Source organism: Notothenia rossii (assembly GCF_949606895.1).
Source record: "Notothenia rossii genome assembly, chromosome: 9".
In the NCBI taxonomy this organism is placed as follows: domain Eukaryota; kingdom Metazoa; phylum Chordata; class Actinopteri; order Perciformes; family Nototheniidae; genus Notothenia; species Notothenia rossii.
In genome coordinates this window covers 12,216,511-12,278,961 of record NC_136907.1, presented here as the reverse complement: position 1 = coordinate 12,278,961, position 62,451 = coordinate 12,216,511, and the positions used below count along the sequence as shown (strand labels likewise).

Sequence of the window (62,451 nt, the reverse complement as noted above, 5' to 3'; positions counted from 1 at the left end):
TGGCGAGCTAGCCGTCGGCGGAGGCTCTTCACGGTGAAACGGGCACAATGCCCGCATGAGCCGGGGTTGTCGATAGCCTCCTGGGCATGTTGCAGCCCGAGGCAGGACGAGCAAACCTGGTGTGCGTCTGTGTCCGAAATCTTCAACCCGCAGCCGCAGAGCCGAGCCTCCGATTCCTTGGCTCCTCTGGTGTGAGGGAGAGACGTGTCCATCTTGTTCGCCATTATGGCAACGTGGGAAGGACGCGCTCGTAGCAGGTGCGTTGTCGAGAAAAAAATCCTCTCCAACCTCTCGTTAATCCGGAGAAAAGATGACGGTGTAGGATTTATTCCCGAAGAATATTAACTGGTGTGTTAATATTCTTTCTTAGTCCTATTCTTCTCTGGTGTGAGAAGAAAGAAAAAAGCGTCCTCGCTATCATGGTGTCGGTAGCGAGGAAGGTAAGCTAGCAACAGGTGTGCTGCTAGCTTGAATCAAAACCTTACCTTTTCGATTTCCGGAGAAAAAAGAAAAAAGGTGAGGTCGAATGTGGTACTAACTGGTATGTTAGCACCGACAGTCTTCTTGCAGAAGTATATATAAAAGTAGCCGGCGAGCGCCCGTCGACCGAAGTTAGCTTGGTTAGCTTGGTTCCGTCTGTGGACTGTGTGAGCTAGCCCGGCTACCAATATAGAGATGTGCTCTTAAGCGAGGAGAGGTGTTTGAATGACGCATGCGTCGTAGCGCAAGCTACTTATTGGGGGTGGATTCCCTGACGCTAACGTCAAGATCACCTGCCAATCAGGATTGGCGTAATGAGATTGATGCTTCTGTTTGCTCCGCGTATGAGGCGCATCCCATAGTGAGACATCGAACGGAGTGTTACGAATGAGAACCATTGTTTCTAAAGAGTCACACTTCAAGATGAACCATAATATGAGTTCTGTTTTTTATTTGTATTATTTTGACATTTTCGTTTTTATGTTTACCTTTGGCTTGTATATACGTGTACAGCATCTCAGAAACTGCCTCTGCAAATGTTATTGTGTGTCTGTGCTTGTCCCCCTAAAATAAACGAATACATTGAAAACAATATATAATTGTTTTCACTAATGAAACTGAATCGTCAAGAATCAGATCAATGCACCATATAAGGCACAACCTGTTTTTGTTAAGCGGTTGTTGTTTTTTTTATTAATAAATGTTAACATCTTGAACCATTATGAACCAGGCTGTAAAATAATGAGCCCCCGTGAGTGGGCCCAACATGTTTGTAACAGGCAAGCTTTTTTATTCTTCAGGTTATATGAACTACAGAACCTTCTATAGATACAGTATGCATTGTAAAACATTCACCACATAAGCAGTTTACTATGATAAAGTATGGACTACAAAATGATGATGTTGTTGCAACAATGTATTCACTGATAGGAATGCTACGATGTATTAACATTGAGTTGAGTGTTCGGTAGGAAGTGGAACTAATGACAAATGGACATCGATGGAACTATTTTACGGTTACACGTTCGTCCGCTGCTAAAATGTGTCCTCCGAGAGACACTTGCAGTTGACTGTGGTTTGTTATGAGAAGTCTAGAGTAAAGTTTTGCAGGCTATGGAAAAATAATTCTATTGTCTCAACGAAAAGATCGCTCAAAGAGAATCTAGGGGGGTCCGGGGGCATGCTGCCCCGGGAAGATTTTTTTTAAATATTGAAGTTAAAAGCATCAATCTGGTGCACTTTGAGAGCAACATTAAGAGATCTATGGATACATCTCTCAACAACAAGATGAAACACAACTGTAATCAGATGGTTTTTTTCTTTATGGATATTTTAAAAATCACTCCCCTTTCAAACTGTATTCTTGTTTTACTGCCATATAGTATTTCATAACTGTTTTTCCTTTATTCTCTTATTTTTTTTATAACTATAATGATCATATGAAGGTGTGCCGCGGAAATAATCTTTTGAATATTTTTTGACCAAACCGTTTGAGACCCACTGAGATAACTTAGACTAAAGTTAACTATCTAAACACTCAGAGTCCTTTAGCTCACCAGAGCCTCTCAGTCTGAGAGGAGAGCTCTCCTCCAGCTTGTTGTGGAACAAACAGCTCCGTATGTCCGTTAGTGCAGCTAGCTAACCAGATGCTAACAACACGGTCCCTGCTGCTGGCACCGGTCCCTGTCTCTCTCCCCCTCTCTCACACACAGTAAATGCGCTATTTCCGCACACACAGAGCCGCGAGTTTGAATGACACAAGCACACTTGTATTTCCATGCAACTCTCTGATTGGTCTGGTGTCTTGCCTCTGTTGCTTTCACTGAATACGGGAAATTACAGTCCTGCCGTCCTTTCTAGTGTCTTGATGAGGTTCACGTAAAGCACGGTTAATGTATTATATTATTGAGGTAGAATTGTCCGGGGCTACAGAAAAAACATTCGGGGCAGGCCAAAATATTATTTTACCAACAATGTGGAATTTATTGTCTACATATTACACAGATTATGCACAGCGGGAGCAGCAATAACCGTCAAATAATAATTCAGACAGGGGAGCTCCGCACCCCCTGCCTGCCGCTAGGGGGTGCTGCAGCGCCCTCAGCACCCCCCTAACCGCGCCCATGCCTCCACGGGGTAAGCGCGTCAAGGTGTGCCCGGCCGGCCGCAGCCTCTTTCTCTCTCCTTGGCTACGGCCGAGGGAGAGGTGAGGGAGGCGCAGCGGCTGCTACACAGAAAGCCGGTCCGAAACAGGGGGATGGAGCGGTGTTCTCGCGGGACAGCAGAGCGGGTATGCATCGGGCTCCGCCACCTGTACCTATAGAGACCAGTAGAGGGCGGAGCCTGTGAGAGATATAACTATGGGTTACGTATGGTAACCCGTGTTATATAAGCACAGCGGAGCCCTCTACTCATGGAGCACTGCTGCCCTATGCTACTCAGCTGAAGAGAAAGTAAAGGGATAGCAGTGAGGGGGCGATGCCGCCTCTTATGGAATGGATGTGCGCGCATTCAGGTATAGGCCCGCCCAGGTGCCGGCTAGGTCTAGGGAAGTCTCAGTGAAGGAATGCTTGCATTAATAGGATACAGGGGAGTACCCATAGAGTCCAGTAGAGGACTCCGCTGTGCTTATATAACACGGGTTAACTTACCATACGTAACCCATAGTTTCAAGTAAAACATTTTATGAAATAAAGTCTGTTATTGAATTGATTTGAATTCAACCGTAGCATTGAAGTTCTAGTCACACATGCCAAAGGAGCATGACAAGGCCAACAACAAGACCAAAGATGACACATTATATCTGGAGTTTTAGTGTTAATAGGAGTAAGCAACATAAGACTTTTAGGCAATGTAGAAAGACCAAGACAACCGACCCGGCTGCTGGCCTGGAAAAGGGTACTTCAAATGAAAGGACCGCTTTCTAAAAACACCATAGAATAATGGGACCTTTAACCTCCATGTTGAATTGTGTTTATTCAGATCAGTAACAAATAACAACTCAGATTAATTAGTTTGAAGTTTGCACAGTAAAAGGTTTTCTTGTTAAAGACAAGTCATTAACAGAAACTCTCTGGTGACGGCATTACAAATTAGGCTCATTAAAACCATGGCCTGTTTAAGAAAGTCAGCATAATGCATGTTGTTTCCAAACTTTCTGAAAGTTGTTTTGTCTCAATAATGTATTAAAAAAGTACATTTACAGAAATCTAAATAAGCAAATGATAACACAATAATGCTTATTACATGTATGTGACCAAATAAATCAGTGACTCAACTCAAGTGTGGTTGGTCCTGAATTCTCCATCTACTCACAAGAGGTACTTCTCATCAGTGAGGGCAATAAAGTGCTTGTGAACTGAGCTCATTAAGTTCAATGAAAATAAAAAGTAATGCCCTGATCTCTGTGGAACAAAGTAATATCATTAAAAGACTTCTTCTTCTCAGTATCACTAGAAAGCTTTATCTCTGGAGATCAATAAGGAAAGTATATATTCCACTGTATGAGGGGTCGGACAGTTAGAGTCAGAGTTACTATTGATCCAGGGCCTCAGGTAAGCTTCATGATTAACTATCACATAACTATTTTAAACACTGTTGAATGGTTGAATTGTATTAATGAAAATGGCATGATAATTCTGCATACAGTATGAGGCTTTTCAACATCTACGTGTGTGATGTGATTTATTTCCTCTTTATCAGACCAGAGAGCCATCCTCCATCACAGGCTGCGGAGATCTACTATGTCTTTCCTCAGGACTGTTTTAAATGACTCTAACATCATCATTCATCCTCCAGGCTTCTATATCATTGGGTTTGAGACTTTTCCCTTCATCAGTGTCTACTTTATCTTTCTATCGTTTGTTTATGTGGTCACAGTGCTGTCCAATTGTTTGGTGATCTATGTCATTTGCTTTAATCGTTCTTTACACACTCCAAAATGTCTGGCTGTTGTAAACCTTGCAGTAATTGATGTTATCCTGAACACGTGCACTATTCCCAGCATGATAAAGATATTCCTTGTTAAAGACAACTTTATTCCATTTAACCTCTGTTTGTTACAAATGTTCGTTTACTACGCTTTTGGGTCTTTGGAGTCATATGCACTTGCTATACTTGCCTATGACAGGTTGATTGCAATATGTTTTCCTTTGCGTCACAACTCCATCAACACAATGCAGAGCATGTCATGGATTGTCGGCGTGACTTGGGTTTTTGGTCTGGGAGTAACATTATTTACAACAAGTCTAATGTCTCGACTGTCTTTTTGTAATTCTGTCAGAGTGTTTAGCTATTTCTGTGACTATGCGCCTGTGTTCAGACTCGCCTGTAACGATTATTCACTGCAGTGGGCTTCAGCTTCCCTCCTTTCTGTTTTGCTCCTTGCAGTACCCTTTGCTTATATTATCCTGTCTTATATTTGCATTCTGGCGAGTGTATTCATGATGAAATCTTTAGACAGTCGGGTGAAAGCTCTGGCCACTTGTGTGGAGCATATCATCCTTGTTGCTGTGTTTTACATTCCTATTCTTACCATATTTTGCGTTGGGTTTTATCTGGGTCTGATCGACCCAGACCAGCGTGTGCTGAGTCTGTCGTTGGCCTCTTGCATCCCACCTTGTGTCAATCCTCTCATATATTCTTTGAAAACCAAAGAGATTAAAATCAGAGTTGTGGCATTGGTAAGAAAAAGTCAAATTGGCACAGACCAACATAAGAGCAATTTTAATACCTGAGAGCGTTGGCACCAGAGTTTAAACAATTAAATGGACACACATTATTTTCATTTCCAGCTTTAACAATCTGGCCTCTACCTTTCTAACACTTTAGTTATCAAAATATAAGTTCAATATTATTCAATACAAATACTTTGAAATAATTTTTACATTGGGCCCAACCTAAAATATATACTAATTTTACTTTAAATGTTTTTCATTTACTCATTTATATTTCATGCAATAAATGTCTGTACTTTTAATACCTGTGTGGTACGTTAATTTGAAAAAATAAATTCAATCAATAGCTGTAGCAATTCATTTTCACCTGTACTGTTATTAATAAAAATGTGAGCTAAAACTACACATATTTCTTGTTGCCCTTCGTAAAGACACTGCACTTTAATAGAAATGAAAGGGACATTACCTATTTCCTCAAGTTTGAATTGTTCATTCTTTATAGGTGCAACTGAGATTAATTAGGATGAAGTTAAAAAAGCGAACCGTGTTGGTAAAGTGATTAACTACCACTCTGGTAATGTCATCACAAATTAAAAAACATTCACATTTTATTTAAGGCTAACTGCGGCCTGTTGATCGGGTAATCCATCCTCAGGGAATTAACTCTGCAATATGCAAGTTGTCATGCTGCACTGTTCATTCTTCTCTTCCTTACAGCAAAATTAACAAAATGTTAATGCTAGTTTACTGTGGCCTAATAGTCAATATCTGCAATGTCAGTTAACCTAACTAACGTTAAGGCAAGATACATTTTGTCTGCCATGTTGTCATAAGAGGTCAGAGTCATCAGGTTGAGGCGCTATACAGTATACTCTCCGACTGAGCTTTGATTTATGAAGTACTGAAATTAGTAATGTTAATTGTATCATAGGACTTAACCTGGCTATATTTTCTGATTTTAACAGTTTCAGTGTTTCAGGCAAACTCAAAGTCCTTATTAGTTATTACTTAGTTTCAAAGGTTTAGGTTACATTTGGGTTGTTGGTGTGTAGGGTTAGTGTAGGTTGAAAGCTACACTCTTATATAACTACGATTACAAGTGATCTCATTATTAAAGAGGGGTACACATCAAAAGCAACATAAGTGTTAAGTTTTATCTAAGTGTACTTATTTAGTTAAATGCAACAGCATGATCCTGTTCATTATGCATATATTGGCATATATATGCATATGAACTATTATTGTTTAATTCAACGAAGATCAGGTAGATGTTAAAAAAGATAATTTGATCTGCAACAATCCTACCATATATTTTTAAACCAAAGAGATAAAAAAAGACCTCTGGAAGTGGTTGGAGTAATTAAAAGTGTCACAAAACCATGTTCCCACATGATAGATTGGTTATTGGATCAATTTAAGACTTGAAGTTTTGAATATGGTGTAAAAGAACAGATATAAACTAGAATTTAGATTATCTGAGGTAACAAGTATTTTCTACTGTATACATTAACCTAAAGCATTGTAATATTTGAACAGATGTGGTGTTTAAATAAACATTTATATTCTACTACGACATTTTCACAACCTGCTGAAAGGGATAATACATAGAAAATGTACTATATATTAATAATGGTTAATGTTCCATCATATACTATAGTAAATACCTCTTCTGAAATGTGGTTAAAGATACTGTTTTTATGAAATACTCTCTGACAAAGATCAAATTATGATACATTACAACAATAGCTTACACTGTACTTTAGAATCATGAACGAAATAGTGAAGAGTAGTGAAGTAGTAATATGACGAGTGCCTGCCCTCTTGTGGGTTTGTGTGTGCAGTGCAAGCCATACCATGAATCACACTCAGTTATTAATGTCACGTATAGTTGTGTCACAGCCCAATATGGTCTACTATGTTTGTTCCTAAAACTGCATGCTAACATGTGAATTTAAATCTGACTGACGGATCAGATTGTATTCAACTTTAAAGATACACTTCATGAATAGTTCATGAATCTCAGATTTTAGGCGTACAGTAAGTGTTAAATAATAAAACTATCTTGGATCTGTAAACCTTATTTTTGAGATGTCACAATGTATTAGCAGGTACAAGATATGTATCATTTCTGTCAATCATAAGGTCATGAATCGACTACTTACTGTAACTGATTTAAATCAAAATACGAGACACATTTGGGATACTAAAGCTCAACAAATGTGTCTGTATAAAAGCTCCAATCTAATAACAAGATGTTAAAACGTAAGTAAACAAAACATAATGTACTTCATCTTTGTGTGCTCATTAATTGGGACAAATATCCCTGTGTTGGATCCCCTTTGTGAGTCACACATGTACACCACATCATGGTTTCAGCAACCTGGATATACTATCATGATCTTCTCCCAATTATATTCTCAATTTACACATAACCCATATGCCAAAACATAGTTTAAAACACACAAAGCAGCTTGTGGAGATGCATTCAATTTTGGAAGTTTATTAAAAAAACAGTTCAAAACCCAAATATAATTCGTTTATTATGATATATGAAAAGTAAAACATAAAATCCTCACAATTGAGACTATAAATGAATAATATTTAGTAGAGACTACTTAACTCATGTCTATACTAATGTATGTGTAAACTGACCTAAATACTGTATCTCTGTTTGAGAACCCCATCTTACTAAGACCTACTAACTAACTACTAACACATACAAAAAACGTCTCAATTCAATCATGCAAAACCGATGTTGACAAAATGATGTACCATGTTTAATAAGCACATCAACAATTCATGAGATACTTATGTTTCCTTTTTGATACTAGATTATACAATATTGCCACTGTAGTCATATATAATGCAACCTTTTCATGTTAAATAGCAAGCAGTGTTTAAGATTTCAACCTTTTCTTGGCACTGAAGCTAATCTTATTTCTTTTAACAAGCTTCTTGATAGCAATCAGAATTTCCTCTGTCTTTAAAGAGTATACAATAGGATTGAGCAAAGGTGGCATGGTGTTTGTCAAAGATGTGTTTATCATTCTGGCATTAGGGTTTATGTAAGAGACTACTGACGCTATGTTGGTGCCAATAATTGGTAGGAAGAAAATTGCCACAAGAATCAGGTGAGAGGTACAAGTTTTAGAGGCTTTGAGTCGTTCCTCTCCTGATGCAATCCTGCCCAGTGCAATTGAAATGCCAACATACGATAACGTTATCAATATAAGAGGAATACAGAGGATTATAATGAAAGCTACAGATGCCATAGTGTAATTTATAGACGAGTCATTGCAGGACAGACGATATACTGGTGAATGATCACAGAAAAAGCTGTTTACCACCAAAGAGTCACAGAAGGAGAGATTATCAATATTTCCAACAGTAAATCCTACTAAACTAAATAAAGTAACCCACGAAAACAGCAATAATGCAACGATAGACGGGGTCGTCACAATACTGTGGTACCTTAAAGGGAAGCAAATTGCTATAAATCTGTCATATGCCATTGTGGTAAGTGTCCATGACTGTACAGATAAAAAGAATAAAACAAAGAACATATAACTTAGGCAAGCTTCATAGACAATGTATCTCTTTTCAAACAAAAAAGTATCTAAGACCTTTGGGATGAGAGCTGTGCTCCCACAAATATCTGTCAAAGCCAGGTAAAACACAACCATGTATTTGGGAGTATGCAGAGTCTTGACATAGTAAATAACTGAGAGAAGAATGCTATTCCCAAGAACAGTCACAATGTAGACAAAACACAGGAACACATAGTAATACTTAACATGAGGCATGTTGGAAAACCCGCTGAGATAAAACTTAGCAGGGCGAACAAATGTGGCATTCACTGTGGAAGCAGCTCTCGCCTCTGGGATCATCTTATACATCTCTTTCTTTAGAGCAACAAAAAACCAAAACATCAAGAGTGCAGTGCCTTGAATTGAGCAGTTGAGTGAGAGACATGACATTTTTGTCCCACCCCTTTCTTTGTGAGCCATTCGAAATGCAACTGGGTGTACCACATGGCTGTCTGAAGGGAATATGATTGACAAGTTAAAGCATTCGACTCAGTTAACCTTTGTCAACAGGATAATGCATGCCAGCAATTATAGAGCATAATCACTATTCAAAAGAAAACAATCTTAAATGAGGGATTTAAAAGGTTTACTGATAACACTCATCATTATCTTAATGCTAGAAAGACTGCTTTTAAGGAAAATAAAAGCTTTATTTCACTAACTCGATATTTTTAAGCGTCATGTTAGCATCTTTTGAAGTTGAAGAAATAAGACTGGCAGAAATAAAGACTCTTCCATTTATTTAATTTTTTTTGTTTTATCGTTTTAAAGGCCCTCCTAAAATAACCCATATCAGTTTTAGTGTAAAGTATATTTAGAACATACACTCTACCTTTCCCTCATGCAACCCTTTTGTAAAAAGGACCTAAAGTCATTAAAGGCAATTATTGTCTCTGCAACACCGCCATACTCCTTATCCAAAAACAATAATTTTACCTTGGCAGAAAACACAGGAGCTGCTGCCTCTGTAAATTGGCAAAGAAAGAAAGAAATAGCTGCGTAAATTATGTTGTTGTACCTGGTGAAATAAGTTATTGTGCTTTTGGCTATAATATTTGATGGCTATCACAGCTGTGTTCTTCAACACTGAAACAATGTAATCAAAAATAGAAACAAGGCAGACATGTAGAAGGAAAATGATATTGAAAAATCTGAACTAACAAGAACTCTTGCTTGATTGCCAGCAAATTGCTCAGTATTTTGTGAGTTTCGTTAAATAAAAAATGAGCTTTATATTGTGCTGAACACATAAAATGTTGGTTCTAGTGAATCTTAAAGCTTCCATTTAGTTGAATTTTGAAGCAAGAATTTTAGTTGTACTGTTTTTAATCCTCTTAAGCCCCAAGGACCCGGTTCCGGGGCCGAAATCGTGTCATTTTGCAGGAAACGACGTCTAAGGAACCTTAATATTTAATAAACTATGAATATTTTATATCCATATAACGGGAAAAAAACTAATTTAACTGATATTTTTCATTTAAAAAAAAAAAAAAACACAATGCTAAGAGTGAGCCTCTGAATTAGCCCTGAGCGAAAAATGCTAACCTATTACTGCACCAAAAATCACTCCTAGCTCCCTTATTACTTATCCTAGCTGCACATCCAACACATCATTTATGATCTTAAAGACACAGAAACCTTCGACTTTGTCTGGTCTAAACTGGTCTTCAATGGCACTAAAACGATAAAAACGATGATGTAGTTAATCCATAGGTTAATATCCAATGTGGCTGTTTCCCCTTTGAAATGTTCTGATAATCTATAACCAATAAAACTGCAATTCCGTTTTAAAATAGTAGAGAAGGCCATTCCTACGCTCTGTAGCTTCATTGAATGCGCAAAGACTTCACCTTTTCTTTTTAACATGAGTGTGTGCGGGACGATTTCCCTTCGATTCTATTGGCTCTAACGGTCAGAAAGAGATGTCACATGTCAAAATCGAAGAAGGGGGGCGAGAGATAAGGAAAATTCACCCAAATGGCCCCAGAAGAGGTTTGTTTTTGCTAAATCTGTCTAAAAAGGTCATATATCACTTGTTTTGCATCAATCTTGATACAGGGTACTTATTATATGTTGTACTTTGGATTTCTAAAGCTTTTAGTCTACTAACCCATCATCCAAGGTTAGTTTTCACTATAAGTACAAAATATTATTTTGGACGGACACTATAATTTACAGTTTTGTACCATGTTCAATCTGAATTTTCTTTAAAATAAAAAACATCTATATTGATTCTGACTTTTCTACATCCAACTCACAGGTTTATCATTACTTTGAGAAAAAAGATTATTAATTTAACCCTTTTAGAAGGGAAGATATGGTCATTTTTTCTGGGAATGTCATTTTCGAGCCTGAAACCTTAAAAACAGGCTTGGGGCTTATGAGGTTTTAGATCAGTCTCATATGTACAAATAAAACAAGAAAATAATCAAATCCGATGAATTAAGGTACAGTTATTTGAAACCATTTATAAATTGAATTTACAGAACAATTACTGTATGATGATATATACCCTCATCGTGGTAAAAAATAACCTGTTCCTTGAAGTCAGACTGAGGAGAATGTATGATTCCTCTTGGCTATATCTTTTCATTATCCAGTCAAAACCAGAAACCAAAACAAGCTTATCTCAAATAATAACACCCAAGGTCTTCTGACAGGTTTAACCTTCTTTGACATTAAATGCCACTATACTTTCCTTCAGTAATTCATACAATGGTATAATCTAACATTCATTCAACAATTTACAGCGACCCCTTTAGATATGTCCCACAACAATCCTGTTATCCATATAATTCTGCAACATCTTTTATAACATCAAAATACACTTTTATGCATACAACACAACAAGAAATATAAACACAAAAAATGCCCAGACAACCATAATGTAATGCATCAAGGCATGCTGCAATGACAAGACTCAATCGTTAAATTGTTTAATAAGAAATATTTTCAGTATCACAACTTTATATAAACAAGACCCATAATATTATTTACACAAGACCCAAAATATTTAGACAATTTGTAATTTGATGATTACATCCTTACAGTAATTTTAGATTTCTTTCTGATTTTTAATATTTTTTTCACTGATTCTTTGATTTCTTGCGTCTGCAAACATAAATGATTGGCTTCAGCATTGGAGTAAAGACAGAGGTCAGAGACAGGTTTAGAATCCTGGCATTCAGAGATATTTTTGAATTCATAGTAAAAGTGACTAATATTGGAATGAAATAATTTATAGTCACTGATTTTTATGAATTCTAAATCAGTTTATTTGTATGCTTTTCATTATGCTGTAAAAGAGAAAATTGAAGACAAAATTAGTTTTCTAATATACAGTAGAGTCCTTCAAGACAACATGCACAGAGACACACACTTTGATCACAATAATATGTTCCCAGAATATCCTCCTAATACACAAGCACAGATAAAACAAATAGCAGAACACTGTCATTGTAGGTGTGTTATACCTGACACACTGTATTTCTAATGTTTACTGTTTTGTGCTGTCTATTAGTTAGTGTATTTATTTAAAGCTCAATGATTATAATGTCATTTCTATGGAATAACTTGTGTTTAATTAAATGTTAAAATATGTATGGGATGTTAAAATAAAAAAATTAACCTAATGGCATTAAAACAATGTCCAAAATAAATACACAAATAATTATTTCATGACTTCTTTCTTCACGGTAATTTGGGATTTATTTCTAAATTTCAATATTTTTTTCATAGATTCTTTGATTTCTTGCGTCTGCAAAACATAAATGATTGGGTTCAGCATTGGAGGAAAGACAGAGGTCAGAGACAGGTTTAGGATCCTGGCGTTCTGAGATATTTTTGAACTCATCGTAAATGTGACTAATATTGGGACGAAATAGATTACCACCAACGAAAGATGAGCTGTGCAGGTTTTAAAGGCCTTCACTCTTTCATGAACTGTGGCAACTTTAGACAATGCATAGCCAATACATGAATAACTAAACAGAATAAATGTGAGTGGAAGCCAAAGAATTAAAACTATTAAAAACAGACTAATGACATTATTAGGTTTATTGTCATTGCAGGCCATCCGATATATTGGGCCGTGGTCACAGAAATAGCTGTTAATAACCACAGACTTACAGAAGGAAAGTCTTGTTAGAAGGCCCACTGCAATAAGTACAACAGTAATAACAAACACCCAGAAACAGGCAATCAAACACAGCATGAACCTGTGGGTCACCTTCACTTGGTAGTGCAGTGGGTAGATGATAGCTATCAGTCTGTCATAAGAGAGTGCAACTAGATTAAGAACCTGCATTGAAAGGCACGTGTAGCAGAAAAAAAGAAATGCCAAGCAGTCAGCGTAGGGGATGTACTGATGGTTAAACAGAAAGATATCAAGAACTTTTGGCACCAAAGCAGAGCTACCACACAGGTCCACAAATGCTAAATTAAAAACTACAATATATTTGGGAGTTCTCAGCCTATGGTCAAAGGATATTATGGCCATCACAGCTGTGTTTCCCAACACTGAAACAATGTAAACAAAAAAGAGGAATACATAGTAATAATTGATATTAGGTATGCCAATAAATCCACTTATTATGAAATATTCAGGACGCACAAAAGTGATGTTTTTTCCAAGAGCTGAGTTGAAGAAGTCCATTATGAAAAACCTCTCAAACCTACGCTGTGGGAAGCACAGTCTTTAATGCAGAAAACAGTACTGTGCGTCAGCACTGTGTTCTGTTGGACAGAGGTGAGCTCTTCCCACTCGCTCTCTTTCCGACGATGAAGCTCTGATGAGCGTTAGCTATTTTGCAATCCCTAACATTGTTTTTGTCAAATGGAAGGTGTGTTCCCTTGAGTCTCTTGTACGCGAGGACCCGAAAAAAATACATCTTTAGTCCAATGAACTTCTTGCACTTAAGAAGTACTGACAGGAATATCCAATGCAGCTATCTAGTCGAAGCCTGCGGAGCAGGAGTGTTGAACTCAATTTTACTAAGGGACACACTGAGAAAATATAATCACATCAAGAGCCAGACATAAACAGTTCATTTACAAGCCGTTTTTTATTTTATTTTTGTATTTAAAAATGTCAACATATTTATTAATATTGTAAATGTCACATTAGCCAATGACATTCACATTGGTCCAAATAAAGCATGAAAAAGTCAATTCAAAAGTTGGGCATAGCCATCATAGCATTTCCTGAAGTTTAATAATTAGTTCTGACAACATGATACAAGCAGGCTAACAAGCAGCAAACAAAGCCATGGTCCTTCTCTCTTTACTTTCCTATTTACCTACTCTGACTTTGGAATTTAAACAAAGCCCATTTATTCCTACCAAGGACATTCATTAAAAGAAAGAAATTAACATGGATAAGTAATACGTGAATTTTTGGGGAGTTATTCTCTGCCACGTATTCATTTGGTCCCCAATCTAGAACTCATTCTACGGACATGCCATATTCCCAACTGAAATTGAAAGAATTATAGTTTCTTTATATATTCATACATTTTTTTTTAAATCCACACAAACCACTCGTCATATCGGTCTAAACTACATCCATCCTTGATGATAACTTTACTCAGGATAAACATTTGGGTACATTTGGGCTGTTCATCTTACAAAATATTTAAATTCAAGAAATCCCGTTCCAGATTCTACATTTTTTGCAGCTGCTTAACAATGAAGTGCTTCAGTTAAAGTCAGTATGTACCTGAAAAAACATGAAGGGTTTAATGTCATTAGTGTAGAGTTAGAAAACACAGATTGATTCAGAAAAGAGAAGCGGACCAAGAGACAAAATATGTCTTGTTACTTTTTAAATATGAAGTATCCATCTACAAACATGAAGAAGCAGAACAAGGATACATAATTTGATTGCAAAAAGAAAAATGTATAGTCACTGATTTTTATGAATTCTAAATTGGTTTATTTGTATGCTTTTGATTATGCTGTAAAAGAGAAAATTGAAGACAAAATTAGTTTTCTAATATACTGTAGAGTCCTTCAAGAGAACATGCACAGAGACACACACTTTGATCACAATAATGTTTTTCCAGAATATCCTCCTAATACACAAGCACATATAAAACAAATAGCAGAACACTGTCATTGTAGGTGTGTTATACCTGACACACTGTATTTCTAATGTTTACTGTTTTGTGCTATCTATTAGTTAGTTTATTAATTTAAAGCTCAATGATTATAATGTAATTTCTATCGAATAACTTGTGTTTAATTACATTTTAAAATATGTATGGGATGTTAAAAAGATATATAAAATTAACCTAACGGCATTAAAACAAGGTCCAAATTAAATACACAAATAATCATTTCATGATTTCTCTCTTCACCGTCATTTTGGATTGCTTTCTAAATTGTAATATTTTTTTCATAGATTCTTTGATTTCTTGCGTCTGCAAAACATAAATGATTGGGTTCAGCATTGGAGGAAAGACAGAGGTCAGAGACAGGTTTAGGATCCTGGCGTTCGGAGATATTTTTGAAGTCATAGTAAATGTGACTAATATTGGGACAAAATAGATTACCACCAATGAAAGATGAGCTGTGCAGGTTTTAAAGGCCTTCACTCTTTCATGAACTGTGGCAACCTTAGACAATGCATAGCCGATACATGAATAACTAAACAGAATAAATGTGAGTGGAAGCCAAAGAATTAAAACTATTAAAAACAGAGTAAGGACATCGTTAGGTTTATTGTCATTGCAGGCCATCCGATATATTGGGCCGTGGTCACAGAAATAGCTGTTAATAACCACAGACTTGCAGAAGGAAAGTCTTGTTAGAAGGCCCACTGCAATAAGTACAACAGTAATAACAAAAACCCAGAAACAGGCAATCAAAGACAGCATGAACCTGTGGGTCACCTTCACTTGGTAGTGCAGTGGGTAGATGATAGCTATCAGTCTGTCATACGAGAGTGCAACAAGATTAAGAACCTGCATTGAAAGACTCGTGTAGCAGAAAAAAAGAAATGCCAAGCAGTCAGCGTAAGGGATGTACTGATGGTTAAAGAGAAAGATATCAAGAACCTTTGGCACCAAAGCAGAGCTACCACACAGGTCCACAAATGCTAAATTAAAAACTACAATATATTTTGGAGTTCTCAGCCTATGGTCCAAGTATATTATGGCCATCACAGCGGTGTTTCCCAACACTGAAACAATGTAAACAAAAAAGAGGAATACATAGTAATAACTGATATTAGGTATGCCAATAAATCCACTTATTATGAAATATTCAGGACGCACAAAAGTGATGTTTTTTCCAAGAGCTGAGTTGAAGAATTCCATTATGAAAAACCTCTCAAAACTACGCTGTGGGAAGCACAGTCTTTACTGCAGAAAACAGTACTGTGCGTCAGCACTGTGTTCTGTTGGACAGAGGTGAGCTCTTCCCTCTCGCTCTCTTTCCGACGATGAAGCTCTGATGAGCGTTAGCTATTGTGCAATCCCTTACATTGTTTTTGTCAAATGGAAGGTGTGTTCCCTTGAGTCTCTTGTACGCAAGCACCAGAGAAAAATACATCTTTAGTCCAATGAACTTTTTGCACTTAGGAAGTACTGACAGGAATATCCAAATTAGCTATCTACAGTAATCGAAGCCTACGGAGCAGGAGTGTTAAACTCATGTACTAAGGGACACACTGAGAAAATAAAATCACATCAAGAGCCAGACATAAACAGTTCATTTAAAAGCCTTTTTTATTTTATTGTTATTTAAAAGTGTCAACATATTTGATAATATTGTTAATGACACATCAGCGTTTTACATTTGCCTTGGTCCAAATAAAGCACTAAAAAAGTCCATTAAAAAGTTTTGCATAGCCATCATAGCATTTCCTGAAGCTTAATAATTAGTTCTGACAACATGATACAAGCAGGCTAACAAGCAGCAAACAAGGCCATGGTCCTTCTCTCTTTTTTTTATGTCTTTATTAGTATCACTATTAGCACTAGCATGAGCATTGGCTATTCTTTCTGGGGTCCTCACACACACAAAACATACATAAACATACATACATACAACAAAATTAAAACAAAACAAAACTGCTCATAATTTCATGCAATTTACAGTACTGTATGAAGTGAAAACTAAAATGGTCATCCAATTATCGCCATCCTAAGGCCAAACAAAAATAAATACAAATAAGTGTACATAATAATATATGCATACATAGCCACAGACACTGTTCAAATGTTCTTTATAATACTTAAATCATTTTTTAGCAACCTTTTTAAATCTACTTGAGAATTTTCCTGAATGATATGGAGCAGTAAAGAGTTCCAGCTGACCATGGCTCTGCACATGACTGTTTTCTGTCCCATTTGATTTAGATTTGGGTAATACAAACCTTCCTTCTATTTTATGTCGTGTTTGATAGTTATGTTGAGCATATTGCGCTATAAACCTTTGTGATAATATATGTGGTGAGTGAGTCACTGTAATATTTCTGACAAAATGTAACAAAATATAAGTTGACCTCTGTCTGACAGTTAACCATTTCAGTGTCTCCAGCATTTTGAGTGACTCTGGTTCTGTAGGATTATTGCAGTGCACATTGTGCTGCCTTATTTTGTGCTACTTGTAGTTTGTTTAAATATTTTTCTGCAGCACTAGACCATACAACCAAACAATAATCAAGCTGTGACAGAACAAAGAATCCAAAACTTGTCTACTGACATCCATTGGCAAATATTTTACAATTCTTTTTACAAGTGACACACCCCTTCCCATTTTACATACAACATTATCAATTTGTTTCGACCAAGATCATTTATGATCCAGGGTTATACCTAGCAATTTTGTCTCCTTGACCTATTGGATTTGAATATGGTTTAAATGTAGTTGCAATTTTGGTTCACCTTTTAACTGATGATTTGATCCTATTGATAAAGATTTTGTTTTTCCCGCATTACTGTAAGTACCAACTTATTATTTATGACACTCTGATATCAGTATAGATCTTTATTCATAACATTTGTCAACTCTCTTGTAGTTGATGCTGCATAATATATTGTTGAGTCATCTGCATACATTATAATTGTAGCTTTTTCTAACACTAATGGTAGGTCATTTGTAAAAATAGAAAATAAAAGTGGTCCCAAACAACTACCCTGAGGTACTCCACAAGTGACTGTTTTCATCTTTGAGAGACTTCCATTAAAAAAAACAGTTTGACTTCGATTTGTCAGCAGGGTTCCCGCAGGGTCTTAAAAAGTCTTAAATTAGATAATCTGAATTTAAGGCCTTAAAAGGGTGTTAAATATGACAAAAAAAAATAAGAAAGGTCTTAAATATGATTTAGAAGGTCTTAAAAATGATGGGATTTGAAAGGTACTTCTGTGTTGCGATCGCTTCTAAAATGTGTTTTGGGGGAAATGTCCGGGCTGCAAAGTAACCAGTACGGTAATAGCCTTTCAGTTCCCCCCAACAATTTCTATTGAAATAAATCAACATGGAACCAGTAATCACTGACTTTGTTTTCCCCGGCCCCTTATCGGAGAACACCCAGCTAGTAACCTAGCAACCAAGCTTCAGCTAGCGGCAGTCAGAAACTCATGTCTCTTCGAATCTACTTACAAATAAATATGGGGAAGTGTAGGTTCAACCGTATTTGGTTGGAAAACATCTAATTTAGTGCTTGGTTGAAACCAGTGGAGGGGAACGTGTTTGAAGTCTTCCGCACCTTCTGCAAAAGAAATTAGCGTGTGTTTTGCTAATGTAGCGTTAGCTAGTGCAGCGTTAGCTATTGCAGCGATAGCTAGTGCAGCGGCAGCTCCCGCAACAACACCGGGGGACCTCCGGCGACGTTTTGGTCTTCGTCGTCAACCCTAAAAGCGGAGGTGATGCTAAATACAGTAGTTAAACACCAATCATACAACGGCAACAATGAAAGATTGTAGCCAAGGCAGCAGAGCTCTGAATATAGCTATTGTTACTCTCTCTCTGTCTCTCTCTCACACACACACACACACACACACACACACACACACACACACACACACACACACACACACACACACACACACACACACACACACACACACACACACACACACACACACACACACACACACACACACACTAGGGCTGCTCGATTATGGCAAAAATCATAATCACGATTATATTTGGTCAATAATTGATATCACGATTATTAAATAATTTGAACAGTATCTTTTTAACTGTTGATTACACTGAATGTATAATTCAACTGAAAAACCAATACTAAATTAAATAACTTACATATTTAAATAAATAATATCAAAATAATAAATACCAATAAACAAGATCAACAAATGTCTTGGAGCGCACTTCCACAAGCTACTAAACATAAATAAATATGATAAATAAAAATAAATGAGACTAAAATGAATTAGATCAAATGTGTTGTAGTGCACTGTCACATCCTAGCAAAGCTAAATAATAATTATTTTCGATTATGTTGTTTTTCTAATTGTGGCAGGCCAAAATCCTAATTGCGATTTTAAAATATGATTAATTGCACAGCCCTAACACGCACACAGAGACACACACACTTTTTGGCACAGTTCTTTGCTGTTATGCTGTTATGTTCAGTCATTGTTCTTATGTTGAACATTAATTAATTTAGTTTGTAAGTAATCATGGGACGTATTTCTTCTTTCATAGCAATTTTCCTTCATACTTTCTTGCCGTGAAATAGGTCTTAAATTCTATTCAAAGTGGTCTTAAAAAGGTCTTAAAAAGTCTTAAATTTGAGTTGGCGAAACCTGCAGGAACCCTGTGTCAGGTAACTTTATAACCACCTCAGCGTTTCAAAATTAAAACCATATTGTTCCATCTTGTGTAACAACAAAGAATGGTCAATGACATCAAAAGCAGCACTAAAATCAAGTAGTACTGCACCCACTAACTTCCTATTATCTAGTTTGCCCTTCCAGTCATCTGTCATTTTGTGTTAAATCAGTGCATGTCGAATGGCCAGGCCTGTAAGCATGTTGATACACAGTATTAAGTTTGTTACCTTCAAAGTATTTTTGTATTTAATTGAAAATTATTCTTGACTTTCCCTTTTACCTACTTTGACTATGGCATTTAACCAAAGCCCATTCAATCCTACCAAGTTCAAAACACTTAACATGGATAAGTAATACGTGAATTTTTGGGGAGTTATTCTCTGCCATGTATTCATTTGGTCCCCAATCTAGCACTCATTCTACGGACATGCCACGTTCCCAACTGAAATTGAAAGCATTATAGTTTCTTTATATATTCATAAGTTTCCTTTTTTTTTTATCCACACAAAACACTCGTCATATCGGTCTAAACTACACCCATCCTTGATGATAACTTTACTCAGGATATACATTTGAGCACATTTGGGCTGTTCATCTTACAAAATGTTTAAATTCAAGAAATCCCGTTCCAGATTCTACATTTTTTGCAGCTACTTAACAATAAAGTTATTCAGTTAAATTCAGTATGTACCTGAAAAACCTGAAGGGTTTAATGTCATTAGTGTAGAGTTAGAAAACACAGATTGATTCAGAAAAGAGAAGCGGACCAAGAGACAAAATATGTCTTGTTACTTTTTAAATATGAAGTATCCATCTACAAACATGAAGAAGCAGAACAAGGATGCATCATTTGATTGCAAAAAGAAAAATGTATAGTCACTGATTTTTATGAATTCTACATTGGTTTATTTGTATGCTTTTGATTATGCTGTAAAAGAGAACATTGAAGACACAATTAGTTTTCTAATATACTGTAGAGTCCTTCAAGAGATCATGCACAGAGACACACACTTTGATCACAATAATGTGTTCCCAGAATATCCTCCTAATACACAAGCACAGATAAAACAAATAGCAGAACACTGTCATTGTAGGTGTGTTATACCTGACACACTGTATTTCTAATGTTTACTGTTTTGTGCTATGTATTAGTTAGTTTATTTATTTAAAGCTCAATTATTATAGTTATTTTTTTATGGAATAACTTGTGTTGAATTAAATGTTCAAATGTGTGCAGATGTTAACAAAAAAAACAAAAGTTAACCTGGTGGCATTAAAACAATGTCCAAAACAAATACACAAATAATCATTTCATGATTTCTCTCTTCACGTTAATTTGGGATTTCTTTCTAAATTTCAATAGTTTTTTCATAGATTCTTTGATTTCTTGCGTCTGCAAAACATAAATGATTGGGTTCAGCATTGGAGGAAAGACAGAGGTCAGAGACAGGTTTAGGATCCTGGCGTTCTGAGATATTTTTGAAGTCATAGTAAATGTGACTAATATTGGGAAAAAATAGATTACCACCAATGAAAGATGAGCTGTGCAGGTTTTAAAGGCCTTCACTCTTTCATGAACTGTGGCAACTTTAGACAATGCATAGCCGATACATGAATAACTAAACAGAATAAATGTGAGTGGAAGCCAAAGAATTAAAACTATTAAAAACAGAGTAAAGACATCGTTAGGTTTATAGTCATTGCAAGCCAGTCTATATATTTGGCCGTGGTCACAGAAATAGCTGTTAATAACCACAGACTTGCAGAAGGAAAGTCTCGTTAGAAGGCCCACTGCAATAAGTACAACAGTAATAACAAAAACCCAGAAACAGGCAATCAAAGACAGCATGAACCTGTGGGTCACCTTCACTTGGTAGTGCAGTGGGTAGATGATAGCTATCAGTCTGTCATACGAGAGTGCAACAAGATTAAGAACCTGCATTGAAAGACTCGTGTAGCAGAAAAAAAGAAATGCCAAGCAGTCAGCGTAGGGGATGTACTGATGGTTAAACAGAAAGATATCAAGAACCTTTGGCACCAAAGCAGAGCTACCACACAGGTCCACAAATGCTAAATTAAAAACTACAATATATTTTGGAGTTCTCAGCCTATGGTCCAAGTATATTATGGCCATCACAGCGGTGTTTCCCAACACTGAAACAATGTAAACAAAAAAGAGGAATACATAGTAATAACTGATATTAGGTATGCCAATAAATCCACTTATTATGAAATATTCAGGACGCACAAAAGTGATGTTTTTTCCAAGAGCTGAGTTGAAGAATTCCATTATGAAAAACCTCTCAAACCTACGCTGTGGGAAGCACAGTCTTTAATGCAGAGAACAGTACTGTGCGTCAGCACTGTGTTCTGTTGGACAGAGGTGAGCTCTTCCCTCTCGCTCTCTTTCCGACGATGAAGCTCTGATGAGCGTTAGCTATTGTGCAATCCCTTACATTGTTTTTGTCAAATGGAAGGTGTGTTCCCTTGAGTCTCTTGTACGCAAGCACCAGAGAAAAATACATCTTTAGTCCAATGAACTTTTTGCACTGAAGAAGTACTGACAGGAATATCCAAATTAGCTATCTACAGTAATCGAAGCCTACGGAGCAGGAGTGTTAAACTCATGTACTAAGGGACACACTGAGAAAATAAAATCACATCAAGAGCCAGACATAAACAGTTCATTTAAAAGCCGTTTTTATTTTATTGTTATTTAAAAGTGTCAACATATTTGATAATATTGTTAATGACACATCAGCGTTTTACATTTGCCTTGGTCCAAATAAAGCACTAAAAAAGTCCATTAAAAAGTTGTGCATAGCCATCATAGCATTTCCTGAAGCTTAATAATTAGTTCTGACAACATGATACAAGCAGGCTAACAAGCAGCAAACAAGGCCATGGTCCTTCTCTCTTTTTTTTATGTCTTTATTAGTTTCACTATTAGCACTAGCATGAGCATTGGCTATTCTTTCTGGGGTCCTCACACACACAAAACATACATAAACATACATACATACAACAAAATTAAAACAAAACAAAACTGCTCATAATTTCATGCAATTTACAGTACTGTATGAAGTGAAAACTAAAATGGTCATCCAACTATCGCCATCCTAAGGCCAAACAAAAATAAATACAAATAAGTGTACATAATAATATATGCATACATAGCCACAGACACTGTTCAAATGTTCTTTATAATACTTAAATCATTTTTTAGCAACCTTTTTAAATCTACTTGAGAATTTTCCTGAATGATATGGAGCAGTAAAGAGTTCCAGCTGACCATGGCTCTGCACATGACTGTTTTCTGTCCCATATTTGATTTAGATTTGGGTAATACAAACCTTCCTTCTATTTTATGTCGTGTTTGATAGTTATGTTGAGCATATTGCGCTGTAAACCTTTTTGATAATATATGTAGTGAGTGAGTCACTGTAATATTTCTGACAAAATGTAACAAAATATAAGTTGACCTCTGTCTGACAGTTAACCATTTCAGTGTCTCCAGCATTTTGAGTGACTCTGGTTCTGTAGGATTATTGCAGTGCACATTGTGCTGCCTTATTTTGTGCTACCTACTTGTAGTTTGTTTAAATATTTTTCTGCAGCACTAGACCATACAACCAAACAATAATCAAGCTGTGACAGAACAAAGAATCCAAAACGTGTCTACTGACATCCATTGGCAAATATTTTACAATTCTTTTTACAAGTGACACACCCCTTCCCATTTTACATACAACATTATCAATTTGTTTCGACCAAGATCATTTATGATCCAGGGTTATACCTAGCAATTTTGTCTCCTTGACCTATTGGATTTGAATATGGTTTAAATGTAGTTGCAATTTTGGTTCACCTTTTAACTGATGATTTGATCCTATTGATAAAGATTTTGTTTTTCCCGCATTACTATAAGTACCAACTTATTATTTATGACACTCTGATATCAGTATAGATCTTTATTCATAACATTTGTCAACTCTCTTGTAGTTGATGCTGCATAATATATTGTTGAGTCATCTGCATACATTATAATTGTAGCTTTTTCTAACACTAATGGTAGGTCATTTGTAAAAATAGAAAATAAAAGTGGTCCCAAACAACTACCCTGAGGTACTCCACAAGTGACTGTTTTCATCTTTGAGAGACTTCCATTAAAAAAAACAGTTTGACTTCGATTTGTCAGCAGGGTTCCCGCGGGGTCTTAAAAAGTCTTAAATTAGATAATCTGAATTTAAGGCCTTAAAAGGGTGTTAAATATGACAAAAAAAATAAGAAAGGTCTTAAATATGATTTAGAAGGTCTTAAAAATGATGGGATTTGAAAGGTACTTCTGTGTTGCGATCGCTTCTAAAATGTGTTTTGGGGGAAATGTCCGGGCTGCAAAGTAACCAGTACGGTAATAGCCTTTCAGTTCCCCCCAACAATTTCTATTGAAATAAATCAACATGGAACCAGTAATCACTGACTTTGTTTTCCCCGGCCCCTTATCGAAGAACACCCAGCTAGTAACCTAGCAACCAAGCTTCAGCTAGCGGCAGTCAGAAACTCATGTCTCTCCGAATCTACTTACAAATAAATATGGGGAAGTGTAGGTTCAACCGTATTTGGTTGGAAAACATCTAATTTAGTGCTTGGTTGAAACCAGTGGAGGGGAACGTGTTTGAAGTCCGCCGCACCTTCTGCAAAAGAAATTAGCGTGTGTTTTGCTAATGTAGCGTTAGCTAGTGCAGCGTTAGCTAGTGCAGCGATAGCTAGTGCAGCGGCAGCTCCCGCAACAACACCGGGGGACCTCCGGCGACGTTTTGGTCTTCGTCGTCAACCCTAAAAGCGGAGGTGATGCTAAATACAGTAGTTAAAAACCAATCATACAACGGCAACAATGAAAGATTGTAGCCAAGGCAGCAGAGCTCTGAATATAGCTATTGTTACTCTCTCTCTCACACACACACACACACACACACACACACACACACACACACACACACACACACACACACACACACACACACACACACACACACACACACACACACACACACACACTAGGGCTGCTCGATTATGGCAAAAATCATAATCACGATTATATTTGGTCAATAATTGATATCACGATTATTAAATAATTTGAACAGTATCTTTTTAACTGTTGATTACCCTGAATGTATAATTCAACTGAAAAACCAATACTAAATTAAATAACTTACATATTTAAATAAATAATATCAAAATAATCAATACCAATAAACAAGATCAACAAATGTCTTGGAGCGCACTTCCACAAGCTACTAAACATAAATAAATATGATAAATAAAAATAAATGAGACTAAAATGAATTAGATCAAATGTGTTGTAGTGCACTGTCACATCCTAGCAAAGCTAAATAATAGTTATTTTCGATTATGTTGTTTTTCTAATTGTGGCAGGCCAAAATCCTAATTGCGATTTTAAAATATGATTAATTGCACAGCCCTAACACGCACACAGAGACACACACACTTTTTGGCACAGTTCTTTGCTGTTATGCTGTTATGTTCAGTCATTGTTCTTATGTTGAACATTAATTAATTTAGTTTGTAAGTAATCATGGGACGTATTTCTTCTTTCATAGCAATTTTCCTTCATACTTTCTTGCCGTGAAATAGGTCTTAAATTCTATTCAAAGTGGTCTTAAAAAGGTCTTTAAAAGTCTTAAATTTGAGTTGGCGAAACCTGCAGGAACCCTGTGTCAGGTAACTTTATAACCACCTCAGCGTTTCAAAATTAAAACCATATTGTTCCATCTTGTGTAACAATAAAGAATGGTCAATGACATCAAAAGCAGCACTAAAATCAAGTAGTACTGCACCCACTAACTTCCTATTATCTAGTTTGCCCTTCCAGTCATCTGTCATTTTGTGTTAAATCAGTGCATGTCGAATGGCCTGTAAGCATGTTGATACACAGTAATAAGTTTGTTACCTTCAAAGTATTTTTGTATTTAATTGAAAATTATTCTTGACTTTCCCTTTTACCTACTTTGACTATGGCATTTAACCAAAGCCCATTCAATCCTACCAAGTTCAAAACACTTAACATGGATAAGTAATACGTGAATTTTTGGGGAGTTATTCTCTGCCATGTATTCATTTGGTCCCCAATCTAGCACTCATTCTACGGACATGCCACGTTCCCAACTGAAATTGAAAGCATTATAGTTTCTTTATATATTCATAAGTTTCCTTTTTTTTTTATCCACACAAAACACTCGTCATATCGGTCTAAACTACACCCATCCTTGATGATAACTTTACTCAGGATATACATTTGAGCACATTTGGGCTGTTCATCTTACAAAATGTTTAAATTCAAGAAATCCCGTTCCAGATTCTACATTTTTTGCAGCTGCTTAACAATAAAGTTATTCAGTTAAATTCAGTATGTACCTGAAAAACCTGAAGGGTTTAATGTCATTCGTGTAGAGTTAGAAAACACAGATTGATTCAGAAAAGAGAAGCGGACCAAGAGACAAAATATGTCTTGTTACTTTTTAAATATGAAGTATCCATCTACAAACATGAAGAAGCAGAACAAGGATGCATCATTTGATTGCAAAAAGAAAAATGTATAGTCACTGATTTTTATGAATTCTACATTGGTTTATTTGTATGCTTTTGATTATGCTGTAAAAGAGAACATTGAAGACACAATTAGTTTTCTAATATACAGTAGAGTCCTTCAAGAGATCATGCACAGAGACACACACTTTGATCACAATAATGTGTTCCCAGAATATCCTCCTAATACACAAGCACAGATAAAACAAATAGCAGAACACTGTCATTGTAGGTGTGTTATACCTGACACACTGTATTTCTAATGTTTACTGTTTTGTGCTATGTATTAGTTAGTATATTTATTTAAAGCTCAATTATTATAGTTATTTTTTTATGGAATAACTTGTGTTGAATTAAATGTTCAAATGTGTGCAGATGTTAACAAAAAAAACAAAAGTTAACCTGGTGGCATTAAAACAATGTCCAAAACAAATACACAAATAATCATTTCATGATTTCTCTCTTCACGTTAATTTGGGATTTCTTTCTAAATTTCAATATTTTTTTCATAGATTCTTTGATTTCTTGCGTCTGCAAAACATAAATGATTGGGTTCAGCATTGGAGGAAAGACAGAGGCCAGAGACAGGTTTAGGATCCTGGCGTTCGGAGATATTTTTGAAGTCATAGTAAATGTGACTAATATTGGGACAAAATAGATTACCACCAATGAAAGATGAGCTGTGCAGGTTTTAAAGGCCTTCACTCTTTCATGAACTGTGGCAACTTTAGACAATGCATAGCCGATACATGAATAACTAAACAGAATAAATGTGAGGGGAAGCCAAAGAATTAAAACTATTAAAAACAGAGTAAAGACATCGTTAGGTTTATTGTCATTGCAGGCCATCCGATATATTGGGCCGTGGTCACAGAAATAGCTGTTAATAACCACAGACTTACAAAAGGAAAGTCTCGTTAGAAGGCCCACTGCAATAAGAATAACAGTGATAATAAAAACCCAGGAACAGGCAATCAAAGACAGCATGAACCTTTGGGTCACCTTCACTTGGTAGTGCAGTGGGTAGATGATAGCTATCAGTCTGTCATACGAGAGTGCAACTAGATTAAGAACCTGCATTGAAAGGCACGTGTAGGAGAAAAAAAGAAATGCCAAGCAGTCAGCGTAGGGGATGTGCTGATGGTTAAACAAAAAGATATCAAGAACCTTTGGCACCAAAGCAGAGCTACCACACAGGTCCACAAAAGCTAAATTAAAAACTACAATATATTTTGGAGTTCTCAGCCTATGGTCCAAGTATATTATGGCCATCACAGCGGTGTTTCCCAACACTGAAACAATGTAAACAAAAAAGAGGAATACATAGTAATAATTGATATTAGGTATGCCAATAAATCCACTTATTATGAAATATTCAGGACGCACAAAAGTGATGTTTTTTCCAAGAGCTGAGTTGAAGAATTCCATTATGAAAAACCTCTCAAACCTACGCTGTGGGAAGCACAGTCTTTAATGCAGAGAACAGTACTGTGCGTCAGCACTGTGTTCTGTTGGACAGAGGTGAGCTCTTCCCTCTCGCTCTCTTTCCGACGATGAAGCTCTGATGAGCGTTAGCTATTTTGCAATCCCTTACATTGTTTATGTCAAATGGAAGGTGTGTTCCCTTGAGTCTCTTGTACGCAAGCACCAGAGAAAAATATATCTTTAGTCCAATAAACTTCTTGCACTTAGGAAGTACTGACAGGAATATCCAAATTAGCTATCTACAGTAATCGAAGCATACGGAGCAGGAGTGTTAAACTCAATGTACTAAGGGACACACTGAGAAAATAAAATCACATCAAGAGCCAGACATAAACAGTTCATTTAAAAGCCTTTTTTATTTTATTTTTGTATTTAAAAGTGTCAACATATTTGATAATATTGTTAATGACACATCAGCGTTTTACATTTGCCTTGGTCCAAATAAAGCACTCAAAAAGTCCATTAAAAAGTTGTGCATAGCCATCATAGCATTTCCTGAAGCTTAATAATTAGTTCTGACAACATGATACAAGCAGGCTAACAAGCAGCAAACAAGGCCATGGTCCTTCTCTCTTTTTTTTTTAATGTCTTTATTAGGATCACTATTAGCACTAGCATGAGCATTGGCTATTCTTTCTGGGGTCCTCACACACACAAAACATACATAAATTCATACAACAAAATTAAAACAAAACAAAACTGCTCATAATTTCATGCAATTTACAGTACTGTATGAAGTGAAAACTAAAATGGTCATCCAATTATCGCCATCCTAAGGCCAAACAAAAATAAATACAAATAAGTGTACATAATAATATATGCATACATAACCACAGACACTGTTCAAATGTTCTTTATAATACTTAAATCATTTTTTAGCAACCTTTTTAAATCTACTTGAGAATTTTCCTGAATGATGTGGAGCGGTAAAGAGTTCCAGCTGACCATGGCTCTGCACATGACTGTTTTCTGTCCCATATTTGATTTAGATTTGGGTAATACAAACCTTCCTTCTATTGTATGTCGTGCTTGATAGTTATGTTGAGCATATTGCTATAAACCTTTGTGATAATATATGTAGTGAGTGAGTCACTGTAATATTTCTGACAAAATGTAACAAAATATAAATTGACCTCTGTCTGACAGTTAACCATTTCTCCAGCATTTTGAGTGACTCTGGTTCTGTAGGAGCATTGCAATGCATATTGTGCTGCCTTATGTTGTGCTACTTGTAGTTTGTTTAAATCTTTTTCTGCAGCACTAGACCATACAACCAAACAATAATCAAGCTGCGACAGAACCAAAGAATCCAAAACTTGTCTACTGACATCCATTGGCAAATATTTTACAATTATTTTTACAAGTGACACACCCCTTCCCATTTTACATACAACATTATCTATTTGTTTCGAACAAGATCATTTATGATCCAGGGTTATACCTAGCAATTTTGTCTCCTTGACCTATTGGATTTGAATATGGTTTAAATGTAGTTGCAATTTTGGTTCACCTTTTAACTGATGATTTGATCCTATTGATAAAGATTTAGTTTTTCCCGCATTACTGTAAGTACCAACTTATTATTTATGACACACTCTGATATCAGTAGTAGATCTTTATTCATAACATTTGTCAACTCTCTTGTAGTTGATGCTGCATAATATATTGTTGAGTCATCTGCATACATTATAATTTTAGCTTTTTCTAACACTAATGGTAGGTTATTTGTAAAAATAGAAAATAAAAGTGGTCCCAAACAACTACCCTGAGGTACTCCACAAGTGACTGTTTTCATCTTTCAGAGACTTCCATTAAAAAAAACAGTTTGACTTCGATTTGTCAGGTAACTTTATAACCACCTCAGCGTTTCAAAATTAAAACCATATTGTTTCAGCTTGTGTAACAACAAAGAATGGTCAATGACATCAAAAGCAGCACTAAAATCAAGTTGTACTGCACCCACTAACTTCCTATTATCTAGTTTGTCCTTCCAGTCATCTGTCATTTGTGTTAAATCAGTGCATGTTGAATGGCCTGTAAGCATGTTGAGACACAGTATTAAGTTTGTTACCTTCAAAGTATTTTTGTATTTAATTGAAAATTATTCTTGACTTTCCCTTTTACCTACTTTGACTATGGCATTTAACCAAAGCCCATTCAATCCTACCAAGTTCAAAAAACTTAACATGGATAAGTAATACGTGAATTTTTGGGGAGTTATTCTCTGCCATGTATTCATTTGGTCCCCAATCTAGGACTCATTCTACGGACATGCCACGTTCCCAACTGAAATTGAAAGCATTATAGTTTCTTTATATATTCATAAGTTTCCTTTTTTTTTTATCCACACAAAACACTCGTCATATCAGTCTAAACTACACCCATCCTTGATGATAATTTAAACAGGATAAACATTTGGGCACATTTGGGTTGTTCATCTTAAATAATGTTTAAATTAAAGAAATCCCGTTCCAGATTCAATTTTTTTCGCAGCTGCTTAACAATGAAGTGCTTCAGGTAAAGTCAGTATGTACCTGAAACACCTGAAGGGTTTCATGTCATTAGTGTTGAGTTAGAAAACAAAGATTGATTCAGAAAAGAGAATTAAACCAAGAGGCAAAATATGTCTTGTTACTTTTTAAATATGAGGTATCCACCTACAAACATGAAGAAGCAGAACAAGGATACATCATTTGATTGCAAAAAGAAAAATGTATAGTCACTGATTTTTATGAATTCTAAATTGGTTTATTTGTATGCTTTTGATTATGCTGTAAAAGAGAACATTGAAGACACAATTAGTTTTCTAATATACAGTAGAGTCCTTCAAGACAACATGCACAGAGACACACACTTTGATCACAATAATGTGTTCCCAGAATATCCTCCTAATACACAAGCACAGATAAAACAAATAGCAGAACACTCTCATTGTAGGTTTGTTATACCTGACACACTGTATTTCTAATGTTTACTGTTTTGTGCTATCTATTAGTTAGTTTATTTATTTAAAGCTCAATTATTATTATAATTATTTTTTTATGGAATAACTTGTGTTGAATTAAATGTTCAAATGTGTGCAGATGTTAACAAAAAAAACAAAAGTTAACCTGGTGGCATTAAAACAATGTCCAAAACAAATACACAAATAATCATTTCATGATTTCTCTCTTCACGTTAATTTGGGATTTCTTTCTAAATTTCAATATTTTTTTCATAGATTCTTTGATTTCTTGTGTTTGCAAAACATAAATGATTGGGTTCAGCATTGGAGGAAAGACAGAGGTCAGAGACAGGTTTAGGATCCTGGCGTTCGGAGATATTTTTGAAGTCATAGTAAATGTGACTAATATTGGGACAAAATAGATTACCACCAATGAAAGATGAGCTGTGCAGGTTTTAAAGGCCTTCACTCTTTCATGAACTGTGGCAACTTTAGACAATGCATAGCCGATACATGAATAACTAAACAGAATAAATGTGACTGGAAGCCAAAGAATTAAAACTATTAAAAACAGAGTAATGACATCGTTAGGTTTATTGTCATTGCATGCCATCCGATATATTTGGCCGTGGTCACAGAAATAGCTGTTAATAACCACAGACTTACAGAAGGAAAGTCTTGTTAGAAGGCCGACTGCAATCAGTATAACAGTGATAACAAAAACCCAGAAACAGGCAATCAAAGACAGCATGAACCTGTGGGTCACCTTCACTTGGTAGTGCAGTGGGTAGGTGATAGCTATCAGTCTGTCATACGCGAGTGCAACTAGATTAAGAACCTGCATTGAAAGACTCGTGTAGCAGAAAAAAAGAAATGCCAAGCAGTCAGCGTAGGGGATGTACTGATGGTTAAACAGAAAGATATCAAGAACCTTTGGCACCAAAGCAGAGCTACCACACAGGTCCACAAATGCTAAATTAAAAACTACAATATATTTTGGAGTTCTCAGCCTATGGTCCAAGTATATTATGGCCATCACAGCTGTGTTTCCCAACACTGAAACAATGTAAACAAAAAAGAGGAATACATAGTAATAACTGATATTAGGTATGCCAATAAATCCACTTATTATGAAATATTCAGGACGCACAAAAGTGATGTTTTTTCCAAGAGCTGAGTTGAAGAATTCCATTATGAAAAACCTCTTAAACCTACGCTGTGGGAAGCACAGTCTTTAATGCAGAGAACAGTACTGTGCGTCAGCACTGTGTTCTGTTGGACAGAGGTGAGCTCTTCCCTCTCGCTCTCTTTCTGACGATGAAGCTCTGATGAGCGTTAGCAATTTTGCAATCCCTTACATTGTTTATGTCAAATGGAAGGTGTGTTCCCTTGAGTCTCTTGTACGCAAGCACCAGAGAAAAATACATCTTTAGTCCAATGAACTTCTTGCACTGAGGAAGTACTGACAGGAATATCCAAATTAGCTATCTACAGTAGTCGAAGCCTACGGAGCAGGAGTGTTGAACTCATGTACTAAGGGACACACTGAGAAAATAAAATCATATCAAGAGCCAGACATAAACAGTTCATTTAAAAGCCGTTTTTATTTTATTTTTGTATTTAAAAGTGTCAACATATTTGATAATATTGTTAATGACACATCAGCGTTTTACATTTGCCTTGGTCCAAATAAAGCACTCAAAAAGTCCATTAAAAAGTTGTGCATTGCCATCATAGCATTTCCTGAAGCTTAATAATTAGTTCTGACAACATGATACAAGCAGGCTAACAAGCAGCAAACAAGGCCATGGTCCTTCTCTCTTTTTTTTATGTCTTTATTAGGATCACTATTAGCACTAGCATGAGCATTGGCTATTCTTTCTGGGGTCCTCACACACACAAAACATACATAAACATACATACATACAACAAAATTAAAACAAAACTAAACTGCTCATAATTTCATGCAATTTACAGTACTGTATGAAGTGAAAACTAAAATGGTCATCCAATTATCACCATCCTAAGGCCAAACAAAAATAAATACAAATAAGTGTACATAATAATATATGCATACATAGCCACAGACACTGTTCAAATGTTCTTTATAATACTTAAATCATTTTTTAGCAACCTTTTTAAATCTACTTGAGAATTTTCCTGAATGATGTGGAGCGGTAAAGAGTTCCAGCTGACCATGGCTCTGCACATGACTGTTTTCTGTCCCATATTTGATTTAGATTTGGGTAATACAAACCTTCCTTCTATTTTATGTCGTGTTTGATAGTTATGTTGAGCATATTGCGCTATAAACCTTTGTGATAATATATGTAGTGAGTGAGTCACTGTAATATTTCTGACAAAATTTAACAAAATATAAGTTGACCTCTGTCTGACAGTTAACCATTTCAGTGTCTCCAGCATTTTGAGTGACTCTGGTTCTGTAGGAGCACTGCAGTGCACATTGTGCTGCCTTATGTTGTGCTACTTGTAGTTTGTTTAAATATTTTTCTGCAGCACTAGACCATACAACCAAACAATAATCAAGCTGCGACAGAACCAAAGAATCCAAAACTTGTCTACTGACATCCATTGGCAAATATTTTACAATTCTTTTTACAAGTGACACACCCCTTCCCATTTTACATACAACATTATCTATTTGTTTCGACCAAGATCATTTATGATCCAGGGTTATACCTAGCAATTTTGTCTCCTTGACCTATTGGATTTGAATATGGTTTAAATGTAGTTGCAATTTTGGTTCACCTTTTAACTGATGATTTGATCCTATTGATAAAGATTTTGTTTTTCCCACATTACTGTAAGGACTTATTATTATGTGACACACTCTGATATCAGTAGTAGATCTTTATTCATAACATTTGTCAACTCTCTTGTAGTTGATGCTGCATAATATATTGTTGAGTCATCTGCATACATTATAATTGTAGCTTTTTCTAACACTAATGGTAGGTCATTTGTAAAAATAGAAAATAAAAGTGGTCCCAAACAACTACCCTGAGGTACTCCACAAGTGACTGTTTTCATCTTTGAGAGACTTCCATTAAAAAAAACAGTTTGACTTCGATTTGTCAGGTAACTTTATAACCACCTCAGCGTATCAAAATTAAAACCATATTGTTCCAGCTTGTGTAACAACAAAGAATGGTCAATGACATCAAAAGCAGCACTAAAATCAAGTAGTACTGCACCCACTGACTTCCTATTATCTAGTTTGCCCTTCCAGTCATCTGTCATTTGTGTTGAATCAGTGCATGTCGAATGGCCAGGCCTGTAAGCATGTTGATACACAGTATTAAGTTTGTTACCTTCAAAGTATTTTTGTATTTAATTGAAAATTATTCTTGACTTTCCCTTTTACCTACTTTGACTATGGCATTTAACCAAAGCCCATTCATTCCTACCAAGTTCAAAAAACTTAACATGGATAAGTAATACGTGAATTTTTGGGGAGTTATTCTCTGCCATGTATTCATTTGGTCCCCAATCTAGGACTCATTCTACGGACATGCCATATTCCCAACTAAAATTGAAAGCATTATAGTTTCTTTATATATTCATAAGTTTCCTTTTTTTTTATCCACACAAAACACTCGTCATATCGGTCTAAACTACACCCATCCTTGATGAACTTTACTCAGGATAAACATTTGGGCACATTTGGGTTGTTCATCTTAAAAAATGTTTAAATTCAAGAAATCCCGTTCCAGATTCAATTTTTTTTGCAGCTGCTTAACAATAAAGTTCTTCAGTTAAAATCAGTATGTACCTGAAAAACCTGAAGGGTTTCATGTCATTAGTGTAGAGTTAGAAAACACAGATTGATTCAGAAAAGAGAAGCGGACCAAGAGGCAAAATATGTCTTGTTACTTTTTAAATATGAGGTATCCATCTACAAACATGAAGAAGCAGAACAAGGATGCATCATTTGATTGCAAAAAGAAAAATGTATAGTCACTGATTTTTATGAATTCTAAATTGGTTTATTTGTATGCTTTTGATTATGCTTTAAAAGAGAACATTGAAGACACAATTCGTTTTCTAATATACAGTAGAGTCCTTCAAGAGATCATGCACAGAGACACACACTTTGATCACAATAATGTGTTCCCAGAATATCCTCCTAATACACAAGCACATATAAAACAAATAGCAGAACACTGTCATTGTAGGTGTGTTATACCTGACACACTGTATTTCTAATGTTTACTGTTTTGTGCAATCTATTAGTTAGTTTATTTATTTAAAGCTCAATTATTATAATTATTTTTTTATGGAATAACTTGTGTTGAATTAAATGTTCAAACGTGTGCAGATGTTAACAAAAAAAACAAAAGTTAACCTGATGGCATTAAAACAATGTCCAAAATAAATATACAAATAATCATTTCATGATTTCTCTCTTCACCGTAATTTGGCATTTCTTTCTAAATTTCAATATTTTTTTCATAGATTCTTTGATTTCTTGCGTCTGCAAAACATAAATGATTGGGTTCAGCATTGGAGGAAAGACAGAGGTCAGAGACAGGTTTAGGATCCTGGCATTCGCAGATATTTTTGAATCCATGGTAAAGGTGACTAATATTGGAATGAAATAAATAATCACTAACGAAAGATGAGCTGTGCAGGTTTTAAAGGCTTTCACTCTTTCATGAACTGTGGCAACTTTAGACAATGCATAGCCAATGCATAAATAACTAAACAGAATAAATGTGAGTGGAAGCCAAAGAATTAGAACTATTAAAAACCAACTAAAGTCATCGTTAGGTTTATAGTCATTGCAAGCCAGTCGATATATTTGGCCGTGGTCACAGAAATAGCTGTTAATAACCACAGACTTGCAGAAGGAAAGTCTCGTTAGAAGGCCCACTGCAATAAGTACAACAGTAATAACAAAGACCCAGAAGCAGGCGATCAAAGACAGCATGAACCTGTGGGTCACCTTCACTTGGTAGTGCAGTGGGTAGATGATAGCTATCAGTCTGTCATAAGAGAGTGCAACTAGATTAAGAACCTGCATTGAAAGGCACGTGTAGCAGAAAAAAAGAAATGCCAAGCAGTCAGCGTAGGGGATGTACTGATGGTTAAACAGAAAGATATCAAGAACCTTTGGCACCAAAGCAGAGCTACCACACAGGTCCACAAATGCTAAATTAAAAACTACAATATATTTGGGAGTTCTCAGCCTATGGTCCAAGTATATTATGGCCATCACAGCGGTGTTTCCCAACACTGAAACAATGTAAACAAAAAAGAGGAATACATAGTAATAATTGATATTAGGAATTCCAATAAAGCCACTTATTATGAAATATTCAGGATGCACAAAAGTGATGTTTTTTCCAAGAGCTGAGTTGAAGAAGTCCATTATGAAAAACCTCTCAAATCTACGCTGTGGGAAGCACAGTCTTTAATGCAGAGAACAGTACTGTGCGTCAGCACTGTGTTCTGTTGGACAGAGGTGAGCTCTTCTCTCTCGCTCTCTTTCCGACGATGAAGCTCTGATGAGCGTTAGCTATTGTGCAATCCCTTACATTGTTTTTGTCAAATGGAAGGTGTGTTCCCTTGAGTCTGTTGTCCGCAAGCACCAGAAAAAAATACTTCTTTAGTCCAATGAACTTCTTGCATTTAGGAAGTACTGACAGGAATATCCAAATGCAGCTATCTAGTCAAGCATGAGTGTCAAATTCTATTTTACTAAGAGGCACACTTGTAAATAAAATCACATCAAGAGCCAGACATTAACACTTAATTTACAAGCAATTTTTTTTATTAACTAAAAAAGTCAAAACTTTTAAACATATTTTATTATATTGTTTATGTACTATTAGCCTTTGACATTCGTCCAAATAAAGTACAAAAAAAGTCAATTAAAAAGTTCAGCAGAGCTATCATAGCATTTCCTGAAGCTTAATAATTAGTTCTGACAACATGATACAAGCAGGCTAACAAGCAGCAAACAAGGCTATGGTCCTTCTCTCTTGACTTTCCCATTTACTTACTTTGACATTTAACCAAAGCCCATTCATTCCTACCAAGGGCATTACTTGTTAAAAAAAATTAACATGGATAAGTAACACGTGAAGTTTTGTGGAGTTAGTCTCTGCCATGTATTCATTTGGTCCCCAATCTAGAGCTCATTATACCGACACACCACATTCCCAACAAAAATTGAAAGCACTATAGTTGCTTTATATAGTTAATTTTTTTAATCCACACAAACCACTTTTCCTATTACCATTAATCTATTTCATACAAAAAATGTTATTTAAAAATGTTTGGGAGATACCGGGAGACTCGTCTAATTGAGTGAGTGAGTATGCACATGTATAGCAATCTATGTGCAGTTAAATTATTGTTATGTATGTGATGGTGTGTGTGGTTGAAATTGTGTTACATGTATGTTTTAGTTCTCAATTTGAAAGGAAGTTAAAATCAGATAACATTTAATTTGCCATCTTAATGTCAAATAATTTACCAAGTAAAGGGTTTAAATTGGGTTTAAATATTATCATGTGGTATTTAGTTGTTAGGAATATCTGAAACTCACTTAGATGACACCTTTAATGATGCTGCAGTGGACATTCATGGATACAGTATATTTAGAAAGGACAGGAATGCATATGGAGGTGGGATAAAGTGAGATATGATTTGATGTCTGCTGATATTGAAGTACTTTGGTTGCAAATGAATTCACCAAACTTGAAACCTTTGTTGGTAGGATGTTGTTACAGACCTCCAAATGCAAACCTAATTTATTGAGACAACGTATTTGACATTTTAGATAAAGTTTGTGATCTTGACAGACATTTATTTTATCGGAGATTCAAACATTGACTGGAATATGCTGCACTGTGCCCTTAAAGACAAGCTGCAGACAAATATATGTGTATACTGTATATATATATATATATTGGTACAAATGGTGACTAAACCTACTAGGATATGCATAACGAAAGATGGGTCAAAAAGTGCAACTTATATTGATCATATATCTACTCATTTTAGCCATTTATGTTCACAGGCAATATCCATTCCAGTAAGGTATACTGATCATAATTTAATAATTATCGTGAGAAAGAGAAAGGGGCCAGCATCTGGTCCCAAAGTAATTGTGAGGATATCAATTAAATATTTTTGTGAAGAGTGATTTATAACATTATATTTTTGTTGGAAATAATTGTATTTTCGAATATGTCCAGGATGTTAAAAAAATAAATAATTAACCTAGTGGCATTAACACAACGTCCGAAATATTTAGATATACAATTATATTATTATAACTCTTTTCACTGTAACTTTTTACTTATTTCTGACTTTTTATATTTTATTCATAGATTCTTTGATTTATTGTGTCTGCAAAACATAAATTATTGGGTTCAGCATTGGAGGAAAGACAGAGGTCAGAGACAGGTTTAGGATCCTGGCAGTGGTGTATTGGGGATTTTTTTACTGGGGGGGATCCTATTTTAATTAGGTCATCCCAAACAATATAGCCTACTTATGCAAACACCATTGAATCTGGACTTGAAATTATTCTGATTAGGCCTAGCCTACATTGCAAATAAGCAGACAGCGCTGCTTTTCTATCTGTCTATCCACGGGTATGCCTCTTGTTTCCTCCGCCACATCTCCTCCGTCCATACCTCTGGGAAAGGTGAGCTTGAGCTAGCCAGGGGAACGTTGCGACGTTAACGTTAGTGCTAGCATTATCCACGTCTTCTGGTATGTAATACTACTAGCAGCTTCACTTGTAGCTTCGGTGGTGCTAGCCTCTTTCTTCTTGTGAATTATATTCTTTTTAGAAAAGAAGTCAAGCAAAAAATGTTTGCCTGCACTTATAGAGCTTTTTCGTTAGTGTTCTTGAGGGAAAGAGCTGCAGCAAAATCGGCGGGCGGCGAGCTGGCAGTGGGTGTGTCGCAGCTCACCGGGGTCACGAGCATGATGACGAATCATAATTTTTTAAGGAAATCGTTTTTATTTTTTATTATAATTACTGTGAAATATATTATGTTTTTGTCATTATTACAACAAATACACACTTGCAACTGATAACACTGGCAATGATTTTATATTTATTAGACTATTAAAGGCCATGTAATGCATCTAACACAGGTGTTTTTTAACATGTAGTTTAGATATCACCAGAATAAAAATAAATAAAAATGTTTAAAGTTTCGTCATAATTAAATGACATATACGTTAAAAACCGATGTTGGTTCCGAAGTTTGCCGAGTACGCCCCCGATCACTCCCGAACGAGCGGTGACGTCACACGTGGCAAACATTGCCATTTGATCAAATCAGTCCGAATGGCAAGCAACGCGATAACTTCAGACAGCGACAGCGACAGCGATCATTCAAGCTCAGATTCGGTGGGTTATCTGGATACAGTTACAGAAGTAGAGAGTCAACCAGCTAGCCTTTCACTTCAAGGCATCTTGCCTTATAAGTACGAGCCTCCTGCCCAGCAATCGAACAACGAGGCAGAAACTTGTGAAAGAGAAGCGGATTCCGCAGCCGGCGAGACTCGAGTCGGCAATACTGAATGGTAAATTCTGTTTTATTTAATTTGACCTGCACTAAATGTCGATCTTAATTTGTCATCTGTTCCTCACACGTCCGGCAGATATTGTTTTGTTTTTTAATGTTATGTACAATATTCAGGTGTACATGTCAATGCTGTGAAAGCATGCCCACTGCAGATGAATGTGTATGCTGCAGAGAGATCTGGCAGGTGATGGAACAAATAGACAGTTTGCAACCTACTGACCAGATAGCAGAGTCCTGCATCGGGTCGGGTATCCGCGGGTACCCGACGGGTGACCCGCAAAAAAGGTGATTTGCGGGTGGTATTTTTTCAAACGCTTTTTTCCGGGTTCGCTTCTGGGTAAAACAAAGATGATGCGGGTCCGGTTGCGGGTGTTGCATAATAAATATATTTAAACAATAATAATTTAGTTTAATGTTTAAATCCTCAGACCTCTCCTCCGCGTTACCGAGCATAATCATAACCTCTGCAGTGCATCTATCTGCTGCTGAGCGCACCACATTCTGAATGGCTGAGGTGAAGCTCTCTATAGGGGAGAATACAGCATTTTCAATAACTCTTCCTCAAGAGCGAAATCCAACGTCTGGGAGGCTTTTGGTGTCATCCTAGATGGAGAAAATAAACAACATCCCAGGCTTTTTGAGCCAAATATGCAACTGCGTGTGTTAATAATTGCACGTTGTCACTGCTTATAGGCCTATAGATATGCGGGTTCGGGTCGGGTTGCGGATCATGTGCCGGCGGGTCGGGTCGGGTTGCAGAACTAATTGGCAATATGTGCGGGTAGCGGGGCGGGTTCGGTACTGCACGTCACGGGTGCGGGGCGGGAGCGGGTCTTGAAAATCAGACCCGTGCAGGACTCTGCCAGATAGAAGACACCGACGAGAAACCAAGGTGCATTATTAGCCACCCAGGCTTTAGAGAAGGCTGTCTCAGTGTTTGGACACTGAAAATAGCGTATCTTCAATACAAACAACAACACAGAGCAGTTGATGGCCCACTACACCAGTAAGTAAATATTGATTGACCCAACTGCCTATTGCAGCTTTGCTTTCATATAATACTTTTAGTCGCTACAGATATGGTACACTTTTAAAGATACCATTAAACTCTTTCAAGCAGTCAAAAACAGCTTGGCTTTTATTTTTTCTGTGTATGCAAGTTCAATGTATGCTTGGGAAAAGAAACAACTACACATGTGAGGAAAAATATAAGAGGTCTATGATTCTGTCAAGCAGTCATGTAAAACCTCATATTTATTTTGTACAAGTAAAATACAAATATCATGTTATAAGCCAATTTGTAACCATTGCTACATAATAGTACTACATAACATTTTATTTTTCTCCAAATATATTTATAATCTGTATACTTTTTTTTCATTAGGAAGTATCGATATACAGCTTATCGACAGTTTGTACGTTGGTGCTGGGGTGTACTCGGCCCAAAAATCAGAATCCCGCTGCCTGCGTGCTGTAACCGAGATACGGAAGACTTACCCTGAACCGGGAGGCCGCTATCAGGGATTTCAATGGCCAAATCTGTAATTTGACATAAGTCATGCAGCTGAACTGGTTAAAATGGTTTCGCATGATGTAAATAATTTACAAAGTACATCATTTACAATATTATTTTTCCAAAGAAACATGTAAATAAAACAACATTTTCCAAATCGCAAATTTGTAAGATTGTATTAATTTACTGTTTGATAAATAAAAAAGGGTTCTTTTGTTAATTTTTCACTTGTAACATTTTATCTTTATTGCAGTGTACATTAGTCTATTTTGGTATATGTGCGAGCCCACAAATAATTAAAAGTGGTAAAAATAATAAAGATATTCAGACGTAATTCATTTTTGGCCTTACTTATTTCACTTCAACTTTTATATATTTCAGTCACTAGGCAAGTTCACTGTACTCTGGTGACATTTAGCTCAAGCTGGCATAACACCTGTAGTAACTTAATTCTGACCCGAGTTTTGTGCACAATCTTCCAGCACCCATGATCAATGTTTATAGCAATCAGGAAACATTCACAGCTCACAATTACACATCGCTTCCCCATCATGAATTGTTAGATAAAAAAAGTTTAGCGAGGTCCGGTTACACATATGTTGAGCGAAAATAGCGGAAGGATACAAAACAAACAATCCAGACGGGGCTGGTGTTTGCCACGTGTGACGTCACACAGCTGGGTTAATGGCTGGCAAGCTTTTTGCTACCGGAGCGGAATAACACGGGAAAGTGGCACACATTTCATGTTATTTGGGGGGTATTTATGGAAAGAATCATTGATGTTGATATGTCAAATGAAACAGTGGAAAGTGATGAAGCGATTTATTAACACAGAATAACATTTATTTTGGACATTACATGGACTTTAAAAAAAAGATCATGCTCCAAATAAGTGGGGGTACGGCGTACCCCCGCGTCCAACGCCCACTACACCACTGTTTTTGAGTCCATGGTAAAGATGACTAATATTGGGACAAAATAGATTACCACCAACGAAAGATGAGCTGTGCAGGTTTTAAAGGCCTTCACTCTTTCCTGAACTGTGGCAACTTTAGACAATGCATAGCCAATGCATAAATAACTAAACAGAATAAATGTCAGTGGCCAAAGAATAAAAACTGTTAATAACACACTAATGACAGAGGTGGGCATAAGGTAATTGCAAGCCAGTCGATATATCTGGCCGTGGTCACAGAAATAGCTGTTAATAACCACAGACTTACAGAAGGAAAGTCTTGTTAGAAGGCCTACTGCAATGCCCCTGGGATGAGGGGGCCCTATGAGGGGGAATATTTCAGGTCATTATTTATGGTAGAAATTTGGCTGATTAACGTTGAAAAGCAATTCAAGTATATAAAAGTAATTTAGTGATTGATGTAACTCTAGCAACATGCTGATACAGTCTTTATTCTGTACAACATCAACATAACAGATCGAGAAATAGGAATACCTGATCTTATATAAAACTACACGGAGAAACCTTTTAAAGAATCTTTCATCTTTGAGTTTCAAAAATGTATTGCCATATTTGAACTGTGAAATGTTTATCAAAGCTAAGTTGAAGATGCTGTAGACAACATTATATAATTCATCCTGCTGAAACATACTATTGATGTAAAGAAAGTGTGTTTTATAGTACGAATCTGATCATGCTGCTTTTAACATAATATATAATCTAAATACTTCATGAAGTAAAAAAACATAATAAATACTGTAAATACTCCATGAAGTCAGAAGGAATAAAAGTTTGTGTCGCTGTTTTTCACTTGAACTGTGAATGTATCACTGTTGCAGTCCTCGAGAGTAAAAACTTGAAACCTCGACAGTTCTGCACTCCCTTGTTGAACGTGAAACAGCTCTGTCTAATGAGGCTGTTAATGAGATGTTTGTTGACACTGCTCCTGCAGGATGATGACACATCCAGAACAGTTAGGTAAACATCATTTGTGGCAATCAAGTGAGAGGGCGGGTCATGTTAGGTAAATTGGAATACAGCAAGATGAAAATTGCCTTATGAAGCAAGAAAGTTTTAACTTCCTGGATTACTTTAACTACAAAATAAAAATACTGGGTTGTTAGGATTAAAGTGAAAAATATTGATTCACGAAAAAAAAAAAAAAAATCCTCTCATCTTCAACTATTCGCAAATACCAAAAATCGATGTTTTGGATGGCATCCATTGCCATCTGACACAATTTATTTCGGGAAATACACGTATTGACTTACTGTGTCAGAAACAATTCCAGTGATACTCAAGTAAAAACATTTCTAGGTTAAGTTGCATGGATTAAACACCCCTGATATACCTTTTTTTTTAAAGTTTATGTTAGTTGAGTTGTATTTAAACTTCACACTGCTGGGTTCTCTTACTTCCACTAATGACATGTAGTGCCCAGTCATGAGTCACAAGTGGCTTTGATCTTCAATAAAGCTATTTACAAAAATGTTCAACTAACCAATAACGTTTACTATACAGACTTTAAATCACATATGAGGGTAAAAAATGTAATCTTACCGTGTTGCCCTGCTTAGTTGACATTCACTTCACACAATGAAATTTCATTAAATATGTGTGAATAGAGACCTAAATAACTAGCGAAGCATTTCAAGATACAATGCCATGCACACAATAGAAAAATGCTCAGGATTCATTTTTTATATTCTATGACAACACATTTAAAGCAGCATATTTGTAATGATGCTTTAAAATCTTAGGCCAAACCTAAAGAGAAAATAAATAAAAGTATAGCTCACCTGTTTATCCTGGAAATTACGGCTGGGCGTTACAAATTCAATCATATATCACAATATTTCTGACCAAACCCTTGAATATCGTTGCAAATTGTTGCGCGTTGATGCTTTTGAAAGATAATTACACGGTGAGAATATCTATTATAATATCATTATGTATGTGAAATGTAACGATGTAGCAGGTAAAGGCAAATAATAGAACAACGAGAACGGTAAAGCAAGAGGGAGATTGAATAAACCCAGCCTCAGAGAAAGCCCATTTTAAATTCCTGGGGTATGTACATTCATTATACTTATTAGTTTAAATTGGCTCAGTATGCTGTGTCTTAAACACAGAACCTACTCAAGAGACTATTAAAGCTCCAGAGCCTTTTGACATCTACAAACAAACTATTACATTGATTATTATCTGTAGGGATTTATTATTAAGGTTTAGTCGCCAAATTAATTAAATTGGTTCCCTGGGTATACTACAGGTGTTAATGTGTCTTCTGCAAATAAATAGAAGGCAAAATGACACATTTATCCACGGACTCAGGCCTGCAGGGAACATTACACTATTTTACATTCTGCAAAAAAAAACTCGGAGATCAGCCTCTTGAGAAAATCAACCTGACACAGGACTCTAGGGGCAGCGCAGTTGGGCTGCAACTACAGTTTTTCTCAATCGCTAAACCCACTATTTAGAATCAAAATTCCTTTCATCAAACCAACAGCACAGCCATCGAAACAGAAAACCATTTCTCTACAACAGTATACCATTTCTCATTGATATCACACAAAATGCAGATGCTAAGCAGTGTTTTGCAAAACAGATCACACAATTCTCTAACTGAAGTTACAATTCTCTACACAAAGATCAAAAATCTGTTGTGTAACTCATGTCTACAAAACAACAAATAATCTTCTCACAGTGGATAACACTTCCTCATAAACTTAGACCATAGCTACACTAATTGACACTTGATGTGCAAAATATTAACACTTGTTATCAGTCAATCACCCCATTGAAAAAGGTAACTCCATGGAATGTACTGTATACCTTACAGTAATGATGTTACATTGAAAACATTTACATGATAGAATTTGCATGACTGTACTTAAAATATTTTTTTAAATGGTGCCGGTAAAGCTATAATAGTGTTGATATGACTTGCATAGGTCTTTGAGATGTTCATATGGGGAGGATTAGCTATAGCTGATACAACATTTTTACAGTCAGTAATTGTGGTCTTTTCCTTTTTGCACATTGAGAAATGTTTTTTTTTGTATTGGGGTGAATTGAGTACTTCACTTCCATGTAAATGAATTGCTCACAGCTGACATCAATGAATTTCCTATAGTAATTGTAATTAGTGAGAATCCTATAAAAGACCTCCCTCACTTCAGTAAGATGTTTGTGTAAACAAAATGGCTGATCGAGTAGGTAGAGGAGCTCTGAGAGGAAGAAGGAACCCTGTTGTTCAGCGAGGAAGAGGGAGGGCTGATGTTCAGAGAGGAAGAGGGAGAGCTGATGTTCAGAGAGGAAGAGGGAGAGCTGATGTTCAGAGAGGAAGAGGGAACCCTCATGTTCAGAGAGGAAGAGGGAGGGCTGTACGTATGCGTGGTGGAAGAGTTGAAAGGGGACCAATGCGAACAGTAGTTTCGGACAACACCCGTGCAACTATTGTGGACCACGTCATAAACCATGGCATGTCCCTCAGTGAGGCTGGCCAAAGGGTTCAGCCCAATATACCGAGATCAACAGTGGCATCCATTATTAGGATCTTCAGGCACGAAAATAGGTAAGCTACTGTAACCCTTTTTTACAGCACTTCATGCATTTCTATTTTGATGTAGGTTTCGATCACTGTTTTTATATTACAGTACATAACATTCTCAAATATTTATTGATAGAACTGAAAGAGCACCCCGCTCTGGTGGCAGACGAAAGGCCTTTACTCCAGAACAAGAGTCTGCCATTGTTGATATGGTTGTGGCCAACAATGAAATCCGCTTAAGGGAGATTCAGGCCAGAATAATTGCAGACCAGGATGTCTTCAGTAACATTCAGTCTATAAGTGTTGCAACCATTGACCGGGTGTTAAAGAGGCAACACCTCAGAATGAAACAGATCTATAAGGTTCCTTTTGAACGCAACTCTGACCGTGTGAAGGAGTTAAGGCACCGGTATGTACAGGTAAGGACCTCAATCACACTGATGGCTTGCCTATATTTTTAGTATGTCTGACTGCTTACAGTAATGTAAAACGGTCCTCTGTTTGTTACATTTTCTTTAGCGAATGATGGAGCTGGAAGGCAATGCATTACCACATGTTTTTGTATATGTGGATGAAGCAGGCTTCAACCTCTCCAAAGTGAGGAGACGTGGGAGGAACCTTATTGGGCAAAGAGCGACAGTCTTTGTTCCAGGCCAAAGGGGAGGAAACATAACATTGTGTGCGGCTATCTCGACACAAGGCGTCCTTGCTCACATCCCTTTAATGGGAGCATATAACACGCAACGTGTCCTTGCCTTCCTGGATGTCCTGTATGACGGACTTGTGCCACCAGAAGAGAGGGATCAAGTGAGGTCGGTTCACGTGGTCATATGGGACAATGTGGCATTCCACCACTCTCGTGACGTGAGGGCATGGTTTGAGGCTCATCCACACATGGCCATGGAGTTCCTCCCTCCATACTCCCCATTTCTAAACCCCATTGAGGAGTTCTTCTCTGCCTGGAGATGGAAGGTTTATGACCATCATCCTCATGACAGAATGCCCCTTTTGGACGCAATGAATGCTGGCTGTCGGGACATCTCTGCGGAATCCTGTCAAGGGTGGTGTCGACACGCAAGGAGATATTTCCCACGCTGCCTTGCAAGGGAAGACATACGCTGTGACGTAGATGAGGCTATGTGGCCAGACAGACGCCAAAGAGCAGATCAGTAAAGTTATATAGATCTCATTCTCTGCTTTACTGCTGATTTACATCATTTACCCATGTTATTTTTTTCCAGTGTATTGCTATTCGTCTTTTGTTTCTGTTACGGTGCTCTTCTGAAAATGAGACAATAAAAACAATGGCATAGTTACAGTAAGACTCTGTTTTTCCTATATGTAAGTTTGTTTCTCCCAACTTGTCAGTTTTCCGTTCAGTTTCCAATATCGATAGCTTGAGGTTTGTGTATCGATGATTGTAGTCAGTATTTAGTGTGCCACTTAGTAATGACTGTTCAAATAGTCTTCTAATGAGCTGACAAATGTTTGTTTTTGGAGAAGGTATCTGGTTTTGGAAGGGGTATTTTTAATTTTGAGTGCCTTAGAGCACTTTGCAAGAAATGTATATTGTTATGGTAGAATGGGTTATTATGGTGACCGGAGTTTCAGTGATGAAAACACATTTGTCTCATTAGAGGACAATTTGTTCTGTTTCGATCGACTTATTCTTTTTTGTGACCAGTATTTTCAGTTTTGGTCATGTAAGTGCATTTTGCAAAAGATATTCAGAGTTATGGCAAGTGTGTTTCTGTTTAGATGGCTATGCTCTTGTTTTGAAGAAATGAATTTAGATTCTAAAAAGTGGGTTTAGCGATTGAGAAAAACTGTAATAACGTATACACTTGTGTAAAATATACATACGCTTGTCGTTTTAGTCACAGTACTGGTATACACATATAGGGAATACCAATGTAGTAAGCTTTCGGTTATTTAGGTCAGCACACTCTCAGAGCGTACTTTGGGCGCTCTACTGAGGAGACAATGCCCCAAAACGTGAATCGCAATGCATCTGTGAAAGTTCCTTTTTTGCCAAACTATTTAATGAACATTTTAGCTAACCAACTACAGCTTATTTTCCTGTTGGCTATGGCATAAGATTTCAAAGGTATAATCCTCGAGATATTGTTACTGTAGAATTTAATTGGAATTATAGAAAAAATTTGAGTTTTTATTCAATCAGAAATAGAACGCTTCAAACAGTAATAGTAACAGTAGTAATAATTTTTGTAAATAAAATAGCACTCGTGTTGTCAGTCTTATTAGCAAAAGTATCAGAAATAGCAAGAGTAGTCGTAGTAGTGAACAAAAGTGACAGTGCTGTGAAGTATTTTTTTATCTCAAGTCTTCCTAAGTTGCCTGAATACTAACTTTAGTAAAGAGAACTTAAAGCAATCATCATGACAGCTTGACTTCCTTCTATTAGAAACAGGTCTGTCAACCCCGCAGCAGATTGACCAGAGGGAATCGCACCTCAAAGCTACTCAACTGTAACTTCTCCTTTGCCCTCAGGAGAGACCTGAACAGTTTTCTTTTGAAACCAGGCTTTTCCCCAGGGGAAACAGTCATGCTTAAACATGTTATGATCAAACTGACTAATTGATCCTGTGAGGGTTCAGACCAAATTACAGACAGTAGCACAAATGTTTATCACAAAAATGCTGCAGCTTATTGTTGTTCAAGTACTTTTGAGTTTTCTTTACACTAAGGAAAACTAAAAAGAAAGAAAATAAAACTTAACTGTACATTGAAAGTTTGTGCTCATCTACTGTATACCAGCAACAGAAAATTATCTTCCATCATAAAATCATCTGAAAACCAGATTGCTATTCCTTTAGGCAACTTAAAAAGCTCAGCCCTGCTGGAACTGACAGCTCTCCAGCATTACAGAATGGCCCTCATGTACTGTTGAATATAGAGCAAATGCTTTGAATTAAAATCTGATGTTTACATTTTTTAAATAGAGGACCAGCACAGCAAACGTGACATATTGCCAAGACTACAAACCTGACATTTAAAATGCATCACAATCTCCTTCAGGTTGTATCAAAGCTTACAGGATAAAGTAGGTTTGTGTACTTGATTGATTTTGTACTCACTCATATGTGCTTCGAGAGGGTCACAGGGTTAGATCCATTTCTCCATTCTGGTCCTAAAGACTCCCCACTATGAGCCCACTGTAAGAAATGTACAATATGCATGCCTTTTAGGTCATCCAAAAGCAATGTGTTGTACAGTAAGTCAATACCCTGTTGTTAAAAGTTGCCCTAAATAATTAACGGGGAATACATTTTGGGCCACAACGAGGCAGCAATATATCGTGAAAAATAGACGGATACTCAGTCACTATATTTTATAGCAACAGTTTATGGCTGATGTGTTCACATTACACTTGGCCACTTGCACATCCAACACAAATAGAGCAAATTCATTGATCAAATACAAACATTTACAGCTAAAAGGAAAAACACAAACCAAAGAGCATCACAGCAGCAGACTCAAGAGAATGTATAGGTTACTTACGTAACCCCAGTTCTCAGAGTAACATGAAGTGAGATGTCTCACTATGGGATGCGCCTCATCCGCGGAGCAAACAGAAGCATCAATCTCATTACGCCAATCCTGATTGGCTGGTGATCTTGACGTCAGCGTCAGGGAATCCATCCCCTATAAGTAGCTTGCGCTACGCCGCATGCATCATTCAAAATAAGCACCTCTTCTCGCTTCACCATAGCAAGGAGGGCCGTCTGGTGAGACATCTCACTTCATGTTACTCTGAGAACTGGGGTTACGTAAGTAACCTATAGTTCTCATTCGTAACACTCTGTTCGATGTCTCACTATGGGATATTGTAGCTCCCGTATTGCCAGGCGAGCTTATCTCGAAAATCACCAAACCAACCAGAACCAGTAGAGCTCTGACTCAACAGGGTGCCCAGCACTGCTCGGGCCACACTGGGAGCCGTCTATCGTGTAAAAGCGGACAAAAGTGAGCGGCGAGGACCAGCTCGCCGCTGCACAAATGTCTTGGATGGAGACACCCTTGAACAAAGCCCAGGATGTAGCCAGACCACGAGTAGAATGAGCACGCAAACCCGAAGGTGCCTGCAGACCCTGACTCGTCTAAGCCAAAGCAATTGCCTCCACAATCCAGTGAGAGAGCCGTTGCTTAGTAACAGGCTTGCCATTCTGAGGGTTAGCCCAGGACACAAAGAGTTGGTCATTACGACAAAACTCTTTTGATCTATCCATATAAGTGCGTAAAGCACGGACTGGACATAGCAAATTCGGCTGCTGTTCCCCGGAGGGACACAGCGGCGAAGGTAATGCCTCAATGTCAATTGGGGTACCTGAACCAACCACCTTAGCATAAAGGCAGGGTTGGGCCTCAGCAACACTCTAGTTTTCCCTGCGGCGAACTGAGTGCATGAAGGATGTACAGATAGCGCATGAATGTTACTGACTCGCTTGGCGGATGTCAGGGCCAGTAACCGCACTGTCTTCAGTGACAAGTGCTTCATGTCAGCGTCTTCCAGAGGTTCAAATGGGGTACGAGCAAGCCCATCTAAAACCACTGTCAAGTCCCATAAGGTCACCAGTGACCTGGAAACCCTGTGTCTTCAATTAAGTCCTGTGGAAGTGATCAAATCACTCCGCCAGGGCATTGAAAAAGAGGTGTGTCCTTCCTAAGACATCATTCCTCAAACACCCTCCACTTTCAGTCATAAAGAGACCTAGTGGAGGAAGCTTTTGCACTCTGAATAGTGTTCATCACCTTCTGCGGGAGACCCACTATATTCAGATTGTACCACTCACGGGCCAGGTCCACAGGACTTCCAGAGTTTGGGGTATCAGCGCCAGGGGTGGAAACGCGTACAGGAGGACCGGAAGCCAATCATGCGCGAGGACGTCCATGCCTAACGGTGCATTTCGATTGCGCAATGAAAAGAAAATCTGACAATGAGCATTTTCTTTTGATGCGAACAGATCCACCTGCGGCTCGGCCGTAACGCACCCACAGCAGGCTCACAATCGTTGGATGAAGAGTCCAGTCTGCATATAGTGGTACACCTCTGGACAGTAAGTCTGCCCCGAGGTTCAATACCCCTGGTACGTGCGTCGTTCTCAGAGAGAGGAGACGGCCGCAGCTCCACAAGATCAGTTTGCGTGCCAGCATGTGTAACTGGAGAGAGCGCAAACCCCCTTGTCGGTTTATATACGATATCGTGGTCGTATTGTCCGTCCTCACGAGAACATGGTGTCCTCTGAGAAAAGGCAGAAAGCGTTTTTAGGGTGAGAAACACCGCTAAAAGCTCCAGGTAATTTATGTGCGCCCGCTGGAGGTCTCTGCTCCAGAGACCCCTCACCGGGCGACCCTCGTAAATACCTCCCCAGCCTGTTGACCACCTTCCGTGAAAGGACAGTCCCCATCGATACGCCCCGTACTAGAAAAGTCGGGTGTAGCCAGTGGCGCAGTGCCATTACGCATCTCGCCTCAACCATCACTCACCGCGCGCCATGACGCGCGGGGTTTAGTCTTAGAGCGGCTACCCAGCGCTGAAACTCCCTCATGTGTAAGCGTCCCAGTCGTACGACCAGAATGGCTGACGCCATGAGCCCCAGTAACCGCAGGCATGATCTGAAGAGAACATGTTTGCGCAGCTGGAAATGAGCGAGACAAGCTCTGAAAGCTCTCACTCTTTCCGCCGACAAGCGGGCTGTAAAGGGCACCAAGTTTAGGCGTAAACCCAGGAAGAGTACAGTCTGTGCTGGGCACAGCATGCTCTTCTCTGTGTTTATCATGAAAACCCAGGTTGAGCAGGTGCTTTACGAGGACATTTGTCTGCGTAATAGCCTCCTGCTCCGACTGTGCGAGGAGCAGCCAGTCGTCTAGGTAGGTTGCCAGGCGAATACCCTGTTGTCTCAACGGGGCTATCGCGGCTTCCGTACATCGTACAAACACTCTTGGACTGAGAGACAGCCCGAAGGGAAGTACTCTGTATTCGTAAGAGACCCCCTTAAATGCGAACCTCAGATATTTTCTGTATGGGTAATATACTGGGATATGGAAATACGTATCTTTCAGGTCGACTGATGTAAACCAGTCGTTTTGTCGCACGAGACGCAGCAGAGACGTGTGAGTGAGCATTCTGAATGTGTATCCTTTTAGATACGCGTTCAGAGCCCTCAAATCTAGTATTGGCCGAATTCCGTTCCCTCCCCGTTTGGGAACGAGGAAATACTTGGAATAAAAGCTGCTCTGACTCCGCTCGGCGGGTATTATGGATATAGCCTTCTTTTCTAGAAGCGAGAGGATCTCTCTTTCTAGAATGTGGGCTGACTCCCCTCGGGCCTGTGAATACAGAATGCCCGAGAAGCGATGGGGGGGGGGGGGGGGGGTGACAGTGGGTTGGAGACTGTAGCCCCGTGTAACTATCTTGAAAACCCAAGCGGACATTGTGAGCATCTTCCACTATTTTCTCCTTAGAGTCAGCGGAGATGTCACGTCTCCTACCCTCAGTCTCTATTTGTTGTGTTATGGGGCCCTCTAGTGTCTGAACACGGTGGTACCCCATTTCGACAATCCCCACCAACACTGCGCATGCGCGTGACGGTGGTGTTATTACAACCCCAGCCGGCACTGCGCCTGCACGTGACGGTGGTGGCTTCATAGCCCCAGTCGCCACTGCGCCTGCGCGTGGCGGAGGTGCCTTCACAGACCCGTCCAATGTCCGCCTTTTGAGAGAGGCCGGAGCTGCTCTCAAAAGGGAACAATAGGCGGAGCGGTTATTGGTTTTATTGTTTTTTATTGTTTTTTTCCTTTCATTTTTTTGAGCTGCGACCTCGGCCTGAGCCTGGATGCGTCAGCGGAAATGCTTTATACAGAAAAAAAGTATTTTTGTGCACTTGAGGATGGCGTTGAGGTCGAGGCAGCGGGACACACCTGGAGCTGGGGAACGCAGCTCTGTCACAGAAGGGAGAAGAGGAGAATGTCAGGTTGCCCGCTTCTTTCTTCCCGTCAGGTGGCTGAGGATCTGGGTCGGCTGCGCCTCCACGGCTGCTGCCATAACCGGAGATCTGCTCGGCCAGTCTCCTGCCTGGGCTGGGGACTCGGGGCGGGCTGTGGCCTCTGCTACCTCGGTATGTCGAACCGGGCAGGGTGTGAGGCATCTCGGGCGAAGGACTGCCTTGAAACCGTTGCGGGTAGCGGCTGGACCCTTCGAGGGAGACAAAGGTGTAGGGCCTCATCTTCCCTCTTTTTGGACTCGCGTCTCCGCTGCATTGAGACTAGAGCGGAGCCGAAAATACCCTCGGGAACAATAGGCATGTCCAATACATCCTCCTTTTCCCGGTCTGTGAGGTTGGTCAGGTCGAGCCACCTGGCTCTCTCCTGCACCACCATTATGCCCATTATTTTTGCCGGTGGCCTGGACCGCGCAGCGCTGCACCCGGAGGCAAATGTCCGTGATCGCTGCGATCTTGTCCCATATGGCCGGCCCAGATTCGCTCGACAGATCCCCGCAGAGCTCTGTCTGGTAGGCAGTTAGCAGTGAGGAAATGTTGAGTGCCCTGGCGGACAGCGCTGCGGCCTTGTAGGCCCGATCAGCCAACGCGGACTGCAATCGGTCTGCCTTCACCGGTAGCGTGGGGTTCCTGCTTGGTGTCGGAGCCAGCCTCGGTTGGAGGTGAGCTGCCACCCACGGTTCCATGGGCGGTATGTGGAGCAGGCCGAGCCTCTCCATACCGTCACAGTCCAGGGAGGAGGCACCCTGGATTGGGGCCTTATTGCTGAAGGGACGGTCTCTCCAGGAGACCGACACCTCGTCCAGCATCTCCGGGAAGAATGGAAGGAGTTGCCTTTTTCTCCTCACTGCTTGGGGCACAGTTTTCCCCTCGTAGCGGGATCTAGAGGTCTCCTTGGCCATCTCAGGCCATGGAATGTCTAGCCTGGACGCAGCACGTTGACACACGGCCTGCAGGTCCATACCCAGACAGGGCGAAGCTGGTGTGCTATCGCCCGGGGGAGCAGCCGTCGCTCCTGGCATTGCAGCTTGAGCTGATGGCGTGAAGATGTCCTCTTCCTGCACATCCGAGTCAGAGAGTAGGAACTCAGAGGAATCCTCTTCGTTCTCCACACATTCCGACTCCAGGACATCATCCGCGAGCACGGCCATGGTGAGGTCCAGCTGGGAGCCTCAGCTTGGTGTAGCATGGGGCCCCAATCTCACGTCTCTAGCCGCAACCGAGTTCCAGCCTGACACAGGGCGGGACTCTGGTTTTGCAGCTGCCGCTGTAGATGAGCCCCAGACCGACACAGTGCAGGCTTCAATCTTAGCGGTGGGCGCCCTCGTGTCCTGATAGCCATCCGGCGCATCAGTGTTCATGAGGAGGTCCATTCTCTACAAGCTAGCTTGGCGCGCTAGCCGTTGGCGGAGGCTCTTTCGGGTGAAGCGGGAGCAATGTCCGCACGAGCTGGGGTTGTCAACAGCTTCTTGGGCGTGTTCCAGCCCGAGGCAGGACGAGCAGACCTGGTGTGTGTCTGTGCCTGAAATGTTCAACCCGCAGTCGCAGAGCCGAGCGACCGAGTTTCTGACTCCTCTGGTGTGAGGGAGAGAGGCGTCCATCTTGCCCGCCGTGGTGACGGCGTGGAGAGGGCCCGCTCTCAACAGGAAAGTTGCAGAGGAAAAAATCTTCCAACCCGTCCTTAATCCGGGGAAAAGCGGCGGTGTAGATTTATTTCCAAAGAGTATTAACTGGTGTGTTAATAGTCGTTTAATTCCTTTCTTCTCTGGTGTGAGAAGAGAAGAAAAAAGTCATCGCCGTCGTGGTGTCGATAGCAAGGGAGACAAGCTAGCAACGTGGTGTGCTGATAGCTTGAAGTCAAAACCTTACCTTTCGATATCCGGAGAAAATAAAAAAGGTGAGGTCGAATGTGGTACTAACTGGTATGTTAGTACCGACAGTCTTATTGCAGAAGTATATATAAAAGTAGCCGGCGAGCGCCCGTCGACCGAAGTTAGCTTGGTTAGCTTGGTTCCGTCTGTGGACTGTGTGAGCTAGCCCGGCTACCAATATAGAGATGTGCTCTGAATCGAGAAGAGGTGTTTGAATGACGCATGCGGCGTAGCGCAAGCTACTTATAGGGGGTGGATTCCCTGACGCTGACGTCAAGATCACCTGCCAATCAGGATTGGCGTAATGAGATTGATGCTTCTGTTTGCTCCGCGGATGAGGCGCATCCCATAGTGAGACATCGAACGGAGTGTTATGAATGAGAACTGTATTAGTTGACTACAGGTAGCAAAAGTATTCAGATTCTTTACTTGAATAAAGTACTAAAACCACACTGTCATTACTCAATTTCAAGTGAATGTACTGGAACGCGAATAGTACTTAGGTAAAAGTACTCAATATTTTGTAAGCATCTTAAAGTAAAAGCAGCAACTCTTCACATTTAAGAAGCTGGAACTGTGAAATATTTTTGAACAAAAGACTTCTAAGCTAACCCTAAGTAAATAGTCAATACATGTGTTAAATGAATGTATGGGGGTAAAAAGTATAATATTTAGTAGAGTAGAAGTATAAAGTAGTAAAATTCTCGGGTAAAGTACAAGTACCTCAAATGTATAATTAAGTACAGTACTTCAGTAACTGTACTTTGTTACTTTCCACCACTGGAGTAAACCATTAACCAACTATACCTGGCTTAGTTCACTAGCAGGTTAGCTAGTTCAGTCGCCATATTTGAATCTCTGTGTTGGTTTACAAAGAGACTTACCTTGCTAACTAACGTTTATTTAGCTAGCTTAGCGTTGAGCGTTTTCTCTTGGGAAGTTAACTCTAGGCTAGCTACATTTGACTCCATTATAAGCCCCAATCATTGAAGACTCTCGTTTGTCATAGTAAAAACATAACGCAAAAAAATACTTCCTCACAATACAATACAATACTCACCTCGGTCCCTCCCAGTATGTTCTCCGGTTGCCTGGTAACGTTAGCAGGCTATTACTCTTTTTTTTTGCTACTTGTTTCCGACCATGTTTCCAACTGACATTTTGCAGCCATTTTTGTAGTTTTATAATTTCATCAGTGGTGGAAGAAGTAGTACTCAGACATTTTACTCATATAAAAGTCCTGCCTTCACCTTCTACTTAAATACAAGTTCAGTTACTTTTAATTACTTGATATAGGCCTACTACTGCTAAATATTTTACCTATAACTTCAAAGCATATTTTATTTCTTGGTTAATTTAGTGGGAATAGTGTTAACAGCATTCCAACTAACTGTTATTCTACGGACGAAAAGTTTATTATTATTATTCCGCCGACTTATTTTGCTGTGCTTCTCCTCCCGCATTGAACATCGCAGAAACTCAGTTCGAACATCAAAACGTTGAGCTCGGTCGGGAATCGATGGCTATTACTCTTCTCATTCATAACTTTCATAACTCTAGAGATACATCCCATAATACATCACATTTTTAACCATTGAAGCCAATGGAGAAATTCTTCAACTTCAACAAATCTTCATGCGACTTCAACTGCTAACTGTTCATTCATACTTTCACTCAGAAACTTCATTCTAACTTTAAAATGTTACACATCTTTCTGACATTATTCGTGTAAAACAACTTTTAAATCTGATTCTTACTTTTAGAGATATTAAACATTGTTCAGACCTTGTTAAAGAGGTTTTCTTCAGATTTTAACATTAACTAGAGTGCGTGATGTCATAGCTAGAGGGTAGAGAATCTTGAAATTTGCCTTCATATATTTTTTTTTAACTGCCATAATTCCCAAACCCTACATTCCTGAGACGTAATTTATCATGACAAACATAGGAAAACATCTCGTAGCTTGAAAAATGACAAATAATTAAGCAAAATAATACATTCACATTTTTTATGGATTTTTTGTCCAAGCATTTAAGATATTCATTGCTATCGGGATGTTAAGAGCATTCCATGGAATATAACAAAAAGTGTATCTCGAGCCGGTTTCTCAAACTTACCCCACCTTTAATATAATTGCTAATAATCTGTAAAGAAACTAGTAACTAATTTTGTCAAAATTATTGTCATAAATTGAGATTGGGTTCCAAATTGTATTGAAATAGAAGTATAAAGTAGCATAACAAAGAAAAACATAAGTAAAGTACAAGAACCCCAAAATTGTAGGCTACTTAGGTACAATACATGAGTAGACTGGTAGAAGTACTTCACTACATTACACAACTGAATTTCATGGCACTTACTGTAAATATTCTTATATTTCAATACTGTCTGGGAAAACACAACCTAGCCTATTTACAATATAAAAGCTTACTTTTTTGGAGCAGTACTCTATGCTACACACATGTAGCCTTCCCATCTGGTGTGTATGCATACCGGGGGGTTCCGTATTGTAACCCTAGTTATAAGCACAGGCGGAGCCCTCTACTGGACTCTATGGGTACTACCTCTCAACCATACTATGCGAGCATTCACCTACTGAGATATCTATAAATGTAGCCGGGCCCCTCGGGGCGGGCCTACCTGAATGCGCGCGCAAGCCCACCGTATATAAGGCGGCCACGCCTCCTGACTGTCATCCTACACCCTTTTCAGCGAGCAGCATAGGACAGACAGGGCCCCAGGTAGAGGGCTCCGCCTGTGCCTATATAACTAGGTTACAATACGTAACCCCCTGTTATATCTTACACAGGCTCCACCCTCTACTGGACTCTATGGGTACAGTGGGTGGAGCCCTGATGGATAAACGCCCTGTCGTCCAACAACATCGACCCATCACACTGCCCCTGAACGGCTTTTGGTTAACAGCCACTGCACCGCAACTTCTTCTCCTCTGGTCGTGACCGTGGAGAAGTCGGGGCCGCAGCTTACTTGGCTGGGTAGAGCACACTCAGACACGCTTACCTCGTGAAGAGTGTGCATGGAAAATAGTGAGGAAGGCTCTCGACCACACGTGACGTGACGCCACTGTGGCCAGGGACATCACACGGCCAGCTGTGGCAGCTACACCATGGATCAGATTTTTCATCTGGCCAATGCAGCGGTTCAAATAATCCGCTGTGTCCGAGCGGCCCTGCACCGTAAGGATTCCCAGCATACCTGCCACTGGAGCCTTCGTCTTCAGTGGCTGCCGCCACGTCGCCTCCCACACACTGCCAGATATCACGCAGCGTCAGAAAATAAAACCATCTCTCTTTTCCTCCGTACCCAAATCTTTTAAAAACAGGGGTACAACGAGCGGATACAGATTTGCTGCTGATCTGACGTCAAATCGGCAGCGGACCCACAGAAAATTGCTATCTGAAACAATGCCTGCCGTGTTTTGGACGTAATCTCGTTTTTGTTTACATTAGCAAGCCTCGCTAACACTCAGAGCTAACCTGTACTGAAGAGCACATGTGTTTAAAAAGCAGGAAATAAAAAAAGGAACTCACCTTGTGATAAACTCGCAAGAGAAAAAGCATTTGCGCTCCATACTGTTTCAGAAATAATCTTTGATGTGGTTTAGAACAGGATGGCGTTTTATCACAGCAGAATTTAACTTTATCTCCGATAGAATTCTGATCAGGCATTAGCTCAGCCTCCTCTTTTTTTTTTCAAGCTAAGGACCCACAATCCGCGTTTCTCTAACAGGGCTGCAAAAGAGGGGTATGAGCAGTATGAGGCATGGCTACAATGGGTGAACTGTTTGTGAAGTGTTTTGCTTAAAATACCAGACATGTTTTGTATAGGTATGGCCCTACAATATATTTTTCCAATATAGCATAATACGTCCACTTTAAATGAAAACAATATTTCCTTCTAACGCAGCAGTAATGTTTTCCACTCTTTACTTTTGGCAGAGGCTAAGTAAAGTAATATTAAAGTAAGGCGCATCCTGCATTATTATATAAACATATGTGTCTACCATATCATGATATAACTACTAATCATGATGGCCTACCATGGGGATTTAACTGACAACAGCACAGTGTATTGAGGTCATGTTTATTCAGAACAGGTGTGCAGAAATATCTAACTATAGCATAACATTGCAAGGGGTTTATGTTCACCTAAGCAGAAACAAAAAAAAACTTGTATCCAGTATCATTCAAGTAATACATTTGTTAGCACTAGTGGTGAAAGTGATGCTATAGAGGTATTTGACCTGAAGATGGCGACATCCTCAAACCTTTATGCGGCTTGTTATTGGTCACACACTGAGCAAAAATGTTTGTTGGACCATATCCCATAATACATTTTTTGCCTATGTAATCCATCTAAACAAGAACATAAGCAAGTATTAATACAAAGCTAAAATATAATTTCTTTTCTTTTTTTACTCTCTTTACATTTGTATCTGCCTAGAGACTAGGCAGAAAACAGAGTGTGCCGTTCTGAATGTTACTACTGTAACTACAATCCTCTGTCTGCACTCAGGCTCTCTAAACAGTGTGTGTGTGTGTGTGTGTGTGTGTGTGTGTGTGTGTGTGTGTGTCACCCAAAGAATGGTTGTATTCATGTCACTGTGTGGACACAGCATGACTGCATGGAGGAGAGGAGGGAGGGATAAAAACAGGGAGGAGGAGAGGAAAAACTACACAGGATTTCGCTGAAGGCAACAGAAGTCCACTCATCATCTTTTAATAACATTTATATCCTAATGTTTTTTTTGCAAATAACAACACACCTGATATCATGCTGCCACGTCACACACTTTCCCCATAGCAGAGTGCATGTAGAGCACCAAACAGCTCAGAAAGTGCTGTTGAGATGGCAGTCTGAACTGTACTCTGTATTCCACTCTGTTCTTCCTGCTGCACTTTGGCCTACTAACTGTTGTGCAAAGTGGAAACAGCATCACATTGTTGTCACAGTAAAACAAATATTCAGTGAAGTTTTTTTCTTTCTTGCATCAAGACTTTATCAGTTTATCATCTTTATTGAATGTTGAGTGAGCGGTTAGTTAGCAATCTTTCTCCCTTGAGACAATTTAAATCCCTGAGGGGTGCCACTGATTCATTTTGATCTAAATTGAGCAAGGCTTAACTGAGGAGTAATAATTATCCACACACATACACGTTTATTCAAGTTGTACTAGGTACAGTTTGTGGTACTTTACTTGAGTGTTTATTTTAGACACTTTCAGGTTCCCTGTTCTTACGAAACTAGAATAAAATCATTATCTTACATAGCTAACCAAAATTAGTGAACAGAAAATGCCACTTCAACCAGGTACATTGCAATGCTGCTTACATTTCAGGTTTAATAACCCTACTGTACTGCCACTTGAGGATTTTTACTATGTGGTACTACTTTAAGTTGAGAAAGTATCAAAGTCCTCACTGGTCAATAAAATAAGTTAGGTGTTTTGCATTCATTTAAAGTTCATTAATACTAACTTTAAACAGCTTATTATCTTAACTTGTGTGCTGACCTTTTCAAAGCCTTTTTCGCAGTAATACTTTACCAGCCACTTCCAAGTAGTCGTCGGATAGTTGAACATTTGTTAAGTCAGCTTAACATGCCTCCCTGATTCAGCTGTGTGTTAAAACACTTGTTGACACTCAAGTGATTTTCAACAGAAGGATGTCAAAATAAGGTGACACTTGAGTTTTACAACTTTAAGGCAAGACAAAAGGCAGTGCACTTCAATAACCTTTATTTTGTTTACAGATGTATTCCATTTTGAAGTTTGAATAGGGGAGAAGGAGCATTAGTGCTATTTACAATTGGTTTGAAAACTTTTATCTCTGTACAGATTTGAACCCTGATCAATATAAACAATATATTTTTTTTTAAGACCTAGTGCTGTTACAAAGCGATTCTTTAAAGCAAAAAAACTCACAAAGAAAAAAAGGATTACATTAAATTATAAACAAATGAAAAAATAATAAAAAGAGAAAATAAAAATACAGTCCGTCAATGATTAGGGAGGTGTTGCTGCTGTTAAACACAAGACATTGTCAGCGAGTGACAGTGAACTGGCTAGAAGCTAACCGTATACACAATCATGGACTAAACACCAATATACTGTATATCAACAAGATCTAAAGTCATCATGTTCTATATAAGATTCATATTAAATATAATCTACACGTTATCTTAGTTTGGAACATTACTTCCATTGGAAAAATATAAAATAAAACAATAAAACTTTGTATACATTTGAATTAATCTGATGAAGGAGCACATGCTTCCGTTGTGCAAAATGGACTAACTGTATTAATGCAGAGAGAGAGAATCAAGGAAAGAGTAAGAAGCAAATTAAGACGAATAAGGAACAATTTCATTCCGAGCTAATTTCCCTGCTCAAGAGCAATTTGTCATAGAGATCCTTCACAACACAGTTAGAAAAGAAGCACAATGAGCCTTTCCTCACAGAGAGAGGGGATGGTGCATCAGGGAGGGAAGGTAACTGACATGACGTTTCATTTTTTTACAACACTGGGCGGTCAGTAATATGCATGGACTGTCAAAACACAGTCACAAATGTCATGGACAAACAAATAACCAAAACAACACCACCAACACTGGTTGTTTCTCTATTTGTCTGTTTGTTAGGCTTTGTTTGGCTAAGAATATGACGAGTGAAAGAGTAGGATGCATCGGTCTCTACAGCACCCTGCAGACAAAAAGGAATAATTTCTCTCTTGTGACCTTTAAGGGCAGATGAGGGCAGTAAAAAGGACACCGGTGTGTCTATATATGTGTGTTTGTGTGTCCTGGTTTGAGTTTTCTGATCAGGCACGTCTAAGTCTGCTGCACCGAGGGAGATCACACAAGCACATATGGTGGGATGTGTATACAGGATGTCATAGTGTGTGTGTGTGTGCGTGCGTGTGTGTATGTGTGTTGGTTTGTTGGCGAGTTGTTAGTGGTTAAAATTGTCAGCGTTCTGTATGAGAAAACAAGGCCACACACACAAAATTGGGCACTGCATTACTATGACAACCAGCTGGAATGAGGAGCCAGTTAGTAAAGGTATTTTGACACACCGGCCAAGGGGGGCTAGACAAAGTGTGTGTGTCTATTGCTTGTATGCTTGTGTACAAGTGTGTTGCAGAAGGCTTAAAAAGGTGTGCATTAAGAAAAAAAAAGGGGGGAAAAACACATGCAAATCCAGTTCCTTCCACACATTTTCAGTTATGACAACAAACCAAGTACAACAAAGGAATCAACTCTATTGTTAATCAATTTCCTGCTCTCAACTCTGTGTCCTGAATCAGCCAGAGCCTGCTGTCTTTCTGTGTGTGTGTGTGTGTGTGTGTGTGTGTGTGTGTGTGTGTGTGTGTGTGTGTGTGTGTGTGTGTGTGTGTGTGTGTGTGTGTGTGTGTGTGTGTGTGTGTGTGTGTGTGTGTGTGTGTGTGTGTGTGTGTGTGTGTGTGTGTGTGTGTGTGTGTGTGTGTGTGTGTGTGTGTGTGTGTGTGTGTGTGTGTGTGTGTATGTATATATATATATATATGTGTGTGAGAGAGAAGGGGGTCAAAAGAAATAGAGAAGGGTGTGCGCGTGTTTGTATGCATATCCGCACTGTGGACAGGCTCCTGGACAGGGGACAGACTCATTAGGTCCAGGATGTTGAGGGAGGGTGGTGTGTATTTACAGAATGACACAGCAGTTACTCTCCCCGGTCTTCTCTCTATTCCTCTGACCTGAAAACACACACACACACACACACACACACAGATCATTATTAGGAAAAACCCTGGAATACAAGGTCATCATCAAACAAGATGCTATGGCCAATCAAATACATGCAACCATGGACATCTCACCAGCATGGCAACATTTAATTTAAAAGCGTATTTTAACCAACATTTCTCTTTTACCAAACATTATGCCTACTGCGAATTGATAGTTGCTTTAGAGACCATGTTCAACAAAACATTGATTAATTGTAACACCCCTTCCTTGCAAACTGACTAAAAAGGGGAAAACATGGCTCTATTTGTAGTGTGCTACATGTTGTGGAGCGAGTAACCACAAGTAACCATTTGTGCTGCTATTTATTTAAATAACTTACCATTGCCCTTTAATATTTCTTCCCCAGAGGACATGTTTTCTTCTGGGGTTAACATGGGGTAATTATTTATTTGACCTTACCTTGAGTTTATCTTACCCAGAATGCATAGCAAACTGTGGATAGTCAATAAATGTAGCGCTTTGTGTGACCTTAAATGTCCCTCTGATGTCTGCTTATTATTAGGTTGAATCAGTGCCTGTTCTAAAAACACAATCAGCTTCTACTACACAAAAAGGAGACCAGTCAACTAATATGA

General features: G+C 38.4%; 11 protein-coding genes across 11 annotated transcripts in view; 2 read left to right on the top strand and 9 right to left on the bottom strand.

The window, feature by feature from the left end:
• Nucleotides 1-4,223: 4,223 nt before the first annotated feature.
• LOC307018453 (olfactory receptor 2AT4-like) lies at nucleotides 4,224-5,216 on the top strand (the record flags this gene model as incomplete). Its single annotated transcript, XM_079648688.1, has 1 exon — nucleotides 4,224-5,216. One exon carries the CDS (start codon nucleotides 4,224-4,226, stop codon nucleotides 5,214-5,216), a length of 993 nt encoding a protein of 330 aa, XP_079504814.1.
• A 2,837-nt stretch (nucleotides 5,217-8,053) lies between these two features.
• LOC307018452 (olfactory receptor 8G17-like) lies at nucleotides 8,054-9,043 on the bottom strand (the record flags this gene model as incomplete). The annotated part of the gene is made up of 1 exon (XM_079648687.1): nucleotides 8,054-9,043. One exon carries the CDS (start codon nucleotides 9,041-9,043, stop codon nucleotides 8,054-8,056), a length of 990 nt encoding a protein of 329 aa, XP_079504813.1.
• A 2,736-nt stretch (nucleotides 9,044-11,779) lies between these two features.
• On the bottom strand, nucleotides 11,780-13,397 carry LOC307018451 (olfactory receptor 1E16-like; the record flags this gene model as incomplete). Its single annotated transcript, XM_079648686.1, has 2 exons — nucleotides 11,780-11,854; nucleotides 12,501-13,397. The coding sequence occupies 2 exons, from the start codon at nucleotides 13,395-13,397 to the stop codon at nucleotides 11,780-11,782; spliced, it is 972 nt and encodes a 323-aa protein (XP_079504812.1).
• A 1,678-nt stretch (nucleotides 13,398-15,075) lies between these two features.
• Nucleotides 15,076-16,059, bottom strand: LOC307018450 (olfactory receptor 1E16-like; the record flags this gene model as incomplete). The annotated part of the gene is made up of 1 exon (XM_079648685.1): nucleotides 15,076-16,059. The coding sequence occupies one exon, from the start codon at nucleotides 16,057-16,059 to the stop codon at nucleotides 15,076-15,078; it is 984 nt and encodes a 327-aa protein (XP_079504811.1).
• A 4,792-nt stretch (nucleotides 16,060-20,851) lies between these two features.
• Nucleotides 20,852-21,835, bottom strand: LOC307019557 (olfactory receptor 1E16-like; the record flags this gene model as incomplete). The annotated part of the gene is made up of 1 exon (XM_079650565.1): nucleotides 20,852-21,835. One exon carries the CDS (start codon nucleotides 21,833-21,835, stop codon nucleotides 20,852-20,854), a length of 984 nt encoding a protein of 327 aa, XP_079506691.1.
• A 4,760-nt stretch (nucleotides 21,836-26,595) lies between these two features.
• Nucleotides 26,596-27,579, bottom strand: LOC307020440 (olfactory receptor 1E16-like; the record flags this gene model as incomplete). Its single annotated transcript, XM_079651791.1, has 1 exon — nucleotides 26,596-27,579. One exon carries the CDS (start codon nucleotides 27,577-27,579, stop codon nucleotides 26,596-26,598), a length of 984 nt encoding a protein of 327 aa, XP_079507917.1.
• A 3,209-nt stretch (nucleotides 27,580-30,788) lies between these two features.
• On the bottom strand, nucleotides 30,789-31,772 carry LOC307020246 (olfactory receptor 1E16-like; the record flags this gene model as incomplete). The annotated part of the gene is made up of 1 exon (XM_079651483.1): nucleotides 30,789-31,772. One exon carries the CDS (start codon nucleotides 31,770-31,772, stop codon nucleotides 30,789-30,791), a length of 984 nt encoding a protein of 327 aa, XP_079507609.1.
• Nucleotides 31,773-34,988: 3,216 nt separating this feature from the next.
• On the bottom strand, nucleotides 34,989-35,972 carry LOC307018448 (olfactory receptor 1E16-like; the record flags this gene model as incomplete). The annotated part of the gene is made up of 1 exon (XM_079648683.1): nucleotides 34,989-35,972. The coding sequence occupies one exon, from the start codon at nucleotides 35,970-35,972 to the stop codon at nucleotides 34,989-34,991; it is 984 nt and encodes a 327-aa protein (XP_079504809.1).
• Nucleotides 35,973-37,951: 1,979 nt separating this feature from the next.
• Nucleotides 37,952-42,849, bottom strand: LOC307018447 (olfactory receptor 51B2-like; the record flags this gene model as incomplete). Its single annotated transcript, XM_079648682.1, has 5 exons — nucleotides 37,952-38,027; nucleotides 38,207-38,272; nucleotides 41,598-41,946; nucleotides 42,488-42,570; nucleotides 42,821-42,849. The coding sequence occupies 5 exons, from the start codon at nucleotides 42,847-42,849 to the stop codon at nucleotides 37,952-37,954; spliced, it is 603 nt and encodes a 200-aa protein (XP_079504808.1).
• Nucleotides 42,850-44,074: 1,225 nt separating this feature from the next.
• LOC307018446 (uncharacterized protein) lies at nucleotides 44,075-46,353 on the top strand (the record flags this gene model as incomplete). The annotated part of the gene is made up of 3 exons (XM_079648681.1): nucleotides 44,075-45,204; nucleotides 45,317-45,599; nucleotides 45,700-46,353. Exons 1-3 carry the CDS (start codon nucleotides 44,831-44,833, stop codon nucleotides 46,351-46,353), a joined length of 1,311 nt encoding a protein of 436 aa, XP_079504807.1. The 5' UTR covers nucleotides 44,075-44,830.
• Nucleotides 46,354-59,814: 13,461 nt separating this feature from the next.
• ubl3a (ubiquitin-like 3a) overlaps nucleotides 59,815-62,451 on the bottom strand; it is a 31,377-nt gene continuing 28,740 nt past the window's right edge. Inside the window, 1 exon segment of the mRNA XM_079648680.1 lies at nucleotides 59,815-61,824. Within this exon segment, the coding sequence (XP_079504806.1) occupies nucleotides 61,772-61,824 (53 nt within the window). The 3' untranslated portion in view covers nucleotides 59,815-61,771.